Source organism: Dendrobates tinctorius, unplaced genomic scaffold (assembly GCF_039654945.1).
Source record: "Dendrobates tinctorius isolate UK_male_01 unplaced genomic scaffold, ASM3965494v1 ptg000086l, whole genome shotgun sequence".
Classification (NCBI taxonomy): domain Eukaryota; kingdom Metazoa; phylum Chordata; class Amphibia; order Anura; family Dendrobatidae; genus Dendrobates; species Dendrobates tinctorius.
The window spans coordinates 29,942,682-29,995,649 of NW_027361754.1; the positions used below are offsets into that span (position 1 = coordinate 29,942,682).

At 48.8% G+C, this 52,968-nt stretch overlaps 1 protein-coding gene across 1 annotated transcript; it reads left to right on the forward strand.

Moving 5' to 3' along the window:
* The first annotated feature begins 4,795 nt into the window (after positions 1 to 4,795).
* Positions 4,796 to 52,755, forward strand: UBE4A (ubiquitination factor E4A). The gene is made up of 20 exons (XM_073585264.1): positions 4,796 to 4,952; positions 7,991 to 8,160; positions 8,925 to 9,098; positions 10,112 to 10,224; positions 10,650 to 10,802; positions 10,896 to 11,055; positions 25,021 to 25,223; positions 25,391 to 25,582; positions 25,768 to 26,101; positions 26,872 to 26,998; positions 28,041 to 28,348; positions 32,153 to 32,285; positions 39,856 to 40,043; positions 40,130 to 40,230; positions 40,410 to 40,523; positions 41,087 to 41,261; positions 42,387 to 42,567; positions 42,682 to 42,829; positions 49,855 to 50,012; positions 50,944 to 52,755. The coding sequence occupies exons 2-20, from the start codon at positions 8,040 to 8,042 to the stop codon at positions 51,080 to 51,082; spliced, it is 3,222 nt and encodes a 1,073-aa protein (XP_073441365.1). The 5' UTR covers positions 4,796 to 4,952; positions 7,991 to 8,039; the 3' UTR covers positions 51,083 to 52,755.
* Positions 52,756 to 52,968: the final 213 nt, after the last annotated feature.

The following is a 52,968-nucleotide window of genomic DNA, read 5'->3' on the forward strand; positions in this document are numbered from 1 at the left end:
GTATGACGATATTTTGGAATGATGGTCATGATTGCAACCCCAGGACCTTCTTGGGGCACTACTAGTCTGATCACATTGGCATCATGATTTCTAATCACAGGAACCATGACAGCACCCAGCGCTGGCCACAACGCAGTGTAGAGAGATGTATAATTGTGGCCAAAAGTTTTGAGACTTGTCACAAGTTTTGGTTTTCACAAAGTTTGCTGCTTCAGTTTTTGTAGTGGATTGCATAAAACAAAACCCTGAAAGTAATTCCTTGCCATGAAAATTAACTTAATGAGAAAAAGCCTATTTCCTCTGAATTTCAGCCCTGTCACAAACCGACTTGCTTACACAACTTCAGTGATCTTCTCATTAACTGAGAAGAAAGTTTTAACAAGGACAAGGCAACTGATATCATTCTGTCATGCTGATTGAATTCTAAGGGTATGTACATGCACACGATCCGAAGTTACTGTGGGTTTGATGCGGCGTACTTATGCAACGTCAAACCCACATTGGACAGATTTCATAGCATAGTGGATGGGATTTCTAGAAATCCCATGTACAGTATGCGGCCACAGATGCCCACAGATACAGACATGCAGCACATCTTTCCAGACTGCAGCATGTCAATTTCTCACACATGCGGCAGCGCTTTGGATGCAGTGAACATGCAATGCATCCGAGGGGCTGCTACTTCCGGATCGTGTGCACCCGGTCAAAGAGCAGACTGGTTGTGATCTCCCCTCTGAATATAGGGCAAATATGTTTGCATTATGTGCTGGTTTAGTTATAGCACCATCTAGTGGTGGCTGAATTTATAGCTGTGACTTAAAATAGCTTTACAGCCTGTGTCTTTAACAGAGTGATGCATTCTGGGATTGAAGCAATGTATTCTGGGATGAGGGAGATGCCATTTTCTACACATTGTTTATTTGTCCTCCTGTAACTTCCCTACTTGACTTCATTATCCGGGTAAAGCATATCTGGTAAGATTAATGTATTTTCTTGCAATGCAGTGTTGTACAGAGATGTTAATAACTGTGTGGCAGCTAGTGCTCAGTAGATGTAATTAGACACCTGTGTGTTTCTATGTAAAGTTTGTATCACACTGAATACTTTCTGTAATTGTTTAGCTGTGTGATCATCTGCCCAATACTTACCCATGTTGTTTGTATTCTTTATAGTTTTACCGCATGTTCTATACTCTTCACCAATAAACAAGTTAGACTACAAGAGAATGGTCTGCTTATTTGGACGACAGAGCAGTGGTTTATGCTGTATGCTAGAGTGCACACAGTGTCAACGTGTATGAAGGCAGAACAGGTTGCTTTAAAAGGGCACCGATGCTTGAAATCATTATCTTCTTCTGTTAACATAGTTACATCTAAGGAAACACTTGCAGTCATCATTGCATCCAATAAAAATGGCCTTACAGGCAAGGACATTGCTGCTTGGAATATTGCCCCTAAATCAACCATTTATCGGATCATCATGAGCTACAAAGAGACAAGTTCAATTGCTGTGAATAGGACTTCAGGGTACCAAAGAAAATCTATCAAGTGCCAGGACCACCTTCTAAAGAGGATTCACCTACAGCAGGGTTCCACAACTCCAGTCCTCAAGGCCCACCAACAGATCATGTTTTTAGGATTTCCTTTGTATTGCACAGGTGATGCAATTATCACCTGAGCAATACTAAGGAATTCCTGAAAACATGATCTGTTGGTGGGCCTTGAGGACTGGAGTTGGGGAACCCTTACCTACAGGATGGGTTTCACATCAGTGCAGAGCTTGCTCCAGAAAGGCAGCAGGTAGTTGTCAGTGCATCTACACCAGAAATCTGGCCTGGTGTCAAGAAGAGCAGCAAAGAAGCCACATCTCACCAAGAAAAACATCAAGGACAGACTGGCATTTTCCGGGATGTACAAGGATTGGAAAGCAGAGTACTGGGATAAAGTTATTATATCTGATGAAGCCCCCTTCAGACTGTTTGGGATGTATGGAAGAATGATTGTCCAGACAAGAAAAGGTGAGCACTACCATTAAGTCCTGTGTCCTGCCAATAGTAAAGCATCCTGAGACCATTCATGTGTGGGGGCTTCTCATCCAAGAAGGGGGGCTTACTGACAATTTTGCTTAAGAACATCACCATTAATAAAGAATTAAATCTACACATCCTCCAAGAGCAACTTCTCCCAATGATCCAGGAGCAATATAGTGCTGACCAATGCTTTTTCCAGCATGATGGAGACCATTTCACAAGGCAAAAGTGATAACTAAGTGGCTCGATGACCCAAACATTGAGATTACAGGTCCATGACTAAGAAACTCTCCAGATCTCACAGCCTTAGCATCCTCGTAGGCTGGTTCAGGCTGCATATAATGATTCACATCTAGGTTGGAGCCTGAAAAAAATCTATCAGACACCTCTGTACCTTCTTACAGACTGAAGGGACCCTTAAGAAGCTATTGGTTATCTTTACTGCACATTTTGGGCTGAACATAATTGTTGTATTTATGCTTCATTAGAAATGTTTTACCATTTAGATTTACTGGCTCTGTTAGGCTAGTTTCACATTTGCGCTTTTGAGCGCAGCGAGCCCCGCCCCCTGCAGCGCCTCCTCCGGTAGCTCCGCCTACCGGCGCATGACGCTGCATGCGTCCCCTATCTTTATCACTGGGGGCGCAGGCCATGCGCTGTATGCGTTTGGTGGCGCATGCGTCCTTTTCACGGTGCGCCGACCAGTGCCAAACACAACCTGCTGCAGTTTGGTTGCGCTCGGCGCACCATGAAAAGGACGCATGTGCCACCAAACGCATACTGTGCACGGCCTGCGCCCCCAGTGATAAAGATAGGGGACGCATGCAGCATCATGCGCCGGTAGGCAGAGCTACCGGCGGAGGCGCGGCAGGGGGCGGGGCTTAGCGGCGGCCGTGCGCAGGCCATCGCTGCGCTCAAAAGCGCAAATGTGAAACTAGCCTAAATACTGTTTTTTTTTTCAGAAGATCATCTCCCAACTCCTAAAAAAAAAAACCTGCTTCAAAAACTCTTGGAAATCACTTCCAATTTATTTCTATAGCAAGTTCACTTTAATGTTCATAATAGAAGTTTTCCTTTTTAACTTTATTCATTTTAAGATTGTTTTTAAAATTAAATTAACTAAATTAACTTTTATATTAATTTTTATATTAATATGAATTAACTTTTGAAAAACAAGCCCTCACCCAGAAAATGAAAACGCTGCTGGTCTCAGAAAATGGCAAAAATTTTTTTTAAAAAACTTCATTCAAATTTCAGAATTATTTTACACCACTTAAACAAAGAACCTATCCGTGTTTGGTATCTGCGCACTCGTACTGACCTAGAGAATCACAATAACAGGTCGGTTTAACTATATAGTGAACATGGCAAATTAAAAAAAGCAAACAACTATTGTGAGATTGCACTTTTTTTTTTAAATTTCACATTTTTTTTTCCGTTTCAAGTCGACTATATGGTAAAATCAATGGTGCCGTTCAAAAGTACAACTCGTCATGCAGAAAAACAAGACTGACGGAAAAATAAAACAGTTGTGGCTCTTGGAAGGAGTGGAAAAAGCGTAAGGCCGGAGTCACACTGGCGAGGAATACGGGTGCGTGAGAGGCGCAAAAAGCACGCATTAGACACGGACCAATGATTCTCTATGGGGTCCCTCGCACCAGGCGTATATTTCTCATCTGTATTCTACGCTCCGTGCCAATCGCAGCATGCTGCGATTGTCAGCGTACTACGCCCGTAATACGCCAATGCAAGTCTATGGGTGCGCAAAAAATACGGATTACACACGGACCACACGTGTGACCTGCGAGAAATACGCACCAGGTGTCTTTTAGCAAAGCCGGCAATTCAGTGCGCTTTACAGTAAACTCACCCTGACAGGTTTAATAAAGAAAGAAAAGAATAGATATAGACACATAGAATACATATATATATATATATATACACATGCATTCTATGTGTCTATATCTATTCTTTCATTTCTTTATTAAAACTGTCATAGGGCTCCATTATATGTCCATTTTGCAAGCCTGCGAGAAAATCTCGCCATACGGATGCCATACGGATTACATACGGATGTTGACATGCGCAAAATACGCGACCACACCTTGATTACGGATGACATACGGAGCACTGTTTAGGGGTCTGTCATCCGTATTACGCATGGAAAATACTGACCGTATTTTACGCAGGTTAGTGTGACTCCAGCCTAAATGAAAAAATTGTTCGGGGGTGAAGGGGTTTAAAGGAAACCTCTTCAGATTAGACACTGTTCAATGAAAAGGCTACAAAAAAACTATTCCTAAACTCTTCAAAAGCTCCTCAGCTGTTTTATGACCACATCAAAGTTGAGCGGAACTTTCACGTGGTCAAACAAAACGAGCTCACTGATGGACTCTCAGTTTACTCACTCTTCAAAGGTTATAGATGGCAAACCGTGCAATTTTTTTTTTTATTACTAAAACCCAATTGCAAAGATTATTTTTAACCCAACATACATGCATTTAAGTAAAAAAAAAAATGCAACTGTGGGCATCTATATTTTTTAAACTAATTTGTAAGTACTCCAATAAATCAGGTCCAAGTATTGTGTGGTGCAGAGCATCACGACTATCATAGAATAACCCTAGACTCCCCAACTGTGCAGAGATCTCCCCTCTCCATCGCCTCCTCCCTATCAGTCCCAATGTACAGCGCCTCTCCCTGCACTACAGCAGCCCCAGCGCTCGCCCTCTGCAGCGGACAGCGCCAACGCGCAGCCGCAGCGTCTGGCTCCGCCCACGGCGATACGCCACGCCCCTTCCACGGCGAAACTGCAGGACAAGCCCCGCCTCTTCCTGGTCGGTCACATGATCGTCTGTAACCCTTTCTGCCCCGCCTGTGTGTTGGCGGGGGGCGGAAGCGGAAGCGTCAGGAAGGCAGAGCGGTGAGTCAGAGGCTCCGGGCTGTGTGCACACTGTCCGTATGGCACGGCCGTGTATCGTGCGTGTATCGCTGCTGCTCCCACTACACGTCAGGATGTAGCAGAGCTGAGCGTGTCACCTGCTGATGTCACCCAGTGGTTTACATGGGACTGCAGCATTGTGCTCCACTCCTGCTCACCTGACCAGTGGGGTCTTCTCCCAGCTCTGCTACATCCCCTGACCCTGTGTTGTGATGTCACCTGGTCATTAACCCCTTCCCTTTCTGTGTTTTATTCTCCCCCCTACATCCCTATACGAGGGCTTGTTTTTTGCGGGACGATGATGTATTTGTCCTGGAAAACTGGAAAAAAATCCCCAATGTGTCAAAATGGGGGAGAGACGCAATTCCACCATTGTTTTATTGGGGTTTTGTGCGTTGTGCCATAAAAATAACCAGACGGTGTTCTCCTCCAGGTCCCTGAGACTCGGACGATCCCAAACTTGTCCAGTGTTTTTGTTTTTTTTTTCAAGTTGTATTTATTATTTGTCTAATTTTTTTCATTCTTTAATGTTTGTTTTTTTTACTGGTTAAAAAATATAATTTAAACTTTTATCGGCACAGCTTCACGTGTCGCCGTTTTTCGGAGATCCATAATTTTTTAAGTTTTCCATCCACGTGAGCGCTGGTCGTTTCCGCGCCGATCCGACTCTTTTATTGATACTGTTTTGGGGTAGAGGCAACATTTTGATCTTTTTTTAGGGATTGAAAAAAAATAGCAATTCTGCCGTCTCAATATTTAATGGTTATCTGTCAAATAATTGAATATTTTCACAGACTAAATATTTGTTGTTTTGAGATGGGGGGGGGGGGGGGAATTGGGCCACAAACTTCTTGTTCTATCTGTTTTGCTTGGATCTTATGCTTCTTAATTATACTTTAATTTTAATAAATAAAGTCGTGATTAGTAATTTTAGTAAGTTTTGAAAAGAAGAATAATAAAAAGTGGGAAAAAGAGGGAAAGGTCACAACAAGACAATTATAACAGTCATATGTCCAAAAGTCCAGGTATAAATTACCAATCGATAGTTAATGCATTTTTTTTTTTTTAAAGTTGGCTTTTATTTTTCTTTTACAAATTCTTAGTTTTTTTTTTTACTCCCTCTTTGGATCTTTACCCTGTTTTCTTGGCATCGTGGGTGTACCATGATGGTGGCAATTAAAGCCCCCCCCGACTGCCATGGTAATACATTGCCTGTGGTTGTGTCATGGGTGGCGATGATGGGCCTCAGTCACACTGCAGCTGATCATTTAAATGCCACTTGATAGCAACTCCTTAATGGATAAACAGCAGCAGTCTGAGCTCGCTCCGGTCGCTGACGCTGGTTTTATAACAGCAAACTCAGCAGCATAAAGACAAGAAAATTCCTGCAGTCCTTCACATTAAGGGTGTGTGCACACGTTGCGGATTTTTTCTGCAGATTAATCCGCATCGCTTGGCAGAAACCGCATGCAGTTTTCCCTGCGGAGTTCCATACTTTGTCCAGCGGGATTGATGCAGATTCTAGTGCGAGAGAGAGAGAGATAATGTCCTGGAAGGCAAACTGCAGCTGCGGAACCGCACAAAAGAAGGAACATGCTGCGGAAAATAAACCGCAGCAAATCTGCATGGATTTTTCCGCAGCATGTGCACAGCGGATTTTGTTTGCCATAGGTTTACATGGAAAAGTAAACCGCATGGAAACGGCTGCGAATCCGCAGGAAAAACCGCAACGTGTGCACACACTCTAAAAAGGGTTTAGCATCCTTTTTACCCCCCTTTATGGTTTATTATTTATTATGCTTCACTTATATCACACCATCATATTCCGCCGCGCTGTACAGACATCATTATCACTGTCCCCATTGTGGCTCACAATCTATTATACACAGGATAGACCTGATATCTTGAGGACAAACCTTGTCTTGCACCACTGACTATGCAGAGACGTGTCTCTCTGTTCACTTCTAAGGTCCCCAAACTTATTGTTATTTTTTCTTTATTTTTGTTTTTGTATCACTGATTTTAAATCTGTATGGGGAAAAAAAAAATACCTAAAAATCTATTGCAGATTTCACTTTAAAATTGACGGGAGGCTTCTTGTGGGAAGAACATGTGCTATAAACTGAATGTGAACTCGGTAGAAAAAAAAATGCAACAGAAATTAATTTTGCAGCTTTTACTTTATTAAAAAATATATATATACTAATGTATACCAGTACAAATCCACACCGGAAAATTCACCGCTTTTTTTTTTTTTTTTTGTCTGCACCTGTGACTGTGGACACCTGCAACTGAAATAATGCTCCAGAACATGGCTGGAGAGTCATTACTGAATTCAGCCCTGAGAACCTCCAGAAACGTTAGATTTTTGGGATAACGCCATTTTTATTTCTTAAGGTTTTGGGTTTTTTTTTATGACGGTGATTTGACATTGAGTAGAGAGATTTAAAGGGATCGTCCCAACTTCCACCACCACTGATTGAAGACGAAGCGTCTGCAGTGTCCTGTTTGATGGCAGCGCCCTATTCTTTATAGGACGACCATTGCTCTGTTCAGACTTGAAAATTGGGATCGGAGGACAGTCCTCCCAACCATCACCATCAGCAATAATCTCGCCCACCGGAGCCTCGCCATCCCTTTGTACTATTTCCAATGTCCACTGTAAGTTTACATTCTTCCTTTTCCAGCCAGGGGTGTCTCATGACTGCTGCAGTCAATCAGCTGCCACTGTTTGTCTGTAGTGTTCAGGTGTCATCCAAAGAAAGCTAGGAGATGGCTTCTTCTGTCTTGGATGGCAAAAAACCACTGCAGCCAACCAGTGACCGTGAGGCAGGTAGATCAAACGACGTCGGTGGAAGACGTAGGTAGTAGTAATATCCGGTAGGTGAGTTTAGCTATTGTTTTCTTTTTTTTAAAAACCGACATGGGCCAATTTTTTAAATAATATAATGCAGACAACCCGTTGAAACTAAAACCATAGTCCCGATGTATATAACCGCGCTCTTGTTACTTCCCCACAGATAGGACGCCTCCACATCACACACTACATGGATCCTGCTGCTTAGCAAAATGACGGATCAAGAGAACAACAACAGCATCTCGACAAACCCTTTTGCCGCCCTCTTTGGGTCGATCGCAGAAGCTCGGCAGTTTGTCGCCGGGCAAAAGGAGCAGTTACGACAGCAAAATGGCAAGTAACCTTTTACAGCTGGTTGTTCCAAGGGTAAAAAATGTCTTTCCAATCCTACAATGGGAAAAATAGAAGCTTGGCCATATCATTACCCCTTCATTTTCCTGCTATTTGTAGCCTATACTGGTCATGAGCCTTGTGACATTTGCCACCTACCACTGTATCTCTATGGTCAGTGTCACCATAGCAAGCATGTGAAAAGGAGGACCGGACAGGGGGACCTGACAAAAGCGGTGGAGGAACTGCAGTGCTTCATTTATAGCTTAAATTTTAGTTAAAAATTTGCACTAGGGGTTCTGTTCTACAATCCCCCGTTAAACAGTTTTCAAACTTTGTGGATGTGTTCCTCCCAGTAAAACAGTCTGTGTGTCCTTGATGCTGCTGTCTTCACTGGATCTTTTGTGTTAGCACAGCTTTATTTCCCTTTTACAGCTCATGAAAGATAATGCACTTTCCTCCCTATCCACAACCTAACTGAGCTGCCCTCCCCGAGACTGTACATTCTTTCCTCCAGCTCATAATTCCTGTCATGCTGCGTACAACCTTTTTTCCCCACCCAAGAGAGGGGGAAATCGGATGGAAAAGTCAGCCAGAAGGAGCTCTAGTGGATTTGTGTCAGATTTTGCAGATATCTATGTAGATTACGTACTCTGCTGCAGCCAAACTTTTTAATGAAGATTATTTAGAAAGTTGCTCATCTTCACATTTATGAAGCTAAGTTTGACTAATCCTGTAGCTAAGCAGTTATCCCTCTGTCTGTGTAGAATATGCAGGAGAGAGCCAGGACGACTCTGACAACAGCGTCTCAGAAAGCCTGGACGACTGCGACGACTCCGTGGCGGAAATAAGTCGCTCGTTCCGTTCTCAACAGGAGATCTGTGAGCAGCTGAACATAAACCACATGATTCAGAGAATCTTCCTCATCACCTTGGATAACAGTGAGTATCGGCGGATTTACGTCCTTTACTGCATTTTCTAACCCTTTAAGGAAGCCGCCATTCTTCATTTTTGCACGTTCAATTTTTATTTCTTTCCTCTAAGAGCGAACACTTTTCAGTCTTCCATCTGCGTAGCTGGCAAAGAGCTTTTTTTTGTCTTTTTTTGTTGGACAAGTTTTTGTTTCAAATTACATAATTAATGGCGGAAAAAAAGTTATTTTGGGGTCTTGTTTTTACAGCATTCATAGTGTGATTAAAACGGCAATGTAAGTCTCCTATTCATTTACGATGACCCCAAAACTTAATTATTTTTTTTTATAATTTCAGTGTCTTAAAAAAATTCTGAACTTGATATCAAAAAGAAATTTGGTTTGTCACTGTTTTCCAAGACCTGTAACTGGTATTTTTTTTTTAGTTGATGGAGCATTATGGGGCTTTTTGTTTAGCATGGCGAGCTGTTTGCATTTGTAGCAATGTTTTGATCACTTTATTGATTTTTTTTTTTTTTTTTTGGGAAGAGATGTGGTGACTGAAAAAATGGTAATTTTTATTGGACTTTTATTGGTGTATATATATAATTTTTTTTCTCTTCTTGAGCCTCCCTAGTGACTGGAGTCTGCAAATGGACTTGTGTGGTAGCATTTAGTTAAAAAAAAAAGTTGAACAAGAAAAAAACATGATCTATGCAATTTGTGGGTGAGCCTTCAGTAAGCTGCTGATTTCCATGGCATCCCATTATGATTTGCGTTGGTTGATGATGGGCGCCTTGATGTAATCCCTATCGGGAACATGACGCTTAAATGTCTCTTTCTCTCTCGGACAGCAGCATTTAAGTGGTTAAACAGAAGCGATCACAACTTGCTCCGGTCGCTGCTGATCGAGGCCGGGTCTGGCTGTATAAATGGGGCTACTACATCTGAGTGCACTTCCTTGCAGATAATCGGTTTGTGTAATCTCTTACGAGTGTTACTTCTAGTCCATTTGTAAATTTTATTCTATTTTCTGTCCCGTAGGTGACCCCAGTCTAAAGAGCGGGAACGGCATCCCTCAGCGCTGTGTGTATCTGGAGGAGCTCGGATCTGAACTGGATGGGCAGGACTGGCTGGATATGGACAATGTAGAACAGGTAGATCACACGACACCCACACAACATACGTCAAGTAAATCTGTACTTTTAAAGGGGTTGTCCGGTGAAAACAAGTTAACTTCGATAGGTGAAAACCTATTGCTCGCCGGGGGTCTGACTGCTGGGAGAACGGGGGAACTTTAATCCCCATTAGAATGGAGGTGCAGTGTGTCTGCGCGACCACCGCTCCATTCATTGCATGTAGAGCTGCACTCGGCTTTTTCCATCAGCCCTCTTAGAGAATAAATGGAGCAGGTGTCTGATCTGCCACTCCAAGCCAAAAGTTCTGCCGATCGATGTGTCCCAGCGGTTAGATCAACACCGATCACATACCCTGGAGAATCCCTTTAATGCCATAGGACGTACAGTCCCTCCGTCATTTCTTACTGGTGTCTGAACGCAGCACTTTCTTATTCTGTTTTCAGGCCTTGTTCACACGGCTTCTTCTCCCTGAACCTGGGAAATACATGATCTGTATGATATCGTCAGGAGCCCCCAATTTGTCCGCGGAACGTGACGCAGGGGAAAAGCATATCGTCCCATTCCTATTCTCTTGCTTCCAGAGAGCCAAGAAGGAGGTAAGAGCTCATTTATGCCACGACCTGTCGACACTGTTCACACCATAAATTACTTTTGTTACCTTTTGCTTTTTTATTCAATTGTCTTAACAGGTCACTAAAGTGCCAGAGAATCTGCTGCCATATGCAGTGCGCTGTAAGGCACTAACCGTCTCCAATGCTCGCACTGTTCTGCTGACCCCAGAGATATATCAGGGGCAGGATGTCCCAGCACAGGTAGTGGACCTCATGCTGGAGGGACTGCGTGGAGCAAGTAGGTCCTGGTTACATTGCAGTCTATAGCTGTCATTCCGCGACTTCTAGATCAGTAGAGGCCAAATAGTGCATTGCACTCAATCAGCTGATCTCTCTTTGGCTAAGTGCACACGTAGCAGAAAATTTCTGCTGAAAAACCTGACTCCCTTCCCAGAAACCGCGCGTTTTTTTTCAGCGCGTTTTCAAAACGCATAGAAATAGCCAGAAACGTGGAAAAATCCGCAAAATTAATGGGCATGCTGCATTTTTTACCGCGATGCCTTTTTCTCCTTCGTCTCATTGGGGGACACAGAGACTGTGGGGTGTGTGCTACTGCCGTCTGGAGGCTGACACTAGGCATACAAAAAACAAATTAGCTCCTCCTCCGCCGCATACACCCTCGCCCCGATAGCGGGCGGAAACCAGTTTTTTGCTTAGTGTCTTATGGAGGCACACGCAGTCTGGATCTCTCCAGACTAATTTTTTTCTAGTTTACCATGAAGATGTGACAAGGGCGACGGATCTTATAGAAAGGGTCCGATCTCCCCAAACCAACAACGGGCGAGCACGCGTTGAGTATCGCCTCCGCGTATCCTTTCCCGCACCGAGGGACATATCTGGGACTTTTCCCCAGACATCTATTTTTTCTTTGTTTTTTGTTTTATGAAGATAAGACAGGGGCAACGCATCCTATTGAAAGGATCCGATTTCCCCAAACCAGCAACGGGCGACCACGTGCGAGTATCCCTCCACGTTTCCTCTCCCGCGACGTGGGACATTAGGCCAGACTTAGCCCTGTCCACCCCTAGGTATTGAAACCATGGGCTTGCACAGAGGCACAAGACTAGTCTGTGCAGCCCCCATGACTCCACCAACGCGTGACGGCGGTGCTGCATGGCGGCAGACGGTCCCTCTCCTCGTCCCGGCAAGGCGGTCGGAGCTAGGGTGCCTGCACCGTCTTAAACAGAGTACCTCAGGTATGTGCTGGAGCGAGTGGAGGGCCCTGGGCAGCGTTTTCGGAAAGGCACGCTTTCCCCCTCCCCCCACCCTTCCACCCGCTCCTCTAACCTGCTTCGCCTCCCTCCGGGTATTGGCGCGGCCGGGAGACTGTGGGGAGCTGCAGCCGGATGGCCGAGGTAGAGGGGTAGAGATCGGTCTGGGGGGACAATCCGGCGTGCCAGGTGGGCGGACTGGCCTGGGCCGCGGGCGGAAGCGCCGCACTGGGCACATGTCTTCTCCGGCGCCGCCCCCCCCCCCCGTCGTCAGGCATGGGGAGGCGGGCGGCCGGGGTAGCGGTCGGGCGGACCACTTCTAAATTTAGCCCGCGGCTTCGGCCTGGGCCGCGGGCGGAAGCGCCGCCCTGGGCGCACGTCATTTCCGGCGCCGCCCCCCGTCAGCCGGGCATGGGGAGGCGGGCGGCCGGGGTAGCGGTCGGGCGGACCACTTCTAAATTTAGCCCGCGGCTTCGGCCTGGGCCGCGGGCGGAAGCGCCGCCCTGGGCGCACGTCATTTCCGGCGCCGCCCCCCGTCGTCAGCCGGGCATGGGGAGGCGGGCGGCCGGGGTAGCGGTCGGGCGGACCACTTCTAAATTTAGCCCGCGGCTTCGGCCTGGGCCGCGGGCGGAAGCGCCGCCCTACGCGTGACGTCATTTCCGGCGCCGCCCCCATCTCCAGGGCAGGCGCCGGATTAAATTGAGGCCCCGGCGGTAAGGCAGGGTAGACCGCGATCACAGAGGAATTGCAGCCTACCAGGAGTGAGGCAACTGAAGCACGGGGAGAGACGCGCAGGAGTGGGTAAGTGCGACCCCGTCCCGGAGCCACACTAGGGCACTACACAGTACCCTCCTCCGCCTACCCCCCCCACCCCCCAAAACCTTTAAGGGATTTTTTTGTGTGTGGGCCGACGCCAGCATTATGTCTGGGAAAGGAAAAACGCACACGTTCCTTTATGCCGCATGCGTTTCCTGTGGGGTGATGTTCCCACGAGCGCAAACTATTAAGTTATGTGAAGCCTGCGACTCCGAACGCGCCCAGGAGCCCTCCCCTGCGACAGTGCCCAGGGGTCTGGATCCCCCAGAATGGGCGTTATCACTCTCTCGGTCCATGGTTTCGCTCACGAAGGCAATTGAGACCCTTCAGGCCCCGGATAGGGGTAGAGATGACGGCTCGCCTGTTTGGGAGGGGTCACCCACCTCACAAGAGCCTCCGGCCTGCAGGGGCCGCACACTCTCTAGGCAGGCGCACAGGAAAAGAGCCCGTACGGCGTCTCCTGGCCCCTCCGGTGCCTCAGCATCCGTGAGTGCGGCATCTCGCTCACCGTCACCATTTTCTGGGAGCAAGCAGAGTTCAGGTGATGACTGGGAAGAGTCCTTGGACCTGGATACCCCGGGGTACCGAGAGACGGTAGACAGTCTTATTGAAGCAGTCAATCAGACTCTGGGTATTGACGATGATGTCTCCCTAACTACAGGTCATAAGGTATCCTTTAAGAAGACCAGGAGACCACATAGAGTATTTAGCACTCATCCTGAGTTCGAGGATATAGTGCAGCGGCAAAGGGAACGTCCAGACAAACGTTTTTCAGGACAAAAAACGCTGGAAACGAGATATCCGTTCGCATCGGAACTTTGTAAAAAATGGGCGGAATCTCCGGTAGTGGATCCCCCAGTGTCACGCCTAGCTTCAAGGTCCTTGTTGTCAGCACCTAGCGGTTCTTCCATTAAGGACCTCACGGATCGACTCATAGAAGGTTTAGCTCGCTCGGTGTATGAAGCATCGGGATCAGCGCTCTTTCCTTCTTTTGCGGCAACATGGGTAGCCAAAGCCATGATGTCATGGTCAGATTCTTTAAACAAGGTCCTACAGGATAGAGATTTGCCGTCGGAAGTGGCGGAGATAGCAAGTCAGATCGCGATGGCGGGTGACTATTTAATTAATGCATCCTTGGATGCGGCTAATGGCGCGGCTGTAGTGGCAGCAAATGCAATCGCCATTAGGAGAGCCTTGTGGTTAAGGTTATGGCGAGCTGATTCTATTTCTAAGAAGTCTTTGACTTCCCTGCCTTTTCAGGGTAATCGGCTATTTGGGGAGAAATTAGACAAGCTCATTTCAGATGCTACAGGGGGAAAAAGCAGCTTCCTTCCACAGCAAAGGATTAGGCCGCCTTTTCGTCAACCTCAGGCGCGCTTTCGAGCATTTCGCACCCCCGGGTGGATGGCAGCGGCCAGTATCTCCACCCCAGCTCGCTATAACCAAGACAAGGAGCGTCAGGTCACGTATAGAACCAACCCGCTGGGTAGGATGCGGGGCCGCCCGCCCAGATCAAGGGGGGCCAGGTCCCAGAAGCCCTCAGCGAAATGACTCGAGGCATCCAGTACCCGAGGACAGCAGAGTAGGCGGACGGCTGCGCAGGTTCTGCCGCGTCTGGGTCGCGGTGGCGCGCGACGCATGGGTGGCAGAATTATTGTGTTCCGGGTACAAAATAGAGTTTGTCAAAGATCCGCCAAGACGATTTTTTCTTTCCCGGCTTCCCAAAACGGAATCCCGGGCAGAGGCATTGCTAGGGGCCATCGAGGTCTTGCGGCGCAACGGGGTCATTGTCCCTGTACCAGAGTGCGAGAAGACCCAAGGATTTTATTCCAATCTGTTCGCAGTCCCCAAGAAGGACGGAACATTAAGGCCGGTTCTGGATTTAAAGCTCCTGAACAGGTTCATCAGGGTCAGGCGTTTTCGCATGGAATCTCTCCGGTCGGTCATATCGTCCATGGAGCACGGAGAATATTTGGCATCGATCGATGTCCAGGATGCCTACCTGCACATCCCTATTTTTCCCACACATCAAAGGTTCCTTCGGTTTGCAATCGAGGGCCGGCATTTTCAGTTTGTGGCCCTACCTTTCGGGTTGGCCACGGCCCCCAGGATATTCACGAAAGTGATGGCGGTCGTCATGGCCGTTCTACATTCTCGGGGCATAGTGGTTTTGCCGTACTTAGACGACCTCTTAGTAAAGGGGCCGTCCTTTCGGGCATGCGAAGAGAATGTGAGCATCACACTGGATACCCTATCTCGCCTAGTATGGTTGATCAACGGGAAGAAGTCTTCCCTTACCCCAGCTCAGAGGATTTTATTCCTGGGGATGATTTTCGACACTTCCCGAGGGTTGGTAATTCTCCCTCCGGACAAGGCTCGGGCACTCCGGCAGGGAGTCCGAAGTCTTCAACAACCGGGCCCTCACACGGTTCGGGATGAGGGTTCTAGGAAGGATGGTGGCGGCGATGGAAGCAATTCCGTTTGCTCAATTTCATCTCCGTCCCCTGCAGCATGCTCTCTTAGCGGCTTGGGACGGGAGTTCGTTCTCCCTCGATCATCAGTGCAGGTTGCCCTCTCAGGTTCGACGGGCGCTTCAATGGTGGACACACGACTCCTCTCTTCGTCAGGGGAAGCCTTTTCCCCCAGATCATTGGTTGGTGATCACGACCGATGCAAGTCTTTTCGGCTGGGGGGCAATCTTCCGGCATCACACGGCCCAGGGGCAATGGTCGCCTCAGGAGGCTCGTCTGCCGATCAACCTGTTGGAGATTCGAGCGGTGCGGTTGGCGCTGCAGCGTTTTCAGCACTTGCTAGCAGGACGCCCAGTCCGAGTTCAGTCAGACAACGCCACGGCAGTGGCGTACGTGAATCACCAGGGAGGCACGCGAAGCCGGGCAACCATGCGCGAGATAGAGCATGTGCTCCGTTGGGCCGAGAGGCACCACTCGGTAATCTCAGCAGTTCACATACCAGGTGTGGAAAATTGGGCAGCAGATTTCCTAAGCCGACAGGGCGTCGCGGCCGGGGAATGGTCCCTTCACCCCGAGGTCTTCCAGCAGATTTGCCAACGGTGGGGGACTCCAGACGTGGATCTGATGGCGTCCAGGGAGAACGCCAAGGTGAGCACGTTCGTCGCTCGGTCTCAGGACCCGCGAGCGATCGCGGTGGATGCGTTGGTCCTACCGTGGAGCCAGTTTCGGCTCCCATACCTGTTTCCCCCACTGCCGCTTCTCCCAAGGGTCATCAGAAAGATCAAGACAGAGGGGGTCCCGGCAATTCTGCTGGCCCCGGACTGGCCCCGTCGAGTATGGTACGCGGATCTAGTGCAGCTCCTCGCAGACGTGCCTTGGCGTCTACCGGAACGGCCAGACTTACTGTCTCAGGGGCCGATCTGCCACCCGAACTTAGGGGCCCTGTGTTTGACGGCATGGCCGTTGAATCTTGGATTCTGACCCAGGCGGGATTTGGGCGTGAAGTGGTTGCGACAATGGTTAGCGCCCGGAAGCCGGCCTCGGCGAAAATTTATCATAACACTTGGAATGTTCTCTTTCATTGGTGTCGAGAACACGGGGTTGCGCCATTATCCTTTTCGGTACCCAACATCCTGGCTTTTCTGCAGTCCGGCCTGGACGCAGGGTTGGCGCCAAGTTCCCTTAGGAGGCAGATTTTGGCCTTGTCGGTCCTTTTTCAGCGAAAGATCGCTACCAATATGCAGGTCAGGACGTTCATTCAGGGGGTCTCTCATTTGGTGCCCCCCTATAGAGCACCCATAGACGCCTGGGACCTTAACCTGGTCCTGGGTGTCCTACAGGAAGCCCCGTTTGAACCCTTACAGGAAATTTCATTGTCATATCTCTCCAGGAAGGTGGTATTCTTGGTAGCCATAACTTCCATTAGGTGGGTCTCGGAGTTAGGAGCATTATCTTGCAGAGCTCCTTTTCTGACTTTTTTTAAGGATAAAGTAGTCCTTAGACCACCGCCGCCTTTTCTGCCGAAGGTCGTGTCCTCTTTCCATATTAATGAGGACATTGTTCTGCCTTCGTTTTGTCCAGCGCCAGTACACAGAGTGGAAAGGGCGCTCCACTCTTTAGATCTGGTAAGAGCTCTCAAGAGGTACGTGTCAAGGACAGCACCTTTTCTCCAGACGGACTCGTTGTTTGTGATTCCTGAAGGGCGCAGGAAGGGTCTCGCAGCCTCACGGTCAACCATAGCCAGATGGATTCGCCTAACTATTCAGGAGGCTTACCGTATTAGAGGCTCACCGATTCCAACAGGGATAGGGGCGCACTCTACTCGGGCAGTGGGCGCCTCTTGGGCGCTTCGGCACCAGGCTTCGGCAGAGCAGGTATGCAAAGCAGCAACCTGGTCCAGCCTGCACACTTTTTGTAAGCATTACAATATGCATACTCGGGCCTTGTCGGATGCGAGCCTGGGTAGGAAAATTCTCCAAGCAGCAGTGGCACACAGGAGGGCATGCGGCTTGGATCGGTGAGTTGTCCTCCCACCCAGGGACTGCTTTAGGACGTCCCACAGTCTCTGTGTCCCCCAATGAGACGAAGGAGAAACATGGATTCACCGTAAAATCCTTTTCTCCGAGACGCTCATTGGGGGAAACAGCACCCACCCTGATAGCCAGTTGGCTCTTGTTTATTTAATTCTTATTTAATGTAGGGTGGTCCTTTTTCAGACATATGATTTTCTGCGTTAAGGTTAATTTTTGGATGTTCTCCTACTGCTTTTGCACTAAACTGGTTTCCGCCTGCTATCGGGACGAGGGTGTATGCGGCGGAGGAGGAGCTAACTTGTTTTTTGTATGCCTAGTGTCAGCCTCCAGACGGCAGTAGCACACACCCCACAGTCTCTGTGTCCCCCAATGAGCGTCTCGGAGAAAAGGATTTTATGGTGAGTACTCACAAAAATCCATGTTTCTTTATCGCCTTATTGGGGGACACAGATGACCATGGGTGTATGCTGCTGCTGCTAGGAGGCTGACACTATGCAAAACAAGAAACTTAGCTCCTCCCCGGCAGTATACAGGCACCAAGCACCCCAGTTTGTGTTTAGTGTCTGTAGGAGGCGGACCGGGATCTCCCCAGATCCGCATTTAATCATTTTCTTTTCAGGTTTTTGTTGTGTTTTTTTAATGTTTTCCCCTTTATTTTCCTGATACAGCATCAGGAAACAGGATGTGAATTCATCCTGCTTTTCCTTTTAATGCGGCTGAGCGAGCAATGTGGTATTGCCCACATCGCAACTCTCAGGCCCGCAGGCAGGACCTTCCCCTATCACCCTCGGGTGCTAGGGGCCATGGATGGACGGTCCTAGCCGATTCCCCTCCTCATCCCTCTCCTAGGACAGGGCTGAGAGGAAGACGGCGGTCGCCAGCGGTGACGTTTCCCCTGACACTGGGGTTGGAGCAGTCTTCAGCACCATACGGATGGTGCGGGTACTGAGGATCGCCTCTCCCAGCGGCCTGCGCTCTATCGTGGGCCCCTTCGGTCAGCCTCGTCAGGGACATCAGGTAAGCTTCTGAATGTTCCCCTCAGCCCCGCTCTCATAGACCTATCAAGGACTTCTGCAATCAAGTACAGCGAGTACCTCACTCCTCCTTTTGACACGGCGCTCTGACACGCGGCCCTCCTGTCGCGGGGGGAGGGGTTCCGCCGGGGGGGCGCTGCCTCGGTCTGCGTCCCCTGTCCTCAGTATTCAGCCCAGAGGGAGTTCTCCTTTAACTGCGGTAGTAGGCACCCGGGTGCGCCGTCGCTAGTGAAAGCAGAGGGAGTGCTTTCACTTTCATTTTCGAAGCGGTCCTCCCTCTCCCTGTGCGCGCGCTTTCTTCGCGTGCTTCTACAGCCTATCTCAGGGCTCCTTTCTCTTTAGCCCTGTCAGCGTGTCATTAACCGCGCCCCCTCCCCGGGTCTCAGCCAATCGCGCAGTGCGGGGGCTAAGCTCCGTCCACCGCCAGCGTTTTCTTCCTGGATTTCCGGAGCTTCTTCCTCCTTCTCTCTGGATTTTTGCCCTGGGGGCCACAACGCTAGTGTGTCTGCTTCTGAACCTCGGTAGGCTCGACTCTGACTCTCCCTGACGCTTAACTTAGCCCCCCACCCCCGCAGTTTCTTTCAGGTAGTGTTTCTACCACTGAGACTTATGCCCAACCCGGCAAGGGCCTTCTGCTCCAGACCCACCGCTACTCACTCACTACACCTGCGCGCGCTGTAAAAAGAAGTGGGCTTCGGGTCAGTCATCTCCCCTCTGCCCGTCTTGCAGCCCTTCCGCCATGTCTGCCCCTCAGGAGCACTCCGAACCCCGGGTGGAGACCACCCCACCCCCCTGAATGGGCTGTGGCGATGTCTCAGTCAGTTTCTGATCTGACAAAAGTGTCTCAATCGCTGGTCCAGGTCTTAGAGCGGTTGCCTCAGTTATCTGCAGTCACCTGTGCACCGACCGCCTCTCATAGTGAGTCGACAGCACCGGACCGTGACCCTCAGACGGACAGACCAGGTAGGGGCTCTAGGAAGCGGGTCCTGTCTGGCTCTTCTTCCAGTTCGCAGGGTCCCTCCGCTTCTCTCAGGCTACGCTCCTCGTCTCCCTCATCGGCAGACGATCCTGGGTCAGACGAGGATTCACAATCTGGATCAGACTCCGAGGCGGACAATATAGCTAGAACTCGGGATATGGTAAATAGTCTCATATCGGCTATATACCAAACACTCAAGATAAAGGAGGATAAGGCCCCCCCTCAGGAATGCTCGGTTTCCCTTAAGAAAGCGAGGCCTCCATCTCGAACCTTTCCTAATAACAAAGATTTCGACACTTCCTTAGCCAATCACTGGCAACATCCTGAGAAACGTTTTTCAGGCCGCAAGTACTTAGATGTACTTTATCCCTTCGATGCGGATCTAGTCACGAAATGGACCAAAGCTCCCCAGGTAGATCCACCAGTCTCTCGTATTTCCTCTAAGACGGTTCTTTCCCTTCCGGACGGAGCTTCTCTTAAGGACCCATCAGACAGGCAAATAGAGTCGTTGGCTAAGTCAATCTTTGAGGCATCCGGCGCATCCCTCTGTCCTATCTTCGCATCCGCTTGGGTGGCGAAAGTCATTTCGGCTTGGGCAAAAATTCTGCGCAGGGGCATTTCAGCGGCAGCTCCTCAGGACGAGCTGGCAGATTTAGCAGACCAAATTAATCATGCAGGCAAGTACCTTTTGGCCGCCTCCTTGGACGCGGCAGGGTGCGTAGCTAGAGCTAACAGCAACATTGTGGCCGTACGCCGCATCCTTTGGTTGAAGTCTTGGAATGCGGATACCACCTCAAAGAAGTCGCTCACAAACCTGGCATTTCACGGTACTAGGCTCTTTGGCGCCAAGCTGGATCCGATAATCTCGGATGCCACTGGTGGAAAGAGCACTTCCCTTCCCCAGTCCCACCCTAAGAGGTTCTTTAACAAGAAGGTTTCTCTGCCTTTTAGGTCCTTTCGCCCCTTCTCTCCCACAGACGGTTCATCCCAGCAGGACCGGAACACTGCTTCCAATGACCGGAGAAAGCCATCGTATAAGCCGGCCCCTCGCTGGAGATCCAGGGGTCAGCCTTCCAGGTCCTCAGGCTTTCGATCCGGAAGGTTTTCATCTAAGTGACGGGTCACCCCCACCTGGAAAGCTTTCCAGGGTGGGAGGCAGACTTTCCTTTTTCAAGGACGCATGGCTATCCGTTGTCGACGATGCTTGGGTCAGGGAAATCATCACATCCGGATACAAAATCGAGTTTTCTTCCCTCCCAAACAGTCGTTTCTGTCTGTCTCGAACCCCAAAACAGCGATCACAGGTTCCAGGGTTCCTTCAGGCCGTCTCCTCTCTCCTTTCCGCCGGGGTCATCGTTCCCGTTCCTACAAACGAGCGGTTTTTAGGGTTCTACTCGAATCTCTTTGTAGTCCCGAAAAAGGACGGCTCTCTTCGCCCAATTTTGGACCTCAAGCTGCTCAATCGCCACGTGAAGATCCGCCACTTCAAGATGGAGTCTCTGCGTTCGGTAATAGCCTCGATGGAGCCCAGAGAGTTTCTCTGCTCGGTGGACATACGGGATGCCTACCTCCACATCCCCATTTCTCGGCGGCATCAGAGATACCTCCGCTTTGCGATTCAGAACAATCATTATCAGTTCGCGGCCCTTCCCTTCGGCCTAGCCTCCGCCCCTCGTGTCTTCACGAAGGTGATGGCAACAGTCATGGCCATCCTTCGATCCAGAGGGATTCTTATCCCTTACCTGGACGATCTCCTGATCAAGGGCTCGTCCCGCCAAGACTGTCTTCACAGTCTTCACATAACCTTGGATGCCCTCAGACGCCTCGGATGGATAGTCAACAAGGACAAGTCCACTCTGCACCCTACCCAGCATCTGACCTTTTTGGGCATGGAGTTCGATACGAATCTAGCCCGAGTGTTTCTACCGAGGGACAAGTTTTCAACCCTTCGCAAGGGGATCCAGTCCCTTCAACGCTCGAGGATCATGTCCCTTCGGTCCTGCATGAGAGTCCTGGGGAAGATGATAGCCTCTATGGAAGCAGTGCCCTTTGCACAATTCCACTCTCGCCCTCTCCAACTGTTCCTCCTGTCAGTCTGGGACAAGACCTCGTTTTCTCTGGATCGCCCCATTCTTCTTCCGCTCAGAGTCAGGCAATCGCTGACTTGGTGGACGTTGCCGGCGTCAGTTCTCCGCGGAAGATCCTTTCTCCCACCTCGGTGGCAGGTCATCACCACCGATGCCAGTCTCCTAGGATGGGGGGCGATCTACTATCAGAGAACGGCCCAAGGGCGTTGGAACGCCCAGGAGACTCTTCTGCCCATCAACCTTCTGGAGATCAGGGCAATCTTCCTCGCTCTCCTTCGTTGGCAGCATCTTCTCGTAGGCAAACCGGTCCGCATACAGTCAGACAGCGCCACGGCCGTGGCGTACATAAACCACCAGGGCGGTACTCGCAGCAGGCAGGTGATGTCAGAAGTGGCAAGGATACTCCGTTGGGCAGAGCGTCACGTGCCGGCGATTTCCGCCGTTCACATTCCAGGGGTGGAAAACTGGGCAGCCGACTTCTTGAGTCGCCAAGGTCTAGCGTCAGGCGAATGGTCCCTTCATCCCACAGTCTTCAGTCAGATATGCCAGCGTTGGGGCACCCCGGACGTCGATCTCATGGCATCTCGGATGAACAACAAGGTTCCTCACTTTGTAGCCAGGTCCAGGGATCCTTTAGCCCAGGGTTCCCCAACTCCAGTCCTCAAGGCCCACTAACAGATCATGTTTTCAGGATTTCCTTAGTGTTGCTCAGGTGATAATTGCATCAGCTGTACAATACAAAGGAAATCCTGAAAACATGATCTGTTGGTGGGCCTTGAGGACTGGAGTTGGGGAACCCTGCTTTAGCCGTCGGTTACGACGCCCTAGTAATTCCGTGGTCCCAGTTCCAACTACCTTACCTGTTTCCTCCGCTTGCCCTGATCCCAAGAGTGGTCAAAAAGATAAAGTCAGAGGGCATCCCAGTCATCTTAGTAGCTCCAGACTGGCCGAGACGCCCTTGGTACGCGGAGTTGGTGAGCATGCTTGCGGACGTCCCCTGGAGGCTTCCAGACCGTCCAGATCTTCTCTCGCAAGGCCCCCTTTACCACCAGAGTTCTCAGTCTCTGAGTTTAACGGCATGGCCGTTGAGGCCGCGATTCTGAGGGAATCGGGGTTTTCCGACCGGGTCATTCAGACCTTGATTAAGGCTCGGAAGCCGGCTTCCTCCCGCATTTACCATAGGTACTGGAAGGCCTTTTTTCGTTGGTGTGACGAGAACTATGTTTTTCCACTATCATTCTCCATTCCTCCCATTCTTGGTTTCCTCCAATCCGGTTTGGATGCTGGCCTATCCCTCAGTACCCTCAAAGGCCAGGTGTCTGCCCTAGCAATCCTCTTCCAGAAGGATCTATCTTCCTTACCGCAAGTGAAGACTTTTCTCCAAGGAGTCGCCCATGTGGCCATCGTTCTCCGATAGATCCATGGGATCTCAATCTTGTTCTTGGCGCTCTCCAGAAGGCGCCGTTCGAGCCAATCCAGGATATCCCTCTGTCTTTTCTTTCATGGAAGGTGGCTTTTCTAATCGCCATTACATCCATAAGGAGAGTTTCTGAGCTGGCGGCCTTATCCTGTCGTTCTCCGTACCTTATCCTCCACCAAGATAAGGTTGTTCTCAGGCCAGTTCCTTCTTTCCTTCCGAAAGTGGTATCTCCCTTTCACATTAACGAAGATATCGTACTTCCATCGTTTTGTCCTGCGCCTGCTCATCCTCTGGAAAAGTCGCTCCACAAACTGGATGTAGTGAGAGTCTTGCGTGTTTACCTTGCCAGGACCGCTTCCTTTCGCCAATCTGATTCCTTGTTTGTCATTTCTGAGGGTCGCTGGAAATGTCTTCCGGCTTCCAAATCCACAATTGCTCGTTGGATTCGGTCTTCCATCCTGGAAACCTACCGTCTTTAGGAGAAACGGCCCCCTCCGGGGGTGAAAGTCCACTCCACCCGGGCTGTAGGGGCTTCTTGGGCTGTGTGGCACCAGGCTTCGGCCTTACAACTCTGCAGGGCTGCAACCTGGTCTTCTTTGCACACCTTTGCGAGGTTCCACAGGGTTCATACCCAGGCCTCCTCTGATGCAGCTCTTGGTAGGAAGGTTCTGCAGGCGGCGGTGGCGCATCGACCGACCTAAGCCCTTCCTTATTTCGTTCCTTTATTGCTGTTCCCACCCTCGGGACTGCTTTGGAACGTCCCATGGTCATCTGTGTCCCCCAATAAGGCGCTAAAGAGGGATTTTGGGTTCTTACCGTAAAACCTCTTTCTTGGAGCCTTCATTGGGGGACACAGCACCCTCCCTGTTTAAGTAGTACTGTGTTGGGTCTGAGAGTCCCTTGTTGAGTTGGTACATATGTTTATGGTTTTTGGTTGCTTCTCCTACTGCTTTTTTCACCAACTGAGGTGCTTGGTGCCTGTCGGTGGGTGTGTACTGCCGGGGAGGAGCTAAGTTTCTTGTTTTGCATAGTGTCAGCCTCCTAGCAGCAGCAGCAGCATACACCCATGGTCATCTGTGTCCCCCAATGAAGGCTCCAAGAAAGAGATTTTACGGTAAGAACCCAAAATCCCTCTTTTTCGCGGTAAAGAGCGCCTCAGTATGCACAAAAAGTGCAAAATGCATAGAAATGCATGGGATGCTTATTTTTAGCGGTTTTATTGCAAAAACCGCTAAAAAACGCAGTGTGTGAACACAGCCTTAGGTCAAAACATTGGGAGAATCCCAAAGGTTCACGTTTCGTTGTTTATTACCTTATTATAGGGAGAATCACAGGGACTTATCCTATAAGCGAGGGCGGCACGGTGGCTCAGTGGTTAGCGCTGCAGCCTTGCAGCGCTGGGGTCCTGGGTTCAAATCCCACCAAGGACAACATCTGCAAGGAGTTTGTATGTTCTCCCCGTGTTTCTGTGGGTTTCCTCCGGGCACTCCGGTTTCCTCCCACATTCTAAAGACATACTGATAGGGAATTTAGATTGTGAGCCCCATCGGGGACAGTGATGATAATATGTGCAAATTGTAAAGCGCTGCGGAATATGTTAGCGCTATATAAAAATAAAGATTATTATAAGCAGCGTGTATTACCTCCCTACAGAACAGGGGCTAAATGTACGGTAGACTACTGGGACCCCCAATAACCACTGAGCGGTGGGGGTCGTAGCAATTTGTCACATGTAGAGGTTTGCAGCATTTTACATTAGAAACAAAATTATTGTGATTACTAAAATTTCATTCTTGTGGCCTCTATTCACTTCTATGGGGGGTCCCTCCTGGTGGTCAGATACCTATAGATCCTATTCTGTGGATAGGTGATAAAAGGGGCTATCCGACCAACAACATTTTTTAAGTTTAAAAAAGTACAAAAGTCGTTGTTGGTCTCACACAAACTCACCAACACCTAAAATACAAAATTAGGCTGATATTACTGTTGGGGGGGCATCGATTAATCTGGAAATGGAGCATGCTAATTTTTGCATTAATGCTGCAGTAAATCCTCATGGGATATTCAATATATCTATTGTCATTGCTGCAGTTAATACCCAGTAGAAATGAATGATGCCAATCTCTTCGCCGGCTCCATGCTTCTGTTTCAGACTTTGATGAGGTGGTGGAGTTTTTGGAGGAGGTAATCGAAGCCCTTCTGGCTGATGAGGAGGTGCAGTCTTTCAGCGAAGTTTTTCATCCCATATTTGATGTGATCCTGGAACGAGTCAAGGACTTGGAGCTTTGCCAGATGCTGCTCTACACATACCTTGATCTGCTTCTATATTGCACTCGTCAGAAGGACATTGCAAAGGTGACTTCCTTTACCTGTTAAAATTTAAGTCATACACTCCCGTTCAGCAATGTTTCACCTTGACACGGCCCAGACAAAAGCTAATGATCCTTTTAAATGTCATGCCAGATACGTCTTACCCTTGAAACCATTAGTTCCTCATTTTTGTATGCCTTTACATTTTTCAGGTTTTTGTGGCTTATATCCAACCTCAAGATCCAACAAACGGACACCAATATCAGAAGACGTTGCTGGGGGAGATCCTTAGCATTTCTTGCCTCCTGCGTACCCCCGGAGTGGTAGAAAACCATGGCTACTTTGTGAACCCTTCACGCTCCAGTCCGCAGGAGATTAAAGTGCAAGAAGCCAATATACATCAGGTAATGGAAGTCAGGTTGTGCTTCCCAAACCTAAAGGGGTTCATGTATGACATACCTTTACTGCCTATTCACATCACTGATCCCTTCAGGGGACCCCCAATATGGTGATCAGATGATACACAGTACCTTCTTCCATTTACTGTGCAGCTCACTAATGCAATTTAATCTCCTCTCTTCTTGTCTAGTTCATGGCTCTGTTTCATGAGAAAATTTATCAACTTCTGAAGAACCTTCTCCAGTTATCTCCAGATACCAAACATCTAATCTTGTCCTGGCTGGGGAACTGTCTTCACGCCAACGCAGGTCGTGCTAAAATCTGGGCCAACCAAGTTCCAGAAATCTTCCTGCAGACGTACGCCTCGGACAGCTTCTTTCTGAATCTGGGTGCAGCCCTGTTGCGGCTGTGCCAGCCTTTTTGCAAACTAAAGTCGGCCCGCCTGTTGACATTCAATCCCACGTACTGCGCACTTCGTGACATTAACGAAGAAGAGCGAAGGAGTCGGAATATACATATGAAGGGTAAGCAGAGTCTGCACAAAACCCAACGGTACAGTTACACTTTTTGCAATATTTATTATACCCCAGCATACAAATTAGCTCTCCACGTGAATGAAAGAAAACTATCTTGCTAATGCCACCTATAGCTGATAGCTACCTTCAATGCTTGGCACTAGCAAAATAGTTTGGTTTGTTTCCAAAGAGCTAATTTACATAACTTTCCCTGTCTAAAGGATAGGGGATACCTTGCGGATTGTTGGGGGTCCGACTGCTGGCAGACCCATTTATCCCAAGAACGGGGCTCGATATGCTTAGCGCTGTACTCTGCTGCATCCAGCAGTCCCATGGAGAATGAATGGAGCTGTGGTGTGTGCATGTGCGGCTACCGTTCCCTTCTTACTGGACTTGTTGGAACCTCGTTCTCAGGATTTGTGAGGGTGTGAGTGGTCAGACCCTATTGCCGCACGTAGGTTTCACTTATCCACTTGATCGGTGATAACTTTTAATAATGGGAATAACGCTTTACACATGTATGTAGCTGACTTGGGACAGTTTTGTTAAAAGCCCTCCTGTCTGTGCAATGTAGAGATCGTTAGGTTTATTTCATAGCTTTACTCCACTCTGATTAATGGGCCGGAGATCCTTTGTATTAAAACTGATAACTGAATAAGCCCCAACTTACCTGACATACAGGATTAGTTGTAACATAATTCTTCCTTTTTCCCCATCTACCAGTTATACTACAACTATATATTTTTAACAACTTTTCCTATATTTTTTTTTTCACACAGGCCTGGACAAAGAGACTTGTTTTATTCCACCGGCTGATGATCAGCAACCAGACTTCCCTCAGAACTTTAACTTGGTGACAGAAAACCTGGTGCTGACACAATACACCCTTCATCTCGGCTTTCACAGGTATTCCATGTCCTCACCCTTCAAGGGGGTGTCTACTACTTGGACCAAGTTTAAAAAAGTGGCTGTGGTGGAGCTATTATTAAAAAAACACATACTCAGCTACTGTATCCAACCACACTTATATAGTGCTGCCGATGTCCCCCGACGCTAATGTGGCTTCCTCTTCTGAGGCAGTGGGGTGTCAGCCGACCCCTGTAGTCAATCGACATTGACATATTGGCTGTAGTGGTCATATTTCACCCGAGCCGTAAGGAGCAGCCACTGAACGACTGCAGTGGTCCCCAACCAACCCCAAAGTAAAAGCCAGGTGAGCAGTAGCGGACATCAGAAGTATGGAGGAGTAGCAGGGATACTAAATCCCCACCCACAAAGGAGAAGCCAGGTGAGCGGCGGGGGACATTAGCAGTGTTGTGAAGGAGAAGCTGAGATGTCAAACCCCTAGAATTACCCCCAAAGGAGAAGATGGAAAGGCGGCGGGGGACATCAGCAGTACAGAGGAGCAGTGGGGATACTGCACTCAGATCCCAAAGGAGGAGAAGCCGGGTGATCAGTGAGGGACATCAGGAGCAGTATCTATGGGATATGCCATAATTCTGTAGTAGATTGGATATATGGGACTTGTATATATCTCAGACAGAGCCATGAAGCATGCAGCTGTCAGTGATGAGGCGATTGGAGTTTCCATTATATTTGTCTAGCAGTTTCTGCCCCCCTTTCCACTGAAAGTGGCACATGACAGGGGTCCAGTGCTTGAGATAGATGCACGTGCCATTGGTTGAATCCTTATCTATACAATTTTAGTACATCCTGTAAATATACCATAAGTGTACGAGATGGGAATACCCCTATAACTTAGCAGTACAGGAAAAATTGGGGATGTTAAATTCTAGTAGACTAGAAATATTTTTTTTTCAGGAGTCTAGATGATTTTAGCTTGATGCTAACTACGTGAAATAGTTGGTGTGACCTGCTGCTGCTTCATCTTTTTGAAAATGACCATAATAAATCATGTAATTACATTATTTTACAAATCTCTTCCCAGGTTGCATGAACAAATGGTGAAAGTAAACCAAAGTTTGCACAGACTGCAAGGAGCATGGCGTGATGCCCAGCAAAGCGGTGCTCCCGGCTCAGAGAACCTACGGGAACAATTTGAGCGACTAATGACAATCTATCTGTGCCTGAAGGCTGCGCTGACCGAGCCGCAGACTCTCCAGAACTGCCTGCAGCTGCAGGTCTCCACCGCGCTTCTCTTGGTGCAGATGGCTTTGGTCAATAGAGGCACAGAACCAGTTTCACTTACCTTCCCGATACCTGACGTGCAGCACAGTGCCCTCACATACATACCAGGTACCAAGTATATACTTAATTAATCTATATTATATCCCATGTCGGCAGGTAATTACCACCTTATACTGGCACTATACTGGTCAAGTAGATGTAAATAACAGGATTTTTGGTTACTCAGTGTAAAATTTGTTTCTCTGAGCCTTCATTGGGGAACACAGGAAATCATGGGTGTATGCTGCTGCCACTATGCACAAAAAAATTAGCTTTTCCCCAGCAGTGTACACTCCACCAACTCACACTAAGTTAATTAGGTAAGTGAGAAAGCAGTAAGTGAAGCAACGCGTGAAGAGGAACGTAGAAGAAAAAACAAACAGTAACAATAGAAACAAATTAATACTGCTGTCAAACATGGGTGGGTGCTATGTCCCCCTGTGAAGGCTTTGAGAAACAGATTTTACAGTGAGTAACTAAAAAAATCCTGTTTTCTCTATCGCTTCTTTTGGGGTTGGAGAGTGACACAAAAGCAGTCCATAGGGAGAGAAACAGCACAAACTCCAGTTTGAGAACTAGCTAATGCCGCATGCAAGGTTCTCTTACCTAGGCTGGCATTTGCCGAGTTGTAGAACTTGGCGAATGTGTGAATAGAGGACCATGTCGCTGCTTTGCAAAGCTGTAAGGCTAATTTTGCGTTTCTGTGCGGTCGCTGCACACCTCAAATCGCCGCATACGGACGCATCCGCATACAACGCGTCTCCCTGCGTACCCAATGTTAAAGATAGGTACACAGGGAAACGCTGGACGCATGTGACAGTAGGCTTCACGTAAGGAGGAAGTAGACTAGCGTTCCGGAGGGCTGCGGATGGCAGTGTGAAACTAGCCTAATGCAGATGCCCGATGGTGAATGGCCCAGGAGGCTCCCACCGCTCCGGTAAAGTGGGTCTTAATCCGAGAGGGAGATGCTCTGTTCTTAATCCGATACGCCTTCAAATGATCGCCAAGATACAGCGAGCAATTGTATCCTTTGACTCCGGAAGGCCTCTTTTCAAGAGCCCTCAGGAATGATGAAGAGAGAGTCCGTCCTCTGGAGATAGGCGGTCCTAGAAAGGTAATTGCGTATTGCCCTGACCAGGTCCAACCTGTTCAGAGATTGCTCCAGAAAGTGAGCTGGAGATTGATAGAAAGAGAGGAGTACTATGTCCTCATTGAGATGAAAGGTGAAGATTACCTTGGGAAGAAAGGAGGGAACAGGACGCAAAACCACCTCATCGTTGTGCAGAATAAGGAAAGGTGAGCTACATGAAAGAGCTGCCAGCTTCAAAACTCACCTGATGGAACTGATGGCCACAAGAAAAAACACCAGCTGGGAAGACTGGCATCAGTTGTAAACACCTGCCAGTTGATAGGGAGGAAGGACCCCAATCCTGTCGAATGAGGGGGGGAGGACAGCCACCAGTTTAGAGGCACCCTGACTTGAAATGAGATCTGGAGAGGACAGATCTGTTCCATTGGGACTGGATGCGCCGGAGCCACGACAGGAAGGAAAGAAGAGGACGGCATCGTATGAAGATGGGAGGCGCTGGACCGGACCGCGACACCCATCGAACCGGAATGCTGTAGATAAGCCCCTGATGTCAGTGCCGGCAGCTCATATTCGAAAAAAGGGGTGGACGTGCTTTCCTGGACTAGGGAGGAGGTTTTACAAGGATGCCGTCCAGGTAAGGTATGACCACTAGACTCCTGCTCTGTAAGATGTCCACCACCCCTGCCATAATCTTTGTACAGACCCTGGGGGCGGTTACCAGGCCAAATGGAAGATCTACGAACTGAAAGTGGTCCTGCAGTATCGTGACCCGAAGGAATCTCTGGTAACCCAGAAAAATCTAAACAATGGAGATAGGCGTCTTGTATATTCACTGAACACAGGAACTCTTGTGATTCCATGGAAGCAATTACTGAACTAAGGGATTCCATCCTGAAGTGACGTAGATGGACTCTCTTGTCGAATTGACCCGTCATTCTTTGGAATTACAAATAGGTTTGAATAGAAACCTGTAAAATTCTTCTGAGGTTGGGACAAGAACGACGACGTCTCTTCAGGGGAGTGAGGCAATGGCTGCAAAAAACCATGACCCAGGTAGGGGTGGGATTTGAAAAAATAATTTTGAGGTCATAAAATTAATATAATCTTGTATCCTGAGGATACTACGTCTATGACCCAAATGTCAATCAAAGCGAGCCAAGCGTCCCTGAAGAACAGGAGACAGCCGCCCACCCTGGTGAACTCCCTGGGCAGCAGTGAAGAGTCATGTGGAGGAAAATCTGCTGGGCTTGCTCCTGGGGGACTTGCCATGCGCATTGCGAGGTCTCCAGGAGGGTGTCAGTTTGAAGGAGGGTCTTCTCCTTTCCTGTCGGGCCTGCGGCCTCTCCTGGTGGGAAGGGTTTTTCACAGATGAGAAAGGTAGAAAGGGCCAAAATCATCTTTAGGAGAATGGCGCCCGGGTTTGGCCGGAGGAAGGAGAGTGCTTTTCCTTCTGGTGGCCTCCAGTATAATCTGGTCCAGCCTGGCTTCAGAACGCAAACCTAAATTCGATTCCGCTGGTGTGTCTGAAGAGGAAGACTGGGAAGAAGCCGCTTGACGAGAGAGGAAGGGTAGTGGGGGGCAGGGAGCGAGCAGAAGGATCTGGAGCGACTCTCCTGTTTAGCCCTCTTACGGTGTGTGAAGAGGTAAGGAACAATTATGGGAGCCTCCGGCCTGAGATGGGGGAAGGTAGAGGCAACCTGTCCAGCACACATAACTGGGTCTGAGACACCTTGCTAAGATCTGCAACTGATTGAGACAGAGAAGTTGCCCACCCTGGGATAAGGGGGCCACTCTCTCCAGAAGCAGGGGATGACTCCTGGGTAGTAAGGACAGAGGGATTGCTGCAATCCTGACAGAGGGAAGAAGACTGACCTGAAGGTAGTCTGCACTTATAAGAAGAGCAAACAAAGTGCTTGACAAGAGCAGTAGAGGCTGGAGGGCGAGAGCACCCTCCCTTAGAATTGACGGTTTGTTGGGCAATTCCCCAATATGTTGTGTCTGTCAAACAGCGGTGAAACATACAGCCGCAGGGGTTCAAACATTATTTTCTGAGCACACCAAAGACACTCTGTTAGCACCTGAGCATGCTCAGATAACACCTTACCCGAGCACGTTTGCTCACCACTAATTACAATCAGTTGTTTGACTTTCAGTTTGGTCCTTCCTAATCATAACGTTATGACAAAGCCTAGTACGGTGCCATGAATTGTATGGGAACCAGAGCATAAACTTGCCCTCACTGTTTGTTAGTCGGCAGGACTTTTTGCATGCACCTAAAATAAAATCGTCTTACAGAATTTCTTTGGAGTTAATATCCTGCTGATTTCCTGTCCTCTTCAGTTGAGTGATTTGTGAACTACTGTAGGCATTACAGAAGGGAAAGGCTCCTGCTGCAGCTAGTTGTCCTACAGCCAGACATGGGAAAGTAAGGAGATGAGAGGACATGGCTGTGCTCCTAGAAGATTTTTTCTACAAGCTCTTTTAAATGGTATGATCGCTGGAGCGCACAAGCATCCAGCAGCCATGACGCAGCGGAGCAGGCACAGTTCGGACCAGTGCTGCAACTATATTGCTATTCTGACCTTCCAATTTTTAGTAGCGCCCCGCACCCAGTAAACTGGACGTCAGATAAAGAAGTGGGGAGGTCACTAGAAAATATCCCTTAAGGGAGGAAGTATTGGGGTAATTTTTTATTTTTTTTTTATTTTTTAGGGGCATTTTCTCTGTTTGCGGTCTTATTTTCTGGGGTTTGATAAATATATTCCCTTCTCTTCATTGCACAGAATTCTTTGCTGATAACCTAGGAGACTTTTTCATCTTCCTAAGACGGTTCGCAGATGAAGTTTTGGAGACTGCAGCGGAATCTCTGGAACAGATACTGGATTTTATAACCGTGTTTACCGGCAGTGTTGAAAGGTAAAGGGGGTGTCATAGGTGGCATATGGGGGCTCTGCTGAAACTGACTTAATTTTAATTGAAAAGTCAATGGGGACCGAAAAATATCAAAGTGCCAAGTGGTATAATTATTTTAAATGGAGATTAAACAGAAAATTTCACGTTTGTCCCTGACATGTACGGGTCTGTATGAGGACTTGAAACGAAGGGGGAGAGCGATGAGTATTCTAGATGGTCACATTACCACCTCCTCTAATCAAGACCACAAGATGAGCCACTAATGGACTAGAAAAAACTGTTTAAGGCTATGTGCCCACGTAGCGTTTTAAAACGCACAGTGAAAACCGGACTCCTTCCCAGAAATCGCGCGGTTTTACCGTGATTCTGTTCGTGATTTTGATGCGATTTTCTCAAGCACTTTCCAAGCGATTTGAAGCATCGCTTGGAAAGTGATTGACAGGTTGGTCACACTCGTCAAACATAGTGTTTGACAAGTGTGAGCAGCTTTTTACTATTGAGGCCGCCTATGCGGCATCAATAGTAAAAGATAGAATGTTAAAAATGATAAAAAAATAAAAAATCGGGGTATATTTACCTTCAGGCGTCCTGCGCTGCCATCCCGGGCCTCAGCGTTCCCAGCGATGCCTTGCGAGACCTCTGATGACGTTGGTCTCGCATTACTATAGCGATCTTGCGAGACCACGTCATCACAGGACCTTGCCGCAAGGCATTACCGGGGATGCTGTGGCCTGGGATGGCAGCGCGGCACGTCGGAAGGTAAATATACCCCGATTTTTTTTTTTTTTTTTATTATTATTTTTTTTTTTTATTTTTTTTTTACAGGGGTATGGTACCCAGGGCCTGGAGGACAGTCTCCTCTCCTCCACACCGTGGGTACCAACCGCACATGAGACGCTTAACTTCCCGCATGGTGGGCATAGCCACATGCGGGAAGTAAGCGATTCTCATGCATTCCTATGGGTGCGGAATCGCGGCAATTCTTTGCGATTCCACACAAAAGAATGATCATGCTGCGATTTTTTTTTTCCGCGATGCGATTCCGCCGCGGAAAAAAGCGCAGCATTAGCACAGCATGTGCGGAATGCCATAGGAATGCACGGGGGGCGTTCTGTACACGATTTTTAAACGTTTTTGCGCCAAAAATCGCAGCAAAAACGCTTAAAAATCGCATCGTGGGCATACAGCCTAAATAGGTTATTTCCATCTTCATAGGTGAATACCGTCAGAGTTTGTAAATAAAACCAATTTCTCGTTCGCCTTATTGGGGGACACAGAGACCATGGGTGTATGCTGCTGCCACTAGGAGGCTGACACTATGCAAAAAAAGGTTAGCTCCTCCGCAGTGTACACCCCACCGACCGGCAGGGAATTTCCTAAGTTTAGCTTAGTGTCAGTAGGAGGTGGACACGGGTCCTTCATTGGACCCATATCTACCTCGATGTGCGTCGTTCCCTTTCAGGTCTTAGGCGGGATACAGTGTGAACGGTCACAACTGTATTCCCACAAAGAGACTATGAGTACGGCGTGTATTGTCACCCCGTATCCTCATAGCTCTCCGGGTGGACCATGGGCTCAGCACAGGACGTGCCAGCGAAAACGGATGGTCCTTGCCCCCTGCCTCCCACCCACTCGCCCACCAGAGCCTGTCGGTTGGACGAGGCGCGAAGACAGAGGACATGGACAGACAGCGTGGGATATGGAAGGTACCTTTATTGGACCGGAAGAAGACGCCACTCAGAGTCTCCACAAGGACGCCGGGTTGCGGCGCCAAAGTAGCGCCGCAGGTTATCAGCGGCCGGCGGTTCCCAGTCGCCGCATCCCTTTTGGCCCCAGCTGCGGTGTGGGCTTTCTTCACCCCACTGCCGGTATTCTTGCGTAGGGTTGCGTCCGGGAGCAGGGCTAGGGCGGCGTCTTCTTAGGGGCGGGCGCGACTGCGCTGCAGTTCTTCCGCGCCGCCCCATGCTGACAGGCGGCCGCCGTGTCCAATTTAGCCCCCGGCTTCAATTTGGGCCTTCGCGGCCATGGCCCCGTCCGCTCTCATAGGCCGTTGCCTTCCTAAGCCCTCCCACCGCCTCTTCAGGCTTGTGGCTGGGAAAGGGGGGCGGCTTTTCACTCTGGGGAGGCGACTAGCTCCGCCCTTCTTCTTCTTGCACAGAAACCGCGCTTTTTACTTCCTCACGTCGGGCTGTCGCCATCTTTGCAGCCTGACAGCCGGAGACTAAAGCAGAGACCAGCGCTTCCTGTTGGTCCCTGGCCAGTTGCAGGATCCTAATTCATCTCTTTCGGGGTTACCAGACCGTGAGTACTTCTGCATCTGCAGACTGACACCCTACTCTGCCTTTCTGTCCCCCAACCTTCCGGCAGTTCCGCAGGTTTTCATCTTCTCTTCCTTCACCATGTCTACTTCTAAGCCTGATCGTGGCCATCCGCCAGTCCCCACGGGCACCCTAGTCCAGTTTTTCGCATGCTCCTCTTGCAATCGCAAACTTCCCTCAGGTCAGCCTACTCCCATCTGCCTGGACTGCAGCAATCCCGTTCAGCATGACCCCGTCCAGGAACCACCTATTGCGCCACGGGAAAGCGAACCACCCATTCCTGGCTGGGCCTTGTCTCTTTCACAATCTGTGGCAGACCTCACCAGGGTGTCTCAGTCCCTAGTGGCCGTTCTTGACAAGTTGCCCCTGGACACTTCTGCAGGGTCCAGCAGGTCACAAGACGCTCCATCTGAGCCAGCTAGCAGAAGCCGCAAAAGGCCCAGGCAGGATCTCCGGCCGGAATCCTCTCCTGGCCCCTCATCTGCACCTAGTCCTTCCCAGCAGTCGCCCTCCCGTGCCTCCTCACCCGAGTCAGGTGAAGCGTTCTTGGATATGTCTTCTGAAGGGATTGTAGAGCTGGAATCTGGCCAAGACGCGAACATGAAGGTTACAGTACAGAACCTCATCGCGGCAATTAACCACACCTTCGAAATCTCTGACTCCCCTGCGAAATCCTCAGATCAGGAGGTTTCGTTCAGACGGGTATTTCCTTTTCATTCCGAGTTTGGAAAGATTTTTACAAGAGAAAGGGAAGATCCGACCAGACGCTTTCAAAGAGGAAAGCGTCTTGGCGTACTGTACCCGTTTGCTAAAGAGCTCACGGATAACTGGTCTGCCTCTCCCTCGGTGGATCCGCCCGTGTCCAGACTGTCTAATAACACGGTTCTCCCGCTTTCAGGTGTGGCGTCATTAAAGGATTCTAATGATAGATTTAAAGAATCCCTGGCGAAGTCTGCCTTCGAAGCGGCTTCGACGGCGGTATGCCCAGTCGTTGCTTCATCTTGGGCAGCAAAGGCCATAGCTACTTGGGCAGAGGATCTTCGTAAGGGCATCCTAGAGAAAGCACAACCAGATCGATTGGCCGATCTCGCCAATCAGATTTCCCATGCGGGGGATTATCTGCTTTCTGCTTCATTGGATGCCGCATCCTGCACAGTTCAGGCGTCAAGCAACGTCGTGGCATTCCGACGTACAATTTGGCTCAAAGCCTGGCAGGCGGACTTGTCTTCTAAAAAGTCTCTTACTAATCTGCCTTTTCAGGGAGTGCGCCTCTTTGGTTCCCAATTGGACCAGATTATTAAGGACGCCACCGGAGGCACGAGTTCCCTCCTCCCTCAGTCCAAACCTCGCAGACCTTCACTAATGCGTCAGTTTCGACCCTTTCGGGCTTTCCGCCGTTTCAATACGGCGGAGACCTCCAACCAACAAAGGCCGCAGGCACGCCAAGATAGGAAGAAAGTTTCATTCAGACCCACTCCCTCCTGGCGATCCCACTCTTCACAGGGCAGACCATCCAGATCCAGATCTGGACGGTCCACTTCAGCATGACTATCCTCGGACTCCCGAGGGTCTCTTCCAATTGGGAGGTCGACTCTTGTTCTTCAAGGACGTCTGGCTGGCCTCAGTAGAGGACGGCTGGGTCAGGGAGGTCATATCGTCAGGATACAAGATAGAGTTCGTCTCTCTTCCACGGGATCGTTTTTTCGAATCCCGTCCTCCAAAAGATCCAGCCTTGATCCCGGGGTTCTTTACGGCCATCGCCTCTCTCCTCAGTTCCGGGGTGATCGTGCCTGTTCCCGAATCGGAGCGGTTCACAGGGTTTTATTCAAATCTATTCGTGGTGCCGAAAAAAGACGGGGCGGTTCGACCCATCTTGGATCTCAAGCTGCTCAACAAGAGATTCCGTCTTCACCGATTCCGGATGGAGTCGGTTCGTTCGGTAATCGCTTCCATGGAGGAGCAGGAATTCATGTGTTCAATAGACATGCAAGATGCCTATCTTACATGTTCCCATATTCTCCGGACATCAGAAGTTCCTGCGTTTTGCGGTTCGCCAGGAACATTACCATTTCGTTGCGCTGCCCTTCGGTCTCGCCACCGCTCCCAGAGTCTTCACGAAGATCATGGCTGCGTTGATGGCCTTGTTGAGAATCAGAGGTCTCATTCTTTTTCCGTACCTCGACGATATTCTGATCAAAGCTCCCTCTTTTCACCAGGCGCGCCTAAGTTTGAAGATCGACACTCTTTCCAATTTCGGGTGGATCGTCAACAGGAAAAAGTCCTGTCTGGTTCCTTCTCAACGCCTTGTGTTTCTGGGCCTACTGTTCGACACTCGTCGGTCAAGGGTCTTTCTCCCACGTGAGAAGATTCTCTCCATGCAGCAGGATGTACGATCGCTGCAGACCACACGATTTCCGTCCCTCCGAACAACCATGAGGGTCCTGGGAAAGATGGTGGCGGCGATAGAGGCAGTTCCCTTTGCACAATTTCACGCCAGACCTCTCCAACACGCCATTCTGTCGAGGTGGAACAGGTCTGCTCTGTCCCTGGATCGCCCTGTTCTTCTTTCATGCCGTATCAAGCGGTCTCTCAACTGGTGGTTGACGTCACCTCTCATCCTCTTGGGGTGGTCTTTTCTTCCCATTCACTGGCAGATTGTAACAACGGATGCCAGCCTTCTCGGATGGGGGGCAGTGTTCCGCAATCACACTGTTCAGGGTCGTTGGTCGACTCGGGAATCAGCCCTGCCGATCAACGTCCTAGAGATACGAGCGATTTATCTGGCTCTCGTACACTGGGAGAGGCTCCTCAGGGGCCTGCCTATCCGGATTCAGACAGACAATGCCACAGCGGTGGCATATGTCAACCGTCAAGGAGGGACACGGAGTGCCTCAGCCCTGGCAGAGGTGTCCAAGATCCTTCAGTGGGCAGAGATTTCGGTACCAACAATCTCCGCGGTACACATTCCCGGCATGGACAACTGGGCCGCCGATTTTCTCAGCCGCGAGGGTCTCGCGGCAGGAGAGTGGTCCCTACATCCGGATGTATTTCTTCAGCTTTGCCGTCGTTGGGGAACCCCGGACGTAGATCTGCTAGCCTCTCGCCTCAGCAGGAAATTCCCACAGTTTGTATCCAGGGCTCGAGATCCTCTCGCAGTGGGCGCCGACGCTCTGGCCATTCCTTGGTCGCAGTTCGAGCTCCCCTACCTGTTCCCTCCCCTGCCTCTTCTTCCCAAGCTGTTGAAAAAGATCAAAACAGAAGGAATTCCAGTCATTCTCATCGCCCCGAATTGGCACAGAAGGTCTTGGTTCGCGGACATTGTCAACCTTCTCGCGGACGCCCCCTGGAAGCTTCCAGACAGGGCAGATCTGCTGTCTCAAGGCCCGATTTGCCACCCCAATTCTCGGCCGCTCAATTTAACGGCGTGGCTGTTGAGACCGAGGTTTTGAAACGAGCAGGATTCTCCGGTCGAGTAATTCATACCATGATCCGAGCCAGGAAGCCATCGTCTTCCAAGATTTACTACCGTACTTGGAAGGCCTATTTCACTTGGTGTGAGGACAATAACATCACGCCCATGTGCTTTTCGCTCCCTTCCGTTCTGGCGTTTCTCCAGGCAGGGCTGGATGCGGGGCTTGCTCTCAGTTCCTTGAAGGGTCAAGTTTCGGCGCTGTCCATTTTATTTCAGAAGACGTTGGCCTCCTGCCCTCAGGTCAAAACCTTTCTTCAGGGCGTGGCTCACACGGCTCCTCCGTACCGAGCGCCCGTGGATCCATGGGATCTTAATTTGGTTCTTGAGGTTCTGCAAGGTTCTCCTTTTGAACCTCTCAGGGATGTTTCCCTTTCTCTCCTTTCTTGGAAGGTAGCTTTTCTGGTGGCCATCACTTCCATCCGGCACGTGTCGGAATTAGCGGCTCTTTCTTGCCGCTCTCCTTTCTTGGTACTTCACCAGGACAAGGTAGGTCTACGGCCTCCGCCCTCTTTTCTTCCGAAGGTGGTGTCGTCCTTTCACCTCAATGAGGATATTGTTCTGCCGTACTTCTGTCCGAGTCCTACTCACCCTTGGGCGCGGTCCCTGAACAAGCTGGATCTGGTCAGGTCGATGAGAATCTGTCTAGGACGACTTCCTTGCGGAAGACAGACTCTCTTTTCATCATTCCAGATGGGGCGCGGAAAGGTCACCCGGCTTCCAAGGCTACTATTGCTCGCTGGATCAGATCGGCAATTTTGGAGGCCTACCGGGTTAAGCATCGAGTGGCCCCTCCAGGGAGCAGAGCGCACTCTACCCGGGCAGTGGGTGCTTCCTGGGCGGTACGCCACAGAGCCTCTGCGCTGCAGCTTTGCAAAGCTGCAACCTGGTCATCGGTTCACACGTTTGTGAAATTCTACAAGGTCCACACCTACGCTTCGGCGGATGCCAGCCTAGATAGGAGGATTCTGCAGGCAGCTGTGGTGAGTCCACTGGCCTGATGGAAGTTTGTTTTCCACCCCAGGGACTACTCTGGGACATCCCATGGTCTCTGTGTCCCCCAATAAGGCGAACGAGAAAACAGGATTTTTGGGTTGCTTACCGTAAAATCTGTTTCTCGGAGCCTTCATTGGGGGACACAGCACCCTCTACACCCTCTACAACTCCTGTTCTTACTTTGGTTGATTGTTCGGTTCTCAAACAACTCAACTGTAACCAATCTATTCTGTTACTTCTCCTACTGCTTTCTCACTAACTGAGGAAATTCCCTGCCGGTCGGTGGGGTGTACACTGCGGATGAGGAGCTAACCTTTTTTTTGCATAGTGTCAGCCTCCTAGTGGCAGCAGCATACACCCATGGTCTCTGTGTCCCCCAATGAAGGCTCCGAGAAACAGATTTTACGGTAAGCAACCCAAAAATCCTGTTTTTGTAATTTACTGCTTATGTTGTCTTGGAGACCGACCACCTCTGCTAGGCAGCAGAATATGCACAGTTGTGCTTACAAGCTCTTTTCTATCAAGCTTGTAAGCACTGTGTTAAAGACGGCTAGGATTGGTTCCTAATCTCGCCTAGTTTCAGCACAGTGCTTATAAGCTGGGCATCAAGGTTCGTTGGCCTCCTAGGCAACTTACGAGCTGTAAACATGAAAGAAGAGTGTTAATATCTCAAGAAAGGCTGAAAATGCAAATAAGTAGTAAATTGGAAAAGTGCTAGTATTTAGAAGTGCTATCCAGCCATATCCATCTATGAAGATGGGAAATAACCCTTGAAAATGATGTCTTTTAGGATGAAGAATCCCCACCTACGTGCCAAACTTGCAGAAGTACTGGAGGCGGTCATGCCACATTTGGAGCAAAGTCAGAACCCACTTATCTCCAGCGTTTACCACCGCCAGAGAATATTTTGTTCTTACCGACATGCCCCACGTCTGGCCGAGGCGCTTATAAAGGTGTTTGTCGACATAGAGTTTACCGGTAGGTGGTTGGTCCTGATCTGCACTCGTCAAGGACACGACTTTCATGGCTGCGTCTCTTAATCTGCAAACCATTTTCTTTTTAAGGTGACCCACATCAGTTTGAGCAGAAATTTAACTATCGACGTCCTATGTATCCCATCTTAAGATACATGTGGGGGCAGGACACCTATCGGGAGAGCATCAAGGTGAGCGGAGGTTTAGATTTATCAGTAATATTTTGGATCCAGCAGTGATCAGCAGCATTACTTATTTCACAGATTGTTATTTTCACTTCATTCAGGCCCTCTGCTGGTAATGTTTCTAATTAGGCTCTTAAAACTCGTTAATACCCGTTCCCGAATTAATCTTTGTTTGTGCCCTCCAGAGACTGGCAGATTACGCTGCTGAAAACCTCGAGGCCGTAAACCCTCCTCTGTTTCTGCGCTTCCTTAACTTGCTAATGAATGATGCAGTGTTTTTACTAGATGAGGCTATCCAGGTAAGAGAGAGAATATCTAGAGCAACCCCAAAAGCATCAGGAATCTTAAAGGGGTTATCGGGAATACAGAAACATAGTTATTTTCTTTCTGAAACAGCGCCACATCTGACCATGGTCTGTGCTTGGTACTGCAGCTCGGATCCATTCACTTCACGGGGGTTGCATTGTAATATCAGACACAATCCATGAAAGAAAGCAGCCATGGTTTGTCAAGCCCTTGAGGCCCTCAAATTCGGTCTATGAGGGCGCAGTCAGACAGCCATGCAAGTCGGACAGCAATGCCCGGACTGGCTGCGGCTCTCCTGACCTGGGCATGACAGCAGTCTTACTGCGCCCTGAATGTGATTGTATACAAGTTGATCGGTGCTGGTTTATGGCCCATGCGCAGCGGCTGATGACAGGACAATCCCTAGGACCCCACTGTCCATTTGGTTGTCCAGTACATGTAATCGGGGGGGGGGGGGGGGGGGGGAGGAATTGCTTTTGTGCCTGCAGCTTAGTTACATTATTTTCTGTGTCATCTGAGCTCATTTTGCTGACTGTTTGTTTGTTTTGTCATCCAGTACCTGAGCAAAATTAAAGTCCTACAGATAGAACGGGACCGCGGAGAGTGGGACGGGCTGAGCGCGGACAGCCGACGGGAAAAGGAGTCCAATCTGCTCATGTTTGGACAGCTAGCCCGCTTTCACAATATTATGTCAAATGAGACTATTGGAACCCTGGCCTTCCTCACCTCCGGTAATGACGCACCCAAAAATTTCCAACATGTCAATTATTTGCTCATCATTGAGGATACCACGGATCCTGAGGACAGCACCCCATCTGAATAGCTTGGCAGTCCAGCATGCACACCACCGCTTCCGTCATTGTCTATGGGACCGAGGGATGCACCTGAGCGATGTACTTGTTATCTCCATCAATCTCATAGACAATATATAGAGCAGTGTTGCACATGAGCGACCATCAGCTCATTCAGGTGGGGGGCTTTAGGCACTATGTTCAAGGTTGCTGAGGGGTCTGAACATTGGGAACCCCTGTGATCAGCAGGTTCTACTATCCCGTGGATGCCTGATAGCTTGCTAAGTTGGGACAGTTTAGTGGCTGGACAGATCTGGTGCTGATGCCACTTTGCTGTCCAGGGTGGGCAGGTGGCTATGTCACTCTAATGCTAATAGACTGGTGTGTCTTCTGTGGCACAAGTGCTTTCCATCCTAGGCTGAATCCTTAGGGTTGGCTAGTCTAAACAAACCCTATCGGCTACACAGAAATTTAAGCAGGCCGACCACATTTTTTGTGTGCACAGATAAAATGTTAAATACGAAGTTTTTGCTCACATAGTATCATTATTCTCAGCAGCACACTTACTGTTAACACAGGACAATGTGCTGCCGAGAACGATTAATTCTAAGCGAGCTGAAAATCCATTTATCCAATGAATAAACATTATTGGGAAACCTGTATAATTTTCCCAGTATAATTGGAAAGAGAAAATGCACCCTAAAAAAAGTTGTCCTAGATTAATTTTACATTTAAAGATGTAGAAAATAACAAAAAGGCAGTAGCTACTTTCCTCAAGATCTATTTAATTTATTTATTTTTTCGTTTTTGTTGACATGCTGCAGCGATGATGTCATAACTACAGTGGATATGACCGCTGCAGCCCATCACATTTGTAAATGTGATGTCAATGTAGACTGCAAAAGCCACTGAACCTGGTGATTAGCCGCAGGGTTCATATCCATAGTAGTTATGTCATTGCTGAAGCCTGTCAAGCATTGGTGCAGTGATGGACCTGAAGAGCATGAATATTGCTGTTGTTTTTTTAATACATTTTTTTTTAGATTATTTTTTCTCTTTCCCCAGACATTCGGTCTCTATTTATCCAACCGTTTCTAGCAGAGCGGATCATCTCCATGCTTAATTACTTCCTACAGCATTTAGTTGGCCCCAAGATGGGAGCATTGAAGGTGAAGGATTTCAGCGAATTTGATTTCAAGCCTCAGCAGCTCGTTTCGGATATCTGCACCATCTACTTAAACTTGGGGTAAATATGCAACAGCCGAATAATCAGGGATGCCGCTGTCCCCATCGGGGCGAGGCTTATGTTCATAACTAGCTCACTTAGTAAAAAAAATGTCTATCCTCTTCTGCGCTGCAGAGATGAAGAGAACTTCTGTGCTTCCGTACCGAAAGATGGTCGCTCCTATTCGCCAACGCTTTTTGCTCAAACTGTGCGGGTGCTAAAGAAAATCAATAAGCCGGGAAATATGATCGTAGCATTCTCAAACATGGCAGAAAAGATTAAGGTGAGACTAATGTATGTCCTAAGGCTCCAGCATAAATCCTAACATCATGTTCAAATGCAGCACAGAGGTATTTTCTCCATTTTTTTCGGGGGGTCACAATCACACTTGTCTTCGTAGGCTGTGTTCCATTGTTAGGATGCTGTAATAGTGTTTCTTTCTAGGCTGTGTTCCATTGTTAGGATGCTGTAATAGAGTGTCTTCCTAGGCTGTGTTCCATTGTTAGGATGCTGTAATAGTGTTTCTTCCTAGGCTGTGTTCCATTGCTAGGATGCGGTAATAATGTTTCTTCCTAGGCTGTGTTCCATTGTTAGGATGCTGTAATAGTGTTTATTCCTAGGCTGTGTTCCATTGTAAGGATGCTGTTAATAGTGTTTCTTCCTAGGCTGTGTTCCATTGTTAGGATCCTGTAATAGTGTTTTTCCCGTCTCCCATGACGGCACACATGAGAGAGGGGATCCGCCCAGTCAGGACAGGAACCCTACTGAAGATAAAAGGGCGGTACCTCTCCCTCGCTTCAGTTGGGTTTCCTGTCCTGACAGGGACACGTGTGCTGAAGACAGCGGTCAAACGTACATGCCCCTCTCCCATGCCGGCGTTGAAGATCAGGCTGGTTTTCCTGAGCGCTGCGCGTCGGGAGGGGGAAGCGCCGTCCGCGGGTCCCCAGGGGGCTCAGCGTCCGAGCGAGCTCAGAAGCAGCACGGCTGGGGTCCTGGGGCTCTGCCGTGGCTGCCGCGCCGCCCTCTGCCAGGCCCAGAAGTGGCGCAGGAGCGTCAGGAGGTGGCCGCTTCCGGGTCGCGCCCCTCTAACGTCACGCGCAGGGCCCCTGGGAAGGGGCGTGCCCGCGTGACGTTGGGAGGCGGCGCCGACAATCCAAGATGGCGGCGCCCATAGAGAACAACGCCGGCGGGCGAAAGGAGATCCCGGCGGCATGGCAGGGGGGGAGGAGCTGTGGGGTAACCGGAGGAGGCGGAGAGTGCAGTGGATCCCCCTTACATAAGGGGGATGACCACAGAAGACGCACTCATGCCCTAGGCTTCAGGATGGAAGTGGGGCAAGACGAGCAGCAGCGACAACAGCGTCAGCAGCAGCAAGAGCTCTTGCCAGATGCCAGGCCGAGCCGCCAGCATACCAGGAGCAGTCGCTCGAGTGGTGGGAGCGGCAGTCGTAAACGCGACCAGCGTGACTGAGACGTCCAGGAGGAACGTCACGAGTGCATCTGAGGAGCCTCCGAGATCGGTACCCCTGATTGACAGCGGTGGTGAGTGATCTTCGTGAATGTCACCCTTATAGTAACGGGGTTCCCTTTTCTATAATTGATCACTAGGGGTCGAGGAAGGCTAGCAGCAAAACCAAAAATAGAGAATGCGCCCTATGTAAAAACCCGCTGGCAGATCAGTGGCAGAAAGACCTCTGCGCTGACTGTATAAACAAAACTATACAGGAGGAGACCCCTGATTTGGTGGCTAGCCTGAAAGAGTTAATACCAACAGGAGGTGAAAGGCTCCCTAAAGGCAGCCCTTAAAAAGAAAGAGAAAAGAAACCGTAGAAGGAGCTCCGATTCAGAGGCCTCGCCAAGGCAGAAGGGGCGGGATAGACCCTTGTCCCCCTCCACCTCCTCTACCCAGTCCTCAGAATCCTCCTCGGACAGCGATATAGGCGGCCGTCCATGTTTTCCAGCGGAGGACGTGGAGAAGCTGGTCAAAGCAATTAGGGCTACAATGGGCCTTAAAGAGGAGAAAGCTCCCAAATCGTTAGAGGATGTAATATTTGGAGGACTGGAGGAAAAACGAAAACGTACCTTCCCTATAAATGATAAAATAAAAGCACTAATTGACAGGGAATGGAAAAAACCGGAGAGGTCAGGGGGCTTACCTTCCACATCAAAAAGGAGGTACCCTTTTGAGCAGAAGGATTCAGAAACCTGGGAGAAAGTCCCTAAAATTGATGGGGCCGTAGCCAGATCCTCAAAAAAGGTATCCCTACCATTTGAGGATTCCGGCGTGTTGAAAGACCCGCTTGATAAAAAAGCAGACGGTTTCCTAAAACACATCTGGGAAGCTTCAGCAGGTGGATTGAAGCCAGCGATAGCTGGTACCTGTACCGCTCGTGCCCTCATGGTCTGGCTGCAACAAATAAAGGACCAGATCAAGGATAGAGTTCCTAGGAACGAAATTTTGTCTAATTTGACACTGGTGCACGGAGCAGCGGCTTTCCTAGCGGATTCCTCTGCAGACTCTGCAAGGTTGACAGCTAGAGCAGCAAGTCTGTCAAATGCGGCAAGACGAGCCCTGTGGCTTAAAGGGTGTCCCGGAGATTTACCATCGAAGCATAGGTTATGTTCCATTCCATGCGATGGCCAATTCCTCTTTGGGAAAAAACTAGAAGAGATTTTGGAACATGCGGGGGATAGGAAGAAGAGCTTTCCCCGATTTCCGGGAGAACCCAAAAAGCAGCCCTTTCGGAGGAGGAGATTTAACAGGGGTCGTCCCCCTTGGAGATAGAAAAAGCTGGGACTTTAAAGAAAGAAGAGCATCGGGCTATATGTTTAAAGGGCCCTCCACTTCCTCCAAAAAATCTCCCCAATGACGTTGGGCCGGAGGTAGGGGAAGGCTTTCTCTCTTCCTTTCCGCCTGGGCAAATATCTCCCCCAGTACATGGGTCCTAAATATAATCAAGGATGGCTTAAAAATAAAATTCATCCGTCCGCCCAGGCATACCTTCATAATAACACCCAGAAGGAAAGCCCAAGAGCAACAACTGGCCCTGGAAACGGAAGTCTTGGGACTAGTGGAAAAACAAGTCCTACAGGAAGTCCCAGTGCAAGAACAAAGAAGGGGGTTCTACTCCCCCCTCTTCTTAATACAAAAACCAGATGGCTCTTGGAGAACCATTGTCAACCTGAGGAGACTCAATCAGTGGGTAGACAATTGCTCCTTCAAAATGGAGTCAATCAATACGGCCACAAAGATTCTGTTCCAGCATTGCCTCATGGCAGTGATAGACTTAAAAGATGCCTACTATCATATCCCAATTCATCGGGAATATCAAAAATATTTGAGAGTAGCGCTCCATGTCCAGGGGCAGGTGAAACACTACCAATACGCAGTCCTTCCGTTTGGCCTGTCTACAGCCCCCAGAGTATTCACCAAAGTGATGGCCGAAGTAATGTCTTTTCTGCGTTCCAGGGACATAGTGATCGTCCCATACCTAGACGACTTTCTGGTAATAGGGAGGTCGGATTCCCACTGCACACATCAAGTGAAGGAAGTGATAGGAATTCTAGTAGGACTAGGATGGATAGTAAACATCCCCAAATCAAGGATAACCCCAGCAAAAGAGCGATCCTTCCTAGGGTTGATATTGAACTCCGAGCAACAACGCTGCCTCCTACCAGAGAGCAAAGTGACCAAGATAAGAGGCCTAGCTCGCAGAGCAATACAAAGACCAAATATGACACTGAGGAACGCAATGTCCCTTTTAGGCTCACTGACATCATGCATACCCGCAGTAGCATGGGCGCAGTACCACGTAAGGCAACTACAGTGGGAAGTTTTGTCAGCACAGAAACAAAAGGGCATTTAGAAGGCAAACTATGTCTCTCAGTGGCTGTAAGAGATTCCCTGCTCTTGTGGACGGTAGAAAAGAATCTAACAGCCGGTGTCCCGTGGCAAAAACCAGTCGAGGACATCATTACAACAGACGCGAGTGCCACAGGATGGGGAGCACACCTGAGATCCCACTCAATACAGGGGACCTGGTCCTCGCTAGAAAGGGATCACAGTTCAAATGTAAAAGAACTATGGGCAGTGGAAAAAGCCGTGAAACATTTCCTTCCCTTACTTCGGGGCCGCCACACCCGGGTCATGACGGACAATCAAGCAGTAGTAGCCTACATCAATCACCAGGGGGGAACGAGATCTCGGGGCCTCATGCAAATATCAGATCTACTCTTCCAGCTAGCAGAACAACATCTGTTATCCATCACAGCACTGCACATAAAGGGGGCAGAAAATATACAGGCAGACTTCCTGAGTCGCAGGCACCTAAAACAGGGGGAATGGTCCCTAAACCCCCAAGTCTTCCAACAAATAGTTCAGGCCTGGGGAAAACAAGAAATAGACCTGTTCACTACCGCACAGAACCGGAAGGTCAGGAAGTTCTGCTCACTAAACCCAAGGGAAAACCCCTTCGCAGTAGATGCCCTACAAATACCCTGGAAGTTCATCCTGGCCTATGCATTTCCCCCGATAACAATGATCCCACTAGTGGTCAGGAAAATCATGGAGGATCGAGCGAGAATAATTCTTATAGCTCCATTCTGGCCGAGAAGGCCTTGGTTCTCCCTTCTGAGGCTCATGTCAGTGACAGATCCATGGATACTACCGGAGATTCCAGACCTGCTTTCCCAGGGACCAGTGGTCCACTCTCAGGTGAAGGGCTTCCATCCAGCAGCCTGGAATTTGAGAGGGCGCTACTGAGTCGCCAGGGATTCTCTCCAGGGTTAGTCTCCACCCTGTTGAAAAGTAGGAAACCTATAACATCCCAAATCTACGGTAGAACGTGGAAAAGTTCCTAGACTTCCTGGGGGAACCCTTGGGGGATGTAGCGCCAGTGGGACCTATCCTAGAGTTCTTACAGTCGGGGCTACAACTGGGGTTAGCCACTAATACACTCAAAGTTCAAGTCTCAGCTTTGGGGGCCCTATATAACTGCAACTTAGCAGCCAATAGGTGGGTGTCCCGATTCATAAAGTCCTGTGGCAGGTCAAGGCCGGTCATTATCCCAAAGATACCACCCTGGGACCTCAACCTAGTCTTAGAGGCCTTAACCAAAGACCCCTTTGAACCACTACTAGAGCTGTCACCAAAGCTACTTACACTTAAAACTGTCTTACTGGTAGCCTTAACATCAGCCCGAAGAGTCAGCGACCTTCAAGCTCTGTCTATATGTTCTCCATATACACAGATATTGGAGGACCGAGTGGTTCTAAGACCAGACCCGGCCTATCTCCCCAAGGTAGTCCAAAAGTTTCACAGGACTCAGGAGATCTCCTTGCCATCGTTCTGTAACAATCCTTGAAACCCTGGGGAGCAAAAGTTCCATACATTAGATGTAAGAAGAGCCATATTACAATATATGTCAGTAACTAGTCAGTGGAGGAAAGATCAGTCCCTTTTTGTAGCCTTTCAGGGTAGTAGAAAAGAGCATGGGGTAGCTAAGAGTACCATTGCCAGATGGATCAGGAAGGCCATTATGTTATCCTACTCCGCAAGTGGCGCTCCGGTTCCAGAAGGCATCAAGGCTCACTCCACCAGAGCCGTGACTACCTCCTGGGCAGAGAAGGCTGAGGTATCAATTGAAAAAATTTGTAAAGCCGCTACTTGGTCCACACCTTCGACCTTTTTAAGCACTACCGACTTGATCTGTCTTCCTCTACTGACCTAACCTTTGGTAGAAGGGTGCTGCAAGCGGTGGTCCCTCCCTAAGGTGTCTTATTCTACAAAAGTCTCTCATGTGTGCCGTCATGGGAGACGGGAAAACACCAAGGTTACTTACCGGTAGCCGGTTTTTCCAGAGCCCATGACGGCACCTGTATATTCCCCCCCTTTTCACTCCTTTGGTGTGCACTATAGTTTGGGTGTTTTTTTAGTTAGATATAATGTGGTGATAGTTTTACCATGTGTACTAACCCGGGGGGCCTCTCATGCTCTGTAAACCAACTGAAGCGAGGGAGAGGTACCGCCCTTTTATCTTAAGTAGGGTTCCTGTCCTGACTGGGCGGATCCCCTCTCTCATGTGTGCCGTCATGGGCTCCGGAAAAACCGGCTACCGGTAAGTAACCTTGGTGTTTTTCCCTTCTCCCATGACGGCACACCTGAGAGAGGGATCCGCCCCGCCAGGACAGGAATCTACTGAGATATAAGGGGCGGCACCTCTCCCCGCTATTGCCAGATGGATTAGGGAGGCCATTAGTGTAGCCTACTCAGCTAGTGGTGTTCCGATTCCTGACGGCATCAAGGCTCATTCCACCAGAGCCGTGGCTACCTCCTGGGCTGAAAAGGCAGAGGTATCGATTGAACAAATTTGTAAGGCTGCTACCTGGGCCTCACCTTCAACCTTCTTTAAGCACTATAGATTAAATCTATCCTCCTCTGCTGACTTAACCTTTGGTAGAAGGGTGCTACAAGCGGTGGTTCCTCCCTAAGGTGTTTTTCGAAGTCTCCAAAAATCTCTCAGGTGTGCTGTCATGGGTGAAGGGAAAACCACCATGGTTACTTACCGGTAGCCGGTTTTTCCGGAACCCATGACAGCACCCGTATATTCCCCCCCCTTTTTCACCGTATGGGTGTGCACGATTAGTAGGGTGCATTTGTGTGATGTGGTGTTGGATTAACATATAACTAACTGGGAAGTCCTTTCATGCTCTGCAACCAACTGAAGCGGGGGAGAGGTGCCGCCCCTTATATCTCAGTAGGTTCCTGTCCTGGCGGGGCGGATCCCTCTCAGGTGTGCTGTCATGGGTTCCGGAAAAATCGGCTACCGGTAAGTAACCATGGTGGTCTTCCTAGGCTGTGTTCCATAGATAGGATGCTGTAATAGTGTTTCTTCCTAGGCTGTGTTCCATTGTAAGGATGCTGTAATAGTGTTTCTTCCTAGGCTGTGTTCCATAATGAGGATTCCACAATAGTTTGTTTCTTCCTAGGCTGTGTTCCATTATACGGATGCCTCACTAATTTTTTTTTTCTAGTCTGTGTTCTATTGTGAGGAGGCTGTAATCTTTTTTTTTTTTTTTTTTTCTAGGCTGTGTTTCCGTTATGATACTACCTCTGTGTTTTCTGTCTTTCCATCTAGTCTGCATTTTTATGCTGTCACACTAGTGTCTTTCAGCTTGGTCCTATAAAGGATTCCGAAGCAGAATTGTATTGTGTTCAGTCTCTGTATTTTGCAGACTAAATTATTTCTTAGAAATAATTGAAAAGTTCTGCCGGTCGTTAGTATAATCATGACTACCATTCTGGTTTTAGTCCTTAGCGGACCAGCAGCAGAGAGAAGAGGAGACGTACGCTGATGCCCCCGATGAGTTCCTGGATCCTATAATGAGTACTGTCATGTCGGACCCGGTTATCCTTCCTTCCTCCCGGGTCACCGTGGACAGGTCGACCATTGCTCGACATCTACTTAGGTAAGTGCGAATGTAGTGAATTATTATGCTGTATCAAATCAGTGTATGGGGGACCCCCATAATAACTTGTTTCCTGATAAGTTCTTAGCAGCGCCACCACAGGGGAAATGAGGCGTTACACAGTTTCCATTGATTCCTTTAACATATTTGCATTAAAGCGTTTGACATCCATCATACATGTATGGAGCGAGTGCAGTAGCTAAGCCTGCTCCATACAGTCAGGTGTCGGCTGTGTTCTACAGCCAGCGCCCAAGAATAACTATGATAGCAGCATTTAGGAGGTTATTAACCGAGTGGGGGGTCACCTCCGAAACCCTTTGCAGCCACAAGAACATGAGGTGTCGATAGCTGTCATGGCGGCTGGGGGCATGTGTGCGCAATTGTCTAAACTAATAAAATGTAAAAATATTCATCCAATATGGTGAAAACTGAAATGGAGAAACAAAAAACTTCAGAATATATATTCCCCCCCCCCCCCTCCAAATAAAAACCTCGACAATTTTTGTTTATATATAGTGACTGAAAACAATTATTTTTTACAAAGTTTATTTTTCACATTTTTCCTAAGTAGTTGCAAAGTTTACTGAACTTGTTTTTTTTATCACGATAACCGCACTGACTAGGAATTATCAGGTCATTTTAAACCCAAAGTAATTGTAAAAAAAAAATCCCCCCACCCACAAAGAAAAAGTGTAATATTTGTTTTTTTTCCCCCTCAACATTTTACCACTTTTTTTTTTCTTCCATTATTTTATTTCCTAAAATTAACAGTGCCCTTAAAAACTACAAGTTGGCTTGAAGAAAAAAAAAGCCCATGCAGCTGTGATGGTGGGGAAAGAAAGTTTTATGGCTCTTGGAAGAAGGTGAAAAATAGTGCAAAAAGAAAAATCTTCTGTTTCTTAAAACATTACATTTTTTTTTTTCTTTTTAGTGACCAAACCGACCCATTTAATCGCAGCCCTCTGACTATGGATCAAATAAAACCAAACCGTGAACTAAAGGAGAAGATTTCCAAGTGGCTGTCGGAGCGCAAGCAGCAGAATGAAGAGAACAGGAATCAGACTTTATAGACGGACTCGGACGTGGGAAATCAGCTTCCTGCTTTGATAGCAGAAACGTTCAGATTCCGGTTCTTCCCCTTCTGGATGATACGGAAAGAGAAATGGGGGGCTGATATCATGAGTCAGCCAAAAAGGGGGGAGGGGATCCTGTGACATAAATCTTAATGTTATCATATGTAACATATATTTAACAAAAGATCTGCCAAAGTGGTCTCTGACCGTTGCCTGCTTCTGTAATTTGGGAATGTTTGTAAGACTTTGCACAGTAGATACATCGTGTATCGCCCACATCCCCACATTATATGACCCAGCTCCTTAATTTACAGGCATATTCTCAGATGTAATTAATGTAATTCATGAATATTTTTTATTCTACACATTTGTAGCAGAGCTAGAAAAGCTGTTTATTTTTTTTCGCAGTGTTGTCTGACTGCAAAATGTTCTTTTCTTGCTGAGAATTCAAGTCTAAAGAGTTATTCCCGTCTATATAAAATCGTCAAAATCTTCTCGGAATCACGAGCAAATTCGCAATTTACTGTGTTATAAAATTTAATTTGTTCTTGAGATATTAACACTTTTGATTACAGCTCGTTGCCTAGGAGACCGACCACTTCTGCTACATAGCAGATCATGCACAGCACTTACAAGGAGAGATAAGCGAACCCGAACTTAAGAAAGAACATTTTGCCAGCTCAAAAATTCGGGTCCCTTTTGTTTTCAATACGGTTTGGGCTCTGGTTCAAGTTCTGGTACTTTGGCATAAAGTTCAGGCCGGGCTCCAGAACCTGAACCGCCGCAGGTCTTCTCATCCCTACTTACAAGCTGCTTTTTATTCAGCTTGTAAGCAGTATTCTAAAGCCGAATGGAATTTGCTATACCCTTCTAATCCTGGCCAGCTTCAGCTCTGTGCTTACAAGATGGTTGGTCTCTTAGGTAACGAGCTGTAAACAAAGTGTCAATAGCCCAAGATTGGCTGCGCATTTTACAGTAAATTGCAAAAGTGGTTTTACAAATAATATCCATCTATGTCAATGGATATCATTTACAAAAATGAAGACAGCGTAATTTTTAACTTTACTGGTATACTGGTAAGATTTTGTACATTGAGACATTTAATGGGGTTATTGGGCACCATCCGGTAGCGCTCAATTCTGACTCGCATCCTGCACAACTGCGTCATCGCCACCGACGTGCAAGAAAAGGGCTCTGGATGTTGTCAGGTGACCCTTTTTTTTTTAAAGGGGTTGTCAAGTTCTCTTAAATCAATGAGCTGTCCTCAGATCAGTGCTGGTACAACACCAGTCAGCTGGTGTCGGCCCCCACAACATCCATATGTAGTGTATGGAGCCAGAATCGCTCGGATCTAGTAGTGGCGTTCTCCTAGTCACATCAGTAATAGATGCGCTGCCAGACAGCGGCCACTACGGTGTCCAGGGCTGTGGTGTTCATATGCAGCTGCCATAGGACCGCTCCACCCCCCAACGGCTATTCGGGAGGTTGCTTCCTGGCTGTTGGACCTCTACTGATCTAAGCTGATCTATCCCATTGATTCTAGACATCCCCTGTAAGATCTATGCTGGAAGGTCGACGAGGCGGCTCATTCTCTAGATATTAGGTAGATCCTCGCTGTGGACTTGTAAAAGAATCATTTCCCTCGTTAATAAATTATTGAAAAAGAAAAATCTGACTTTTCTCACATTTGACGCCTTTCAGTGGCTTTAAGAGTCTGTGGAAGATGCAGAATCAGCCTTGTTATTAGGGGCATGACCCCCCCCCCACACACTAAGTGAGGAAAACACTACAGACCACATTGCCGATAATTAATAGGCTGCACACAGTAAAGGAATAGACTGCTCAGACCGGGCAGCCGAGGGCTCCGTGCACCTTCCCACCGC

Bases quoted from the DNA above. Each gene is read 5' to 3' on its own strand.
- UBE4A (XM_073585264.1), top strand. From the start codon at position 8,040: ATGACGGATCAAGAGAACAACAACAGCATCTCGACAAACCCTTTTGCC. The intron at 26,102-26,871 runs GTAAGCAGAGTC...TTTTTCACACAG, and splicing joins TCGGAATATACATATGAAGG to GCCTGGACAAAGAGACTTGT. The intron at 32,286-39,855 runs GTAAAGGGGGTG...GATGTCTTTTAG, and splicing joins TTTACCGGCAGTGTTGAAAG to GATGAAGAATCCCCACCTAC.